The following is a 72,089-nucleotide window of genomic DNA, read 5'->3' as shown; positions in this document are numbered from 1 at the left end:
GGTATTGTTGGACTGCAATTTCCATCCACCCCCGCTAACACAGTCAATGGTGGGGGTTCATGTAAATTACAATCCAACAAATTCTAGACTGCCACAATTGTCTACCCCTAGATCAAATAGCTATTCCTCTCTCTTTAGCTTGCCTCACCCCTTGTCTGGTTCCATGAACATATCTGCCAGTTGTACCTATTTACTGACTACCTTTTTTTTTCGATCTATGAATACCAGCAGTTGGCATTAATATCATATTTACTAATTTTGAAATGTGATGAATAATTTTTATGCACACCAAATAGCTATACCACTTTCAAGACCTAGGAAAATAGTGTGAGTTCTGCCTGGCAGTTAAGTGACTACAAAGTGGGAGGTGTGTGCCTCTGTGTTCCTCAGCCAGGGTGCCACCATTAAAAAGACTTTCTCTTGAGGCACCAGCCATAGCTCCCTTACCAAGGGAATGGGGAAAGGGATCACTGAAAATGATTTGAAGATGGTTGGTAAATAAAGGAGGAGGTAATATTTCAACTCACATGGTTCCAAGCTGCTAAAATCAACCCCAGCACTTTCAATTGGGCCCAGAAACAGACTGGAAACCAGAGCAGATGACAAAGCACTGACATAACATAGAATGGCATAATAGAATCATAGTGCTGAAAGAGACCACAAGGGCCATCCAATCCAACCCCTGCTATGCAGGAATACACAATCAAAGCACTCTCAACAGATGGTCATCCAGCCTCTGACATATGTTGGCGTATGTGGAGCAACTGATTATCCCAGATCATTTTCAAAGGCAGCCACCCCAACAGTGCAATGAAGTAATCCATGTGGGAAGTTGGAAAAGAGAGCATGGGAAACTGAAGCCGATGTCTGTGATCCACCCCTGCAGAGCCTCTATACAAAAGGAACTCCATAAGACCTCAGAGAATAGTTTCCTTTGTTGTTGTTGTTGCTGTGTGCCTTCAAATCATTTCCAAATTATGGAGAACCTAAAGTGAAGCTATCATGGAGTTTCCTTGGCACGTTTCTTCAGAGGGGGGTTGCCATTGCCATCCTCTGAGGCTGAGAGTGTGTGATTTGTCCAAGGTCACCTAGTGGTTTTACATGGCTGAACCAGGATTTGAACCCTAGTCTCCCAGATCATAGTCCAATGCTCAAAGCATTATACCATGCAAGCTCTTTGAGTAGCTTCCTACTTGGTGTGTATGCACAAGTAACATTCTAGGAATTGAGCTACTGTGCCTGGTTTCTCTTAACCTTTTCTGCCTCCTTCCTCAGGTTATTTGGACTCCAGAAGAGAACAGAGAGAGAGGTTGTGGGGGATGGAATGGAGAATATATACATTTCTACACACATCCTGGAGGGAGAAAACCAGGGTTGCAGCTACAGGGGAGCAAAAAGAGGACATTGCCCCCTCCAAAAATTCTGTCCTCCCAAATGAAATTTTCTTTCAGCTCCCAAAATTCTAGCATTGTGCTAACCTTAAAACTTCAATTGAGCATTCAGAAAACAACAGAGATCCAAAGAAAAGTGACAAAAAGCTAACCAATGAAGTGTGAACACACAAGAGTTCTAGGTATAAATTATTTTTAATTAGAAATTTGGTAAATAAAGGAAATTTTCATTTAGACAGGATGGAATTATTATATGCAGGGCAATGCCCTCATTCCCATGGCCTGAAGCTACATGCCTGGGGAAAATATTATAGGAATTTTGCCATTACAGATGCTGTACTAACTGGTAGGGAAGAATCGTGCCCAAAATCACAGTTCATAAAGCACCTGTGTCTAGAAGATATGGCGTTTGTTTCAGACAATTGCTCAAAACATTTAAAAAGCACTAGGGAACTGTTCACGCTTCATATGTTTTGGACTGTAAATGCTATGATCCCTTGACATTGATTAACCCGGCTCCTGGGTTTTTGGGTGTTGTAGTTCAAAAACTTAAGTCCTTTGAAGACAGTTGCATATGAACACTGAGAATGTTTCCTTATGATACACAATGGGAGGGTAGAAAGAGGTGTGGGAACCTACAATGGGATATTTAAATCAAACCTGATTTAGTTACTACAGATTAGATACAAAAGGGAGAGAGAAACTCATTGAGCTGGAGACAGAATTAATTGATACGATAAATTATGTAATTGTCTTGCAAAGAAGCTACTGATTTGGCACGTGGAATGCTTTGATCTTGTCTGAAGGGCTAGAAAATACATTAATGCCTTTAATTAGACTTGTGCAATGAAATTAATATTAACTTTTGGTTGAGCAATTCTGTGGTATTTACCACTGGCTGTAGCTAATGTTTTCTTAAGTCTGATTTGTGCTTATAAAAGCAATTGTGTCCAAGGCCCAAAGACGGGCTTAAGACACCTTTTCCAGGCTGGGAAATCCCAGAACCCTTAGTCTTGTTGACAAGACCATTATCGGAGGCAAAACAGTAACTGAGCTACATTATAAATCATGCCTGAGAATGCTTGTTCAAAACAACAGTATGGAATGCCCAGATCTCCTAATGCAGATCTTCATTGGTTCTCCATCAGTTTTGACTTGAATTTCCCATCAGCCCTACCCAACATAGAATAGAAAAAAAAAGCCAAATAAACAAGCTGCAGCTGCAGACTGAGTGCAAGCAGATGGTTGCATATAGAACTCTGTACTCTGTATTCAAGCATATGTTTGTGAGACAGCTCTACCCCTGGGCTCTTTAGAGAACTACAAGACCCAGAATTCATTTTTTCTTGTTATCTGCAAGATTTCCTATGTGCAGGTAGGAGGAAGGGTCAGACTGTGGCAGCAGAAGTGAAAAAGTGATCTGGGATCTCAGGAATAAGAGGAACCAATGATGAAACACAAATAATATACTAATCCTCTCATCATTGTTGGAAAGACTCTGATCAGTTCATAGGTATGCCTACCTTCTCAGGCTAAAGTCCAGGGGTGAAGTACTAGTGGTCATCTTCAGGGATATTGTTCCCACTTCTTAAGGTTCTTTACCTTTAAACCAGAGCTGAACAAGACAATCTTCTGTAAAGTAGGACACATGGCCAATTCACAAGTGTCATTGACCACCATTTACAGGATAAACCTGTAAAGGTCCTAAACCACAAAGAAAAAGAAGCAGCACTGCAAGTGCCACTGGGTCACAGATGGCATACCCTCCAACTTGTCAGCAACAGACCCAATTAATCCTACTTTTTCAATTGCTTTTAAATGTCCTGGTTTCTCTCTTCCCACTTTCCCCCTTTGTCCTGGGCTTACATCAGTTGCTGCAATGTCAGTTCAAGTAATTTGCACTCAATTAACTCAGGGGATGGGGAGGGGAGGAGAGGAGAGGAGAGGGCAGAATTTTGCCCTCCCTAGTAGGCTCAGGCAAAAGCAAACTGCTACAGCCTTTCATAGCTTGTGTGTTCTTCCTCAGTAACAACTTTTGCAATCATGAGATTGCTTGGCCATACATATCCCCATTTTCATCTGTGAAATGCTAGAGGGTATGGAAAGGTCTCTTCTGAACTGCTGCTCCCCCACCGCCGAGTAGAAGTCCACCCTTGCTGACTTCTGATGCCAGGCCTGCTTCCAGTGTGTTACCATGATAAAAATGAAAGAGAATGTAGACCTACCATGGCTCATGGCTATAATAACTAAAAAGATGAAAAATATTTCATTTAGCAATCATGCAGTGATCTCTCAGGCAGCTAATTGTTAGTCTGGTAAGAAGCTGTGCCTTGTACTTTGGGTCTGGCATAAAAAGGAGTATAGGGGAAGCAGTATAGGTCTGGTGTATCAGTTTCACTTATCAGATTATAACCTGTTGGTTTTGTTTGATTTTGAATGTCCAAGCAATTGAAAATACCAGTTTAAAATTGTATAGCCTTTTCTAAATCTGATTAACTGAGAGTAAAAAAAAAGAGCAGATGACTTAGGGAAAGGCATTACGTGGTCATCTATCTCTGAACTTGAATAAAGTTCAAGTCCATTGAGAACTAATACATGCTTTAAAACAGGAGTGGCATACATCTCTGTACCTCTCCAGATGTAGCTGAACTGCAGAACTAACCAGTACAGCCAATAATAATGAATGCTTAGTGCTATTTATTTCTTTTATTTCATTTTTATAAAACTCTTTATTATTAAAACATATTAGCACATCAAAATTATCATCTCCCACCAACTCCCGTACACACAAATAACCAGAAAAATCCTAATTCGCTAAATATGCTTCCAAAATTCATCTCACTTCATAAAACACTTATACAGTTAGTTATTCTAGACTTCTGATCAGCATGTGTTTCATAAAATTCCAAATAGTATTTTTTCTCTTAAGCCCAGTAATTAATGCCATTTATACAACAGCAACAAGTTTATTGATTAGTCAGCTAACCATATCAATAAAATACTAAATACAGTTACAAAATACAACATTTAAAATAAAAGATAAAAAATATCAAAATGTCTGCATATATACAAAGATAAAACTGAGTCACATTTAAATTCTAATAGGGGGTTAAAATGGACACAGACTAACTAAAAGCAAATTTAAACCATTTATACATTAAACTTTCCATCTCCTTTTACAGAATTCCATAATAGGGGTCTATTTTTCATCTATAATATTCATATCTTTATTATTCAATAAAGATACTTATTTCATTTTCTTGCCCCCTTTCTCCCAGAAAGGGATCCAAGACAGCTCACCAGATAAAAACATTTTAAAACATTTTAAACAAATTAAAACATTTTAAAAAACTTTATGATAGGAATTTTAAAACAGTTAAAATCATCTAATTAAAACAGTATAAAATTAACATAAACATAACATAAACATACAAAAAGTTAAAACATAACTAAAACACAGACCCCCATATAAAACCACTATCTCATGACTGTTAAATTTAAAAGCCTGCATAAATAAGAATGGTGTTATAATCAAACATCAGGAAGGTGACAGATTTCTCACACTTGCTGTGAAACAGCCCTGATGATCAGCTGCCTATTATGAGGAGTGGCAATTATGAAGCCATCAGGCATTGTTGAACTATAACTCCCAGAATTCCTTACCCTTGACTGTGCTAGCAAGCATTGATAGGAGTTGGAGGCCAAAAACATCATGGGATGCAGTTTGCCTACCTTTAGCCCAGTGGTTCCCAACCTGTGGGTCGGGACCCCTTTGGGGGTCGAATGACCCTTTCATGGGGGTCGCCTAAGACCATTGGAAAACATGTATTTAATTACAGTTATAAACTAGCAATGAAAATAATTTCATGAGTTTGGGTCACCACAACATGAAGAACTGTACTACAGGGTCACGGCATTAGGAGGGCTGGGAATCACTGCTTTAGCCTAAGATTCTAAGTGCTGGACATTCCATTCCATTACAAGTATGAACAGATTTTTTTTCTTAATAATGGCCATCCCATTACTATGTCTCTCCTTGAAAATCCTGTTTCATGCAGTGATTGCTAAGTGGAATTCTGCGGCTGGGGAAGAGCAAGCTGTCAGAATAAATTATATTGATTCTTGCTTTAATCACAATATCTTTATGGGAATACATCCTTAAAAACCATCAACTCCAGTCACATTTCACTTTTCATGTGGGTGGCCACGAAAAAGGTAACTATCATAAAATAATGATTGGTAGGAGGGTGGAAATGGTGAGTTCTGGCCATATCTGAATCACTGCAGTTAAACAGATATGCACATAAAATGTCTTGAGCAAGTTTTGCCTGCAAAACCCAGGCAATTTTCAATTTTGATTCTGTGACAGGGAAGTGAGATGTTGAAAAAACAAAAACAATGCATATTCATTGCTGCAACACAGTAGTCTGTTAACTAAATATGTGGTGTGTTAACTATTGTTGTTCTGGGTATATTTGTTCATTATATATTTGCAAATATTTATGAACTACTTATAGCTCATGCTTCCAAAATTGTGTACAATAAAAATAAAACATACACTATTAAAACGAGACATACAAACAATATATTATATTACATTGTCCATAAAAATGATGGTAATTTCTAATTTCCACATGCAGGTGAGATTGTGTACACCTGTGAGGGAAGAGCCTTCCCACACTGCTGGTAGGGTCTCTCATGTCAGAAAGGCTTTTGTTAGGAGCCAAAATAAATATGCCAGTTACTGGGCAGCAGCAGCAACATCAGCAGCAGGGATGAGGTACCAGCTGCTACTAGGCAGCAGCAATAGTCAGGAAGACAACACTGATAGAGGAAATCTCAGAAATAACGGTAGTCACACCACAGCTAACCCTTGTTAGCACTGCATAGAAGGAGACATAAAAAAACCCTTTAGAATGTCTTTTACCATTAAAAAAAACCCTATGATAAAACAATCCAAAATGAAACAACAGATATGCCAGAAGATGAGACTCCCTGGTAAAAGAACTCTCAACAAGCTACTGGGGGCACAGAAGAGAATAACTATGAATAGTGCCGTGGCTAATGACACAACTCAAGCCAAAAGGATGTTCAGCTATTGATGTACTCAGAGATAAAAGGAAAGACTGAAACTGCACAACACAAATTATAGCAACATGGAATGTGAGAAGCAGGGGAAGCTAGACATAGTAAAACAAAAAAAAGAACATAAGATTGCAGATTTGGGATAAGTGAGCTAATGTGACAGAAATTGGACATTTTGAGTCAGGTAACTACACAGTGTTTTACTCAGAATGTGAAATGCTAAGAAGAAATGGAGTAGCATTAATAGTGAGGAGAAATTTAGCAAAGGTAGTCAAAGGATAGAATGGAAAGTCGACTGAACAGTATCAATAAAGGCTGGCCAAATGGTCCTCAGACCTCATGTTTGGGTACTTTCAAATCATTTCCAACTTATGGCAATCCAAAGGCAAACCTATCACAGGGATTTTTTTTTGGCAAGATTCCTTCAGAGGAAATTGCTATTGCCTTCCACTGAGGCTGAGAGAGTGTGATTTGGTCAACAAGTAAGTTTCCATAGCCAATCTGGGATCAAACCCTGGTCTCAGGGTCATGGTCCAACACCCAACCGCTACACCACACGGGGTAGCAACCTTTTGAGCGGGGCCCGGGTTGCTGGCCTCAGACAACTGGGGGGCCGAAGCCAAAAAAAATAATAATTAAATAATTTTTTAAAAAATAAATATAAATAAACCAGGACAAATGTAGGACAAAATTCAAATGGAAGACCCTTTTTAAAAAATAAATGGAGGACACACGAAAAAATTGCTGATTTTTTTAAAAATGTTAATATAAATGCATGTTCTGAGGCTTCATAGACAATTGCTCCCCAAAGGCCCCAGCGGCAATCGGCGGCAGGACTGGGCTGGGGCCGGTCCCAAGGCCCGCCGGGCCGCATCTGGCCCGCAGGCCGCAGTTGCCTACCCCTGCGCTACAACCATGAATGGCTCTCTCTTAGACTCCTGGAACCCAACAAAGGTTCAACTTCCAGGTTAACAATTCTTGCACCCTATGGTCAAGGTATTATTGTCCAAGAATGGGTATATGTCTCCATAAGCCAGAACTGCACACACACTTACTATGCATCCAGTGAAAATAAATAGGACTGCTTCTGCAAATTGGAACGGCACACTTTAGTGGTAGAGGACATGCAGAAGATTCCATGTTCAATCCCCAGTATCTTCAAAGAGGGCTGAAAAAAATCTCCTACCTGAATCTGTGGAAAACTGCTGACACTAAGCAACAGCAATAGCAGGCTAAAAGGATTCAGAGTCTGACTCAGGATAGTTTCCTCTCTTCCTGCCAGAGTTGCAGTGCCCTCATGCAACCTCTTCATGCAAACTCACTATTGGCAAACACAAATTGGTTGCAATCACACACAAGTGTGCATGTGGAGAACAAGCAAAAAGGATGCCCAGCTGAGTTCAGTGGCAGAGAAGATTATCACATAGGGAAAAGGATGTCCTTGTCCCATCCTTTTCCTGTCATTATCGTGTGATTGCACAAACATTATCAGATGGCATTGCGCTTATCCAGTCATTGTCCCCTCAGTGAACTGCAATTGACTGCAATTGTGCAAAAGACTTTCATATGATGTCATGCTTATCCTGTCATTGTCCTGTCATTTTGTATTAATGGGAGTTCACGTTAATACAATTCCACTTCAGTGATGGGACAAAGTGCAACATCTCTGAAACGCTTTCACACAATCAGGATAAGGACAGGAAAAGGATGGGAGAGTGATCCCATAGTGCCTGTATTAAATTAAGTTGAAAAGAAAGTGTCATTAACATTTTTCGCTAGGTGGCTGCTAGTGGACCTCAGCTTCCAGTGTTCCTCATCATCACTTATGCTAAGACTGATAGACATTGCAGCTCAACAATATCCCAAGAGCCACACTTTGCCCATCCCTGAAGTTTAGGCTGCTGTTAGGTCTTAACTACAAAAATATCTGTGCTCCCCAAATGGCAAATATATGGGAGGGGTTCCTCCTCTCACCATCACTACCACCCAAAGGGATACTGTGACTTTGCACTGCACACAAATAGAAGTTGTGACCTCCCAACGTCACCTGTGCATCCAAGCCTGGCCTCTTGTTCTTGGCACAATGAACTTCCTTCAGTTCAAGCTTTAAAGTATGCTTCTTTTTGAGCTTCCAGTTTGATGTAATTCACGCTAGATAAAAATCAGTTGAACCTGATTTGACTTTACTTTACAAGAATTATAAACATTATAAGCACTATAAATAACTTTCAGAAGAAAACCCTCAGCTGATGGGGTGGAAGTGCTAAAGGCAATCATACCCCAGTGTGCTGTTCATCCTAACTGTGCCCCTGTGTGTATGTACATGTTTGAGAAGAAAAAGAAATAAATAATAATAATTCTCAGTGCAGGAGGCATTGAGTAGGTTCTAGTTTCTGAAGAAATGTATAATTTTAGCACTCGCCTTCTGCATGAACCATCAAGTACATGCTGAGGATACTTGTCCAGACATATCACAAAGAAATCCTATTGAGTTTTTGACATGAGAAAATGTTTGACAAAAACTGTCTGAAAAGAATTCCAACAGAGTGCAGCTCTTTCGTACATGATTATTTCAAAAAGTAATACTGGAAATACTGCTGCATGGTTCATGTTCTGCTTGTATTCCTGTTTTCATATATAGTCCTTTATAACCCAAGCAATCTGCCTTTTACAGAAGCTCTCACACTGTTTGAACTATCATTACAAGTATTAAATGCCATCAAATATTGGAGGGAAAGGTCCATTTACAATCTATGCTATGTGCATCCTGACAGTTCTGGACCATGCTGACAACTACCATGTCAGGATGCACAGGGAAGCCATTGAAATCCACAAACATCTGGATAATTTCAACCAAAAAGAAGAAACCCTTATAGTGAAAAAAATTTGACTACCAGTCATGAAGAATAGTGAAATGAGGACTCAACAAATGCAAATGGAAAACCATTCAGAGTCAGGGGCTTTCCCAGCAGATAATGATCCCCAGTTAGCAGACACTAATCCTCTTTTGCATTAGCCTCTCAGCCTGAGGCCTGCCATCAGCAACAGAACAATACACATGCAAATCATTCCTGCATTCCCAGGCTCACACAGTATATATATACCCAACTTTTCCAGGGAGGCATTCTCTGAAGATGCCAGCCACAGATGCTGGTGAAATGTCAGGAAGAAACTCTTCTAGAACATGGCCACATAGCCCGAAAAACTCACAAAAATACTATCGCTCACTCCAAGCACATGGAGAAGAAACCAGCCTTTTCCTCCTTGAAGGAAAATATTACATATTACTAACATATTTTAATTAATTTTTAATTATTTGTAAAACCTTGAAAACAGAAAAATGGCTCCAACCCCCCCTCCCACACACACACACACACACACACACACACACAACTAACTTTTAAAAATCATTATCTGGATGTAAAGACTGACTGCACCCCAAAATAATACATAAGTTCTAATGTTAAAATATGAGAAAAACTAATAATTACCTGTTAATTACTTCCCAAAAGTAACACATTGCAGATAACATGGCCACTTGTAAGGCTTTACTACTAAGCTGTGGTATGTGCTGACATGACTAAAATGTTTTTATATAGACAGACCACAGCAATAGCAAGTACATTTTAATACCTCTTACTGATGTACTAAGCGGTTTACAAAGTGTAAGCTAATTGCCCAACAGGCTGGGTACTCATCTTAGCGACTTATGGAAGGATGCCAGGCTGAGTCAACCCAGAGCCCCTGGCTGGTATTGAACTCACAACCTTATGGTTTGTGAGTGAATGGCTGCACTACAGGCATTTAACCACTGTGCCACCAGGATTCCACAGGCTATGGTCAAAAGTAACAGGAAGCCATGATTTACTATTTACTATTATTAGAATGGGATGAGCCTCAGGGAGACTTACCTGGTATCTACAATAACCTCTTTTTTTTGTGCCAGGTGAAAATCTTTTTTTTTTTTCCTGTGGCGTTTTAGGCACTGTTTTAAGTGCTTTGTTTTCTTCACTTGTTATATACTTGCTGCTGGCTTTACTTTTGACTGCATTATTTGATGGTGCTAGTGCTGCTTTTAACTTGCTTCTATCTATTTTTTTTTTCTTGTTCCACTGGTACTTTTTATCTTCTGGGTTGGATCCAGGATCCACCTTCTGCCACCAGGAGGGCTCCACTGATAAAAAGTGTGCCTTTCTGATATTTAAGTATCTCTGCCTACTCGCCAGCTCTACATGACAATTTATTACATTCACATCTTTATCGTCTGTGTAAAATGTTCAGGTTACTGAAGGGGCTGCCTGGGGACAAGGAGGAGGTAGAGGAGTCTGCATCCACCAAGCTAGTTATCTGGAGCCAATTCTAATCCATTGTTATTAACTTTTGTATATGACCCAGACTGCTTGGCTTTTTAAATAGTTTTTAAATGTAATAAAGAGCTAATGTGGTTTAGTAGTTTCAGCATTGGACTATGACTCTGGAGATCAGGGTGTGATTCCCTGCTTGGCCATGGAAACTCACTAGGTGACCTTGGGTGAGTCAAACACTATCAGCCCCAGAAAATCCTGTTTGCCTTAGAGTTGCCAGAAGTCAGAAATGACTTGAAGACGCACAACAACAAATGTAATAAATTAATAAATAGCCTTTCCCCACTACATCCTTGGCTTGTACACCCTCACTTTCCTTACTTCCTCTGAGCTGTGTGTAACACCAACAAGATTCAAGTCAATGCATTCAAACAAGAATTGCTTGAGTAACCTCAAGTCGGCCTAGAAACTCTTCCATTTTTAAAAATCTATACCTACAGTATATCTATAGATAGGGATAGAGAGAAAGAGAATACACTCTGTGGAGTTTTAGAGTGATGGTGATGCCTCAGTTCAGCCTTTAGCACAGAGGAAAGATATAGTGTGACCCAGAAAGGCCCAAGAGCAAGTTTAGTTGGTTACCATCCAGAAGCATCATGTTGATGAAGAGGCACTCACCCACCTAACCCAAGTACTGAGGGTAATGTAAGAGGAGCTGTCTGGCCCATGGGGAAGGAAAGGAGGGAGAATATCTATGAAAACATATTAGAGATGCTGGAATCTCAAAAAGTGGAAATCTGTTTCCAAATTCAGCTCTTACCATTTATATATCATCTACTTTCTTAATCACTGCTGGGGGGGGGGATTACAAACAGGGAAAACATTGGTTTTGTTAGCCTCTAACATTGGGGGCAGTATGGACATCAAACGTAGCAGGGAAGGAAAACAATAATAAAACTGTATATTTTTGTACAGCAACAATAAAACAGAAAGCTAGGATAGTGCAGCAAGAGAGAGAAATGCTGGGAAAGAAACTTTAAACCAGGGGTGGGCCACTGCGGCTGTGTTTAACAAAAATAAATAGATGTTAGAAACACAGTAACAAATCTCCAATGTTATGTGAGCTTTGACTGCAGACTATGTATTGTATAGACCACCATGTCACTTCTAGAACAGTCCATCAGGTGCTTAATTCATCTCCAAATATTCTGGCTGTTAAACGTCTGCAAAAACAGTAAGAATGGTAAGGAGGCACACGGTAAACAATAGTCCAGGCAGGTGAACTGTATCTCCCTTGGAATATTGCTTTGCAGACCTGTGAGGAATAGCTGACTACAGCCAAAATAAATAGGTGAGACAACAGGAGACCACTGTCCTCCATGCATCCTGTGTGTCTCACACATCCATTCTCTAGGAATTGGCTTACACATATACAAAGCTAAGGAAGGTGTTGTGTATTCCTATCAGAATGCTATCTGACAAGAATTTTAATGCTAAGATTACTCCTCCACACACACACACTTTGCAATGAAGAATTTTATTCTTTTGACATACACCAGACTTGCCTAAGAAGACCTGCCTGCCAAGAGACAAAATGGCACATGAGGAAATACATCTTACAGACAGGAGAGACTCTGGAATCTGAAACAGTAAACACAGTTACTGAGCTCCACGGATCAGGTGGTGCTCTGGAAAATGTAAAAAGCATTTTTTCCCATATTCATGCAAGTAAATAATTAAAAAGGAAGAGTGTTTGTTTGTCCTTGTTTGACCAGATGCAGAGGTTTTTGGTTATTTGGGACTATCTGGCAGGAAAACACATGTGCAGACTAGGAAAAACCAAAAAGTATCTGTTACGCCAAGTATCTGTTAGCAGAATCCAAAAGTCTCTTCAGCACAAAAAAGATGACACGTGCATTGAAATGAATAGATAATATTCCATTACCTGCCTAAGCATTTCTGAATGACAAGAGTACAACCTCAGGCCATGATCCTGTTAAGAGCCTCAGTAGTGCAATATATTTAGTAACACTGCCAGCATAACTGTGTGGAATTGGAAGGAAACTCTGGTATCCAGACCTGTTCATGGAAGGGCAGAGCTTTGCCTATATGTGATATCAGTTGACTTTGACCTATGGTAGTAGGCTATATATCAGAGGAAGGAACTGACAAAAACTGAGTATTCCTTAACTAAGAAAACTCTGTGAAATCCAGGAGGTCACCATAAGTCAACAGGTGACTTGAAGGAACATATAGCTCAATGAATGAGAAACATCCCAAAGATCTTATTACAGTGTGCCCACATCATACGCAGGCGCACTTTATGCGGCCTTCAACATACGCTGAAAGCCGTGCAGGGAGAAGGGGCGGCATGTCCTGTAGGGATGAATGGGGTGTGCACCCATGGCACACATGCACCGCCGTGCCACCGCACCGCCATGTGCACGAGCCCCATTTATTTAAATGAGGCTCAAGCATAGGCGGAATGTGTTTTACGCGGGGGAGTCCAGAACGGATCCTGCACATAAACAAAGGGTGGACTGTATTACATCTTGAACAGGTCTTGCAGCCTCATCTGTAATGTGGTGTTCCTCTTTATACTTTCTCAGGCATAAAGACATATAATCAAATACCAAAAAAATCATTCTTCTGTGTATTCTTCACTGTCCAACATTTATAACCATACACAGAAACACAGTGGACAGTGAAGAAAGCTGACAGGAAGAAATCAACTCATTTGAGATGTGGTGTTGGAGAAGTGTTTCATGGACAGTGTGGACTGCTAAAAAGACAAATAAATGGATCCTAGAGCAAATAAAGCCTGAACTCTCCCTAGAAGCCAAGATGACTAAACTGAGGCTATCGTACTTAGAACATATAAGAGGAAAATACTCATTAGAAAAGGCAGTAACACTTGTAAAGTGGAAGTCAATAGGAAAGGAGGAAGTCAACATTACAGATGGATTGTTTCTACCAAGGAAGGCACTGTCCTGAGTTTGCAAGACTTGACCAGGCCAGTGAATGGAGTTTTTGGAGGCTTCTCATTCATAGGTTTGCCATAAGTTGTCTTGACATCAAATAACATTAACTTCATTTTCCTACTGCCTTTCACTTTGCCAAGCATTATAATCTGCACCAGTTGTTTCAGGATATGTCAAAAATATGATGGGCTCAGTTTAATCATCCTGGCTTCTAGTGAAAGTGCAGACTTGATATGCTCTCAGACCCATTTATTTGTCTTTTTGGTGGTCCATAGTATCCGTAAAACTCTCTTCCAGCACCACATTTCATATAAATTGATTTCCCCACCCTTGGATTGCTACAACAGAGTTATTTTGAAGGGATTTTTAATGAGATATTTAATGAATTGTATTTTTGAAAAGTGAATTTTGTATCTCTGAATGTGTGTGGGGAAGACATCACCTGCTTAGGCCCTTTGACACTACCCAAGTAAATCAAAATGAGTCTGTTTTAACTAGCATGGAAACATCATATGGAACCTAGGGATTTTGTAGTTTGGGGAGGGGTACTTTGAATTCTCAGCCAGAGAGCTCTAGTGCCTCAACAAACTACAAAGCCCAAGATTTCAGACAATGTTGCCATGCATGGTAATTAAAGTGCAACCACAGTGCTATAATTCTGTAGCTTGAAAGAGCCTGTCTGTGTGAGTACAATGAACTACCACTAGAAGATTTTAGTACATGGACCTCCATGAGGAAGATGAAATAAGGTGCATCCTTTTGTCCCAGAAAAGCCAAAGAGGCAACTGCTGGTAGCTAGCAAATAATTTTTTTTTGAATGAGAACAAAGTAGAAAGTGACACCAATACCAATGCTGACACAAATGCTCCCAAAGCATTTATGACCATACTGACAGGGAAACCTCACATTCTCCCAAAGGGCCCCTGCCCCCACAATAATAGGGTTCTTGGAGAATTGTACTCCATTGCTTATATAAAGATACAATTCAAGACAAGGTACATTTGAACTGTAGGCTTTTAAAAAATAATAGTTCTGTTGTGAAAATTTTAAATTTAGCAGTGGCATTCTCAAAAACAGAGATTACCAGGAAGGTTAGAATTCAGCCGAGAAAAATGGAATGCTGTTCCCCCAGAATGTGAGCCAATGCTGTAGTGTTCCTTATCTCTATCTTCTGGCTCATTGAAGAAATGTGCCAAGCTATTGAAAGTAATACATACAAGGAATCTCCCATCTCTCTGGGCAATTTTGTACTTCAGAATGGGATTCTGGTATTCATATCCAGACTGAGGAAGAATCTCACGATAGTGTTTTCAGTGTCAGTTGTTATAAAGGGATGATACATCATGGCATGATTGGATCTGCATCTGTCATATAAGTAATTGCTTTGACAGCCAATGGAAGATTGCCTGTATTTTAGTGCTCTAGTTCATTCAGAGGTTAGGCAAATAATACTGACAGGTGGTTGTTAGCAAAGATGCAGAGCAAGATTTCACATGGTTGTGCATATCTGACAGTTACTTTCTTTTCATAAGGGTTGTCAGGGTTTCTTAAGGGCTGTTTCTCTTTAAAGGCATATTTTTTTTTTTTACAGATGGGAATCATGTGGCCTATGAACCAGTGTGGCCCTTGAGGGGTCCCATATGGCCATTGGAACCCGCTGAAACCCCAAGAATCCACCCAACATCTATGATACCTCAGCAAAAAAAGACAAAGTTTGCCCCAACTCCATTTTTTTAACCAAAGATGGGGAAAAAAACCATCCTGAAACAGTGAAAACCTTCTTTAAAAATTAACTGGTCAGAAGTAGCTATATTACTTGTAACTTGTTACTTCCAACTTTAGAAACACCTACATTCAAGCGGTTGCTTGCATGAAGGGGCTGCACACAATCTGAGCACCTGGTCCCAGGGAAACCCTATACACAAATGGGTGGATACAACACCCCTCGACCTAGTGATGGGAAAAAGCAGGACTAGGCTAAGATAATGACACTTAAGGTAAGGCAAAGAGCACAGTCTTGATCCAGAACTTGAAATGGGATAGTTACAAATATCTAGTTACATGCATCACATTCCTTTATGTGATGAAATTACATTACAACTTAATGAATGACAATGTCACTGCTTTCGTGGCATGACTGTAAATTTTAGTTACTCTTTTTAATTAAGGGATGTACCCCCACTTGATGATGGAAGAAAAGTATAAGTTGATTCAAGTCACTTCCAAGCTCTGCTATGCATCCCATAACTCCCTTGTGCTGTGTTATAGATGCTAAGTAACTTCCAATGAGGTGAAAGGAAAGGCGTGTGTGTGCTTTGTATCCCAGGTCAGTGGCTTGTACCATTCAGATATATTGCAAAAGTACAGTTGAAGCTTCCTTATCCAAAATACTAGAGACCAAAAATGTTTTGGATTTTGGATTTTTATGTATTTAATTTGTTATTTTTAAATTTTGGAATACCTGTATTTGTACATAATGAGATATCTTGGAGATATTGTATTGTATACACAAGCTATGCTATTGTATACACAAGCTATGTGCATAAGGTGTATTTGAAACATAAATGAATTTTCTGTTTCAAATACACCTGATACACATAGCTTGAATGTAATTTTATACAATATTTTAAATGATTTTGTGCATGAAACAAAGTTTGTGTACACTGAACCATCAGAAACCAAAGATGTCACTATCTCAGGCACCCATGATTTTTTTATTATTTTTTAAAATTATTTTGGGAGTATTTTGGAATCCAGATAAGGAAGACTCAACCTGTAATAACTTTAATTGCTTTCACAAAATGAGGACATAAAGATATATTTCTTTAAAATTGTAAATATGGTGGTAATGAATTCCTTTTTAGTGAAAGTTGAAACAATTAGTTATAGTCATTGTTCCAATGCTCAAAAAGTAATTTCCCAAGCTTAGTTCTGACCTTGCTTCTTCATAGGACTGCTTTACATGAGTAATGGTCCTAACATTAGATAGGTAATAGGTACAGCAGGGATAGGAGAAAGAATGAGGTGTTGAACTGCAGAACTGTGCATGCCAAGTGACCTATGCATACCAGATCAACCTGTTAGCACACACTACACCCTTCTAACTGGTTATGGGTTTTCATATTTTCATATTTCCTATCTAGCATCAGGCACATTTTTAAAAGATTGCAATGACCTTTGGAACACTAGGAAGTTTCATGTGTTAAAGGCACCTTGGTCCAAGGCCATGTAGAACACCTAAAAAATTGAATTGGTTTGCTGATCACATGGCCAATTTGCTGCTACAGACCAAAGCTCTGTTCTGCAGACCAGAGCTCCACTCTCTGTATAGCCGTCAGACTCTGTCTGAGCCACTCATTTTTGATGGAACCCTCTTTTCATGATTGATAATTATCACCCCCTCTAATTCCTGATTCCTCACCACCCAATCTTTCACACCTTTCTTTCTGTTAGCCTTTTGTGGTTTTTAAGGTTGCATTTTTTGTGTGGTTTTAAGGTTGCATTTTCTTTCTTTTTTTCCTTTTTTCCTTTTTTTTTCTTTCCTTTTTTGTGGTTTTAAGGTTGCAGTTTTGTACAACTCTCTCTCATTCATTAAAACCAAAGTCTCTCTGCAGTGAGTATGGGTATGCATAGGTGAAAAGATTCCCAAAGTTACCCTCTTCTCAGAGGTCTTCTTTTAAGCTAATAATTCTCCCAAAATACCAAGGAGACACTGTCATTGTTTGTGGGACTCCAAGTCCCCCACCTTTTAGGGTTACAAGCCCTACACTATATCCATGTAATAGATGAAAACAGCTTTCTCTTGTTTGTAACAGACAATGGGCCCAGATCAGCCTTCATAAAATGAGAGACACTGAAGAGAAACTCACTGAACCTATCGAATCTCTGCCACCCAGCACCACCACTATTCCATGCATTGGGAGATAAAGGTCTGCATTGGAGAGCAGAGGTCACTCCTAACCTCCTCCCCTCAAGTCTAAATAAATTTTTTAAGCAGGTCTACCTCTTCAAGAGATACTCCTGATTGCTTTTCCCCCCTCTGAATTTCCATTCTGCATGAGATAATCAAGATTGCCTGTCCTGGCCGTCAAAATCAATGAAATATTCACAGCAGTTCTGCAGTGTTCTGCCACAGCAAAGTGAAAAATTAAATTAAAGCAAATGTGCACTGGCAGCTGTCATCAGTGCAGAGCACAGTTGTGTACATTTCCTCATTCTGTATGGAAATCCAACAGAGACCTCTACAGCATTTTCTAGTTTCAGTCACTCCTTTGCCCAGCAGGAAATGTTAAATGCGTATATTGGGAAAAGTCTGCACTTCCAAGTAAACATACAGAAAAATAAATAAGAAAGACAAACTGCAGGAGTGAATGGGTTGGACACAGATGCTTAGGATTAGAATGAAACCTTGGAGATTTCTGGTCTAGAGTAAGCCCATTTTTCTGGTCACAAAAACCAAGAAAAATATATTCTTCCTCATATATTTTTTCACAAACTATAAAAAACTGTCTTCTATTTTTTTTAAAGTTTCATTTTGATCTATTGTTTAAATGATCCAAATTTTATTGCCAAATGCCTACATTTTTATGTGCTTATACACAGTGAGTTATGGAAATCTTATAACAATGAAATAACCCTTTTTTATTGCGTTCAAATTGTTCAAAGTAACCACTCCTTTTTTTTTTACTTTTTTTCCCTTTTTGCTAAGTTGCAACTGCCTTCTTCTTCTTCTTCTTCTTCTCTTACTTCCCCCACCTCATTTTATGGACTTACAAAAATATCTCTGTTTTCAACCTTGTACATATGCATGTCATAAATACCAGGACATGATTCAATATTTGTGGATAGACTGCCCTCACTCAAACCTTTTCTATTTCCCCCCTCCACCTCTCAAGGAATGATTTTATGGTTCATGAGATCTGGCAATGGCTTTCTTAGAACCTGTTCTGACAAGATAGGCACCACATTCTTTGAATTGGATCCAAACACACAGATTCCTAGTCCCAGTGCTCTGTGGGAGACCCTGGCTTGTCAGTCACGTAGAACAGTTTATAAATCTGTAAGTGCTATAGGTAATAGAAATGAAGGGTGTGCCATAGGTGGCCTATCAGTCATGTTCCTCTCTTCCAACATACACTGTGCCTCCAGACTTCTAAACAAGTTTAAAGATCTAGCTTGGAAGAGATGCAATGTCTTCTGACCTGAAGTCTGCAAATCATCAAAACCCAAGGATGAGCAACTTTAAAGCATCTTTTTAAAAAGGCAGTCCAAACTGGAAATAATAAAACTGCCTGTAGATACTGAGGTTTCAGGAAGGTATTAGCATATAGTGCTCTCAGATTAATTATTTTGATAAACCCCCAAAGGATGTCAGGTATCCACTTGTGGGTCATCCTGAAGGCAATAAATCTCCAGCTGTTCTGAATTAGGATGCCCTGGGAATGTTCTGGATCAGTTTTGGGCATGTGCAGATCTGTCAAGCTCGATCTTGTTGAGGTTCTCATTTTCCTATGCCAAGCTCTTTCCAGTTCAGGTCTGCTTCAGAATACAAGCATCTCCCTCCCCCATAGAAAATTGTTAATGTATTTATGTGTGTATTTTACAAAACATGATTATATGCTTTTTGCAGATCTATGCTTTTTTTTTTCAAATTGACATCTTTTTTCCAGACACATAGACGGAAATCCTGTTGTTGTCCCAAGCAGAGTAGACCTATTAAATCCATTGAATCATTCAACAATTGGTTCAATGAGTCAATTTCGAGTTGGGGGAAAAAACATTAGGATTCAGGCTATATATTGTTTGATGGCTCACATTGCAAGCTTCTAACTATATGAATTTCTGGCTGTAAATCTGCACTTGAGTCTTGCTAGCTTTTAGAAAGTGCAAATTGGGCAATTTGATGTTAAAATGTGATTCTGAAATTTCTCACCCATTCGTAGATAAACTATGGGGCAAAAATCTAGCTATTAGGAACAAATCATTCTAGAATTATACCTATGTATTCTGTCGTAGTCCTATTCATTGGATTAAATTTAAAAAAGATCACTCACATGTATAGAACAACTGAAGCATCATTTCATAGGCAGCTTCTGTATGCCAAGACAGAGGTTTTGTTGACCTAGCCCAACACTGTCTATTATGGCTGCCAGTGTCTTTCAATGATGACCATAAATCCATAGTAAAATCCATACTTCAAATTCAGTCTGTGGTACCTCCAGTCCTTTCTCTGTCTGACACTCTAGACAGCCTTATTCAGTCAGAGTAAAAAGAAATTAAATAGCCTGATCAGGCATAGGAGAGCTTCCTATGTTTCTGGTAGCAATGTTTACTATTGGACTACAGTATTCATTTCAACTGAGTTAATGTAAGAGAGGCATTTCTATAGAATCATAGAATCATAGAGTTGGAAGAGACCACAAGGGCCATCCAGTCCAACCCCCTGCCATGCAGGAACTCTCAGTCAAAGCATACCTGACAGATGGCCATCCAGCCTCTGCTTAAAGACCATCAAGGAAGTAGACTCCACTACACTCTGAGGGAGTGTGTTCCACTGTCGAACAGCCCTTACTGTCAGGAAGATCTTCCTAAAGTTTAGGTGGAATCTCTTTTCCTGTAGCTTGCATCCATTGTTCCAGGTCCTGTTCTCTGGAGCAGCAGAAAACAAGCTTGCTCGCTCCTCAGTATGACATCTTTAAACAGGGCTACCATATCACCTCTTAACCTTCTCTTCTCCAGGCTAAACATCCCCAGCCCCCTGAGTCTTTCCTCATAGGGCCTTGTTTCCAGACCCTTCACCATTTTAGTCTCCCTCCTTTGGATACGCTCTAGTTTCTCAGGTGGGATACAGATTGCCCCTTTGGGGCAGCCTGCACCCGCCCCTTTCCCTGACAGATTGGGGCCTCAGTGGCCACAGCGGCAGCCCAGAGGCCCCAATCTGCTGCTTTTCCAGGCCTCGGGAAAGTAGCAAAAAGCCCCAAGGACACTCCAACAGTGGTGGGGAAAGAGAGAAAGGGGCCGCTCGGCCCCTTTCTCTTTTGTATCGCTGGTGCAGCCGTGTAAAGTCTGCACCAGTGATACAAGCAGCAGAAGGAGCTCCATTTCGAAGCTCCTTCAAGCACAGCTGAAAGGGTGCCACAAGCGCCCTGCAGCGGTGCGCGGCACCCGCATCGCTCCGTTTGGAGGTGGCGTGGCCTTGACGTTGTAATGGCGGCGCCCATGTAGACAGGGCGCTGCCATTACCACGCCACTGTTACGTGCTAGTGTTAGGGGGCATCTGTAAAGGACGCCCTGAGGCAACCCTAGCACGTATCCAGGCCAGGGCAAAGCGCCAGTCTGGATACCGCCTCAATGTCCTTTTTGAATTGTGGTGCCCAGAACTGGACACAGTATTCCAGGTAGGGTCTGAACAAAGCAGAATAGAATGGCACTATTACTTCCCTTGATCTAGACACTATACTTTTACTGATGCAGCCTAAAATTGCATTGACTTTTTTAGCTGCCTCATCACACTGTTGACTCATGTTCAACTTGTAAACCACTTGGACTCCCAGATCCCTTTCACATGTAGTTTCATTTAGCCAGGTGTCCCATATCCTATATCTGTGCATTTCATTTTTTCTGTCCTAAGTGCAGTACCTTACATTTCTCTGTGTTGAAGTTCATTTTGTTAGCTTTGGCCCAGCTTTCTAGTCTATTCAGGTCATTTTAAATTTTGATCCTTTCTTCTGGGGTGTTAGCTATTCCTCCTAATTTGGTGTCATCTGCAAATTTGATAAGTATGCCCCCAATTTTGTCCTCCAAGTCATTGATAAAGATGTTGAATAGCACTGGACCCAGGACAGAGCCCTGTGGGACTCCACTGGTCAGTTCTCTCCAGGATGAAAAGGAGCCATTGTTGAGCACCCTTTGGGTTAGGCCAGTCAACCAATTACAAATCCATGTAACAGTTGCCTTGTCTAGCCCACATTTTACTAGCTTGTTTGCAAGAATATCATGGAAAACCTTGTCAAAGGCCATACTGAAATCAAGATATACTATATCCATAGCATTTCCTTCATGTACCAAACTGGTAATTTTATCAAAGAAAGAGATCAGATTTGTCTGGCATGACTTCTTTCTCTGAAACCCATGTTGACTTTTTGTGATTATGGCATTGCTCTTCTAGATGTTCACAGACTCTCTGTTTAGTGATCTGCTCCAGAATCTTTCATGGTATTGATGTCAGACTAACTGGACAATAATTGTTGGAATCCTCTTTTTTCCCCTTTTTGAAGATGGGGACGACGTTTGCCCTCCTCCAGTCTGCTGGCACTTCTCCTGTTCTCCAGGAGTTCTCAAAGATTATTGCCAATGGCTCTGATATTACATTAGCCAGCTGTTTTAATACTCTTGGATGTAGTTTTTCCATTTCTGGAGACTTATATTCATTTAGATTAACCAGGTATTCCTGTGCTAACTCTTTACTTATTCCATGCTGAATTTCCCCTATTCTGTTCTCTGTTCCGTTTTCCTCAGGTTGAGCACCCTTTGCCTTTTCTGAGAAGACTGAAGCATAGTGTGATCTTATTTAGTATATCCATATTTAAAGCCTTGACTGAAAAAATAAGGACTACAGCTGAAAGAATCTATAGAAATATATTCAGATTAAAGTGGATAAAGCTGTGTAAGTCATTCTTCTCAAAATTAGAATGAAACTCTAGTTTCTGAGAATGGAACATAGATCTTCCTTGGAGTCAGGCTGCCCAGTTTATTCTGTTTGTAGGCCAACATAAAGGGGTCTTCTCAGTGGTTGCACCTTAACTGTGAAATTCCTTCCTCCAGGAAATTACACAAATGCTGTCTTTAAGAATAAATATTGAAAGCCAGTGCTTAGGAGGATATAACATTTATAAGGTTTTACTCAGTGTTTTCTTTGCTTTCTGTTGTGTTTTTCCAATTTGCAGTACCAATTTTTATTTACATTGTTGGAATTTTATTATGTTTCATGATTTATTGTTGTGTGTCAACCTGAGCATTGTGTAAATACTAGGCTGGGAAATACTTTGGCACCAGAAAGCCAAAGTTTTGTATAGCTTCATCCTAACATGCTTGGTAGAAAAGGCAATCATACAAAGTAGGGCTTCAGAGCTGTAGGATGTTGCCACATGAGTTCATGTGGTACTGTACCCAGCTTCTGAGTAAGGTTATCTTCACATAGAATCTATGGATGTTGGCCTCTAGGCACATGAGTTTCTGCTACATTCTTAACCCCAAAGGCCTATCTAATCCACATTCAGTTGCACAGTGATCAGCCAGATAGCTATGAAAAGCACACAGTCAGGGCACAAACACAAATTATCCTCCTGCTTATATTCCCCCAAAATTGGTATTCAGAGGCATGCTGACTCCACTACTGAAAGTAACACAGAACCACAATGACAAGTCTCTATGGACAACTTGATCCTTCATATGATCAGGATTCCAAGATACACATAAGGCTCCAGAATACAAGGAAAGCTTTTGTACATAAAGTATTAGCCAGAGTTATTAGGCAAATTACTTTTTGGACTACAACTGTGGGTGCATCTAGACTATGGAAATAATGCAGTTTGATACCAGTTTAACTGCCATGGCTCCATCCAACAGAATTCTGGGTTTTGTAGTTTTGTGAGCATCAATACTCTTTGGCAGAGAAGGCTAAAGACCTTGTAAAACTACAGATACCAGGGTTCCATAGGATGGAGCAACAGCATTTAAAATGGTGTCAAACTGCATTATTTCTACAGTCTAGATGCACCCAGAGGTTCAAAAAAGTAGTTTTTTCAACATCTGAGTCCACATGCATAGACTTTTTTTTCCTTGCAGAGATTTTATTTTATTTTTTGAAACCTATACATGCCAATGAAGCCAATGAAGAATGGAACAGTGTAAATAGGAAATCATTTTCACTGCCAAAAGATCATTGTAGACAGTTGCAGGTTTATAAAGCTACCCATTACTTATCAAAGCTGCAAATGCTTGAGAGATACAGTGAGTAGATTCAATTCAGCCCTACAGTTTAAAACAACGAAACTACAATAGTCTGTAGTACCCGATTGTGGGATTCTAGATACCATTAATATGAAATCATAAAGAAAATAAGGCTTCTGGTGAGGTATTTTGCCTGAGCTCCAAAATGTTTTCATGAAGAAGTCCAAGGCCCTCATAAAGATATGTCGAGGTTTAGCTACTTGGCTGGCTTTTTCCAGCCATGCTTGTATTCATTCCTTAGCCCAGTCATTTGCTTGTTGACCATTTTGGTCCTGAGTGGTTTTAAGGACTATTTAACAACCCTCAAATGAGAGTTCCAAGCATTTCCAAGTATTTCAGGATTACTGGGGGAAAGAGACTACAGGTGGGATGAAGCTGTCAGTTTCTCCCACATTCAGATCATGCAAATCTCCAGATCTTCCCACTGAATGGATGAGGAAATACATAAATTTTGAAAAGTTCTTATAAAAAAACAAATCAAACAAAATATATTCCAGTCAAATTCAATATATAACAGTTATCACCAGTGTGGAGGAGACCAGGTTGTCCCTGCCAGGCATGTAGCTATTAAAATGGGGAGCCTGTCAAAAAGGGATGGAGTGGGGGGCTAAACAGGGATTCAAATCCACATTTGTAAGAGAGCACTCAAAAGCTCTCTCCTTCAATAGTTTCACGGGTATTTCCAAGTTCTTTTCATTGCATTGAGGGAGAACCTTGTCAGCTTTAAAAAGTTCTTGTCAGCGTGCAACACCAACAAAATCCTTATCTATCCCTGTTTATCAACTGGTTATGCAGGTTCCTGTGCCTCTTGTCTTCATATTTGGAACTTCTATCCTTTCCGGGGGAAAGGATAACTTATGTGTTCCCCACATCGTTCATCCCTATGACCCAGCTGTACTGAGCAATAGTGATGCCTTTCACAGAACACAATCATAGCACTGTAATTCATATCACTATACAGTAATTTAATTGCCTGTGGAATCTTGGGATTTATAGTTTGATGTGGCAGTAGAGCTGTCTGGCTGAGAATTCTAAATGCCTCTCCTAAACTACAAATCCCAAGATTCCTAAGGAAGTTTCCATAGAGGTTAAAGTGAAATCATAGTGCTATAATTGTGTGGATGAAAAAGGGCCCAGTCAGTGAGAGAACATCATGGCTAAACAAAGATTTGATCTTTGTTCCAAACAAACAATGTTATATGCTCTCTTATGCTGCCTTTAGAAATGGGCAATGGTGACTTCTTAGCTCAAGCCAAAGGGTTAAATTTGTGTTTCCAAATGGTTGGCATTCTCCATGTACACATTCTACAATTAAAACAACTAATTTCAGAAATGGCTTTTGTGTTTCTGAAAAAATGAGTCACAGAACTGAACACAACCTTCCAAGATTCCATTACTTCACAACTCGGACACAACAAAAGAACATCCAACTGCGCTGAGAAGCCATTCAGAATAAAATGCTGCCAAATTCCCATCTTTCATAATTGGCTGGCGGAAAGAATAAACTTTGTGCGGGAAGGGGGTGGGAGCCTTCAGGGCATCTCTTGAGTCTTATAAACTGACATGACTGTTTATGATATTCTTAAGTGCCTTTGCATCATGAAAAGAGCTCTCTGGTGGTGAAATTTTTGTTTGGCTTTGGTTTTGAAAATTTCTAGGCAAAAGATCCCAAAACAGTTATTTTTCTTAGTTATTATATAATGCCCATTTGCTGATAACATTCCAGCAGTAGCTGGACATTTATTCCTTGTACAATAATATCCAAAATCCACAAAGCAGTGATATTTTTATTGACCAACCAAAATACGCAAAATAAATGTCATAAGCTTTCAAAGTTCCACTGGCCTCTTCATCAGGCAAAGATGTTAAAAATCATACAGGAGAAAAGGGGGGGGAAATGATGATGGTGGTGTATGATTGTGTGTGTGTGTGATTTTGTTACAAGTAACAAATGGAAATTGGTAGCTGAACTTATTTTTTCCCCAGTACATGAAACACCAATGAGACTATTCCAAGGGACAATTACATTAAACCAGGGGTAGGCAACCCTTTTGAGCCGGGGGCCGGGTTGCTGTCCCTCGGACAACTGGGGGGCCGAAGCCAAAAAATAAATAACTAAATAATTTTTTTAAAATTAAATAAATAAATAAACCGGGACAAATGTAGGACAAATTTTTCAAATGGAGGGCACTTTAAGTCTCATGTGTCAACATGAACACCACCTGTATAAGGCTTGTATCTTGTGAAAATGCATTACTTTAATTCAGAGATAGGAATCATGTGGCCCTCTAGATGTTGTTGGACAAAAGTTCCCAGCATTCCACACTACTGGCCACGCTGGCTAGGGCTTACAGTGCTTGTAGTCAAACAACATCTAGAGAACTGCTGACACCCACTTCTGTTTTAAAGCATTTACCAACTAAATAAAAATAAATAATGATAATGAACAGAAACCACTGTTAGATGTTCACAGACATAAACTCTAAGCTGTAAAGGAATATGACAGAGTTCAAAAAATGTTTACTTCTGGAACAAGCCAAAGCCCCTCTTCCTTAAAATAGTCTCCAGTGTTCATCACTAAAAACGGAGGCCAACCTGTGCACAAATTTCCTCATCTTCCCTCTCAAATTCATTGATTCTCCAAGACCTTAGCTTTCTGTTTCTTAAACATTCAGTTGGTGGTGCACTCCCTTCTCCACCATTTTATTAGAACTTTGAATGTCTGGCAAAGCAAAATTTTATGACTAGTTGGGTTTGACCCAAGGTCCTCTGTAGCAGATTATTCAACATCTGCTTATAAGAAGTGGTTGGACATAGTTCTGCATGAGGTAGCAGCATAACAGAGGTTTTTGTTGTTGTTGTTGTTGTTGTTGTTATGTGCCTTCAAGTCATTTCCAACTTATGGCAAAATATTAAAGTCAAGACCACAAATAGCCTTTGTCATCCTCAGATTATTAGCACATTTGTGAGAGGGAAAACACAGGCACATTCATTACTCAGAATTCCCATAAAAGGAATGATTGACAAGAATAACATGTGGATACAATGAATAGCCCTGCTAATTTAGGCTTCACTGGAAAGGATTAATTGATTAATGTTTCATAAATAATACCATAATGGTGTGGCCATGTACAAACTAACTGCTATAACCTGGATCTTCACAGACACTTCAATTAGTCTTAACTGACAGAAAATATATTTTTCTGGGAAAGCTGCACACATTCCAATGCTGAAAACTAATAATTGTTCAACTGCTAAAGGAAACCTCATATCTATCTCTTTGTTCATGTTCCCAAGAGTCTAAGTTTTCAAAAATGAAAATATCACACAAACCATGCAGGAAAAACTTTAAAACAAAACCCATAGCAAGGAAGTTGATAAATAGTATTTATATGGTGCTACCCAGTGGACATTTCCTGAAACAGGAATAAGTCCTGTTGAGATCAGTTGAGATCTTGGCTGAGTGGATTCTCTGACATGTATGCATCCTTGGTCTGTTCATGCTAATAACTAACTGAGAGTCAAACTGCACCAAGGGAAGGCAACTGTCCAGAGATCAATTTTCTGCCCTTTACATCCTGTTGGGGAAAGATTGCCTAAAGTGGGGGGAGGGGGGCAGGGGAGTGAACAGAAGTCACACTCCTGTTTTTTAAATAAATATTTTCCACCTAATAGTCCCATCAGGAACATTATTATTACAATTTATAAATGGCAAACATCTTTCATAGATGGTAAGGCATCCACTGGTTTATAGCCCAATACTCAAACTTCAATAGGATCAAAACAGTTTGGTTTAATTTATGTGGTCTGTGGATTAAGCTGTTAATTGATAACTCTAATCTCTTTGAAAGCTACTTCACTGTTAACATTAGGCTGACCAAACATTTTTGCTCAAGAGGAATCAGCAATGTGGATAACACTTTATTATCCATTGTCCCAGAAGACATTGGAACTGTAGAAATAATCCAGTGTGTTTTGGACCCATGCTAGGTAAAATGGAAGTGGTAGGAAAAGAAGAGGAAAACATTACATGCGGATAGACTCAATCAAGGAAGCCACAGCCCCGAGTTTGTAAGAACTGAGCAGGGCTGGTAATAACAGATTTGATTGGGAGGTCTCTCATTGACAGGGTCATCATAAGTCAAAGTCACTTTGACAGCAATTAATAATAACAATAGTCTTGCACATCAGATAGTTTAAGAAACACTGGTATAAGGTAGCTTCCTGTGGACATTCCTCCATGTTACCAATTCAATTATTTTAAATGACAGTAATATAGTGTATGTTGACTGGAAATGTCATTTCTTTGGCACTTTTGCCAGATTTTTTCATAAAAGAGCCCTTTAAATAACTGGTCTGGTGAAAAATCTAACAAGATAACCAGAGGAAGCCTTCAAAGGCCAGATATAAAGATATTCAAATGCAGCAAGTACAATGTGTGAAGGTTGCAATGAAAGCATCATGTGTCTGCCATTTAGCTTTTCCTCCTGGTCTACCAGCTCCTAGGGCAGAGGTTAAGCTCTTCAATTCCCTTTTTGATCTACATCTATCTCATCTTTTCCATGTTTTTGAATTCAAGCTCAAGTCTTTGAATTACTGTAATGGAAAAGAGAGGCATTAGGCTAGCAAACCATTTCTATAGTTCCTGACAATGTGAGCTCCTTGTTAGTAAGGATAAAGAAGACTTCTCTTCATTGTTTCTCAAGAGTTCAAAACATTACAACTTCTTGATCTTTAAAAATTAGTCATGTTTTACATGTATTTATATGTTTGGCATTTATTAAAAATGTATCTACATTTTTTTAAAGTGTGAATCACAATGTTTTGTTTTTATGTGCATTCAAGTTGACTCAGACTTATGGTAACCCTGTCATAAGGATTGTTTTGTAAGATTTATTCAGAGGATTTTGTCATTGCCTTGCTCTTAGTGAGGTCAGTGAGTTTTCTTGGCTGAGTGGGGATTCAAATCCCACTCTCTTAGAGCCATAGTCCAACACTCAAACCACTACAACATGCTAGTTTTCAGCCAAAGGGATAGGACTGCCCTGAAAGCTAAATGAAACAAACACTGATGACCAGTTGTTATGTATTAATTGTATTCTATTATGCTGTTTTTTCCATTGAGCTCATGGCAACATCTGCGCCACAGAGTTATATCACTTCTATGCCACTTTAATTGTCATGGCTCCATAGCAAGGAATCCTGGCATTTGTAGATCAGAGAAGTGGACTATAGTTCTCTAGAAGAAAATTCTAACTACCTCACCACCACTGTTATCCACCCAAAATGCCTGAGTCAAAAGACTTCTCTGGACCATGCATTTCAGGACTCAACAAGACAGGACACTACAGGAAAAGTGCAGCACAATTAACCATTCCAAGTCATCTATTACTTGAGGCAAAATTCTCAATCTTCCCAACTGGATAGCTACATCTTTATAATACATTCATACTGATAAGTAGTGGTTTAAAAAAAAAACCTGCTAGCTGCCCACAGGACTCAGCAGATAGTGAGCCTATCATGGAATTTCTTGGCAAAATTTGTTATTGCCTTCTTCTGACGCTGAGACAGCGTGATTTGCCCAAGATCACCCAATAGATTTTCATGGCTGAGCAGGAATTCAAACCTGGTCTCCAGGGTCATAGTACAAAACTCAAACCACTACAGCTGGATCTTCTGCCTGCTGGTACAATTAAACAAAAAAAAAATCCTGAAAACGCCATTGTTACTCACCATTCTGGGAAATTAAAAATGGTGGACTGTAACAATGAGAAATGAAATGGAGTCCAGGTATATTTCGTGGTCCCACATGTAACATACCATAAAATATGGTCCAAGGTCTTTTTGGTGCTGAGTGCCCACCCACCCTCAAATTTGGCAAGAAATAAAAGTTTTGACAAGTACTCATTAGAACTGCCTCCAGACTATGTGACTGCTGGGGTTTGCTCTGCAAAAGTGAACCCTTTGATAAGTATTATATAGGATAGGGTGAGCAGATGTTTTTCTGGAAACAACTGAACCAATACCATATTACAGATTGCTTTTCAAACTCCTTTCAGGGAAGAAATTGAGAAAATATATCTCCCTTCATTGTTTGTATTATGACTGCAGTTTCTTCTCTTCTTGAACACCCTTTCCTTTGTTAAAGGAAACACAGAAAGCCACCTCCTGCAGCCTGTACCACTCCCTTCAAAATCTATTCCCCCCCCCTACACACACACAAGTACTTCTCTGTCCTCATATTTCTACCCCAAACATTAAGACTCCAGGATCCCATATGCCAAAGCTTTGGGAAAACAGCCAAAAAACTAGGTGATCCTTTGATGTGCCTCAAGCGGCAGAAGCTTTTGAAGCTGGTATGGGAGCACTAGGTTGTGCTAACTGGATCCTTCCTTGATCTAAAGCATCATTAAAAGCAATATCATATCAGAGGAAGAGATTAGGATTGGTGGCAATGCAGACATAACGTGGGACATCAAATTATTCAGTCAAGTCATAGCTCATGCAGGAGATTTGATGGCACATGATAACTTTATGTGCAGAAGGTAAAAGCTTTTCAACAGGTAGTGCTCTAGTTGTTTTGAAAGCACTTCTTATTTCTTCTGTTAAAGGGTGACAAGAGAACTTCACATATTTGTTCCCAGACTGCTATCTGATGTGTATCTATGTGGAGGAACTTGGCAAATGTATTTATATCCATTACCGACTAATGAAATGTAACTGGCTGACAACAAGGTAAAGCACTGCCAAAATCAGACATGAGGCTTGCAGATGTCCCTGGGAATAGAAAGCAAAGCCTCCTTTGGAGGGGTTAGCACAGCACAAAAGGTTAGCCTTAAATTTGGTACAGATGCTAAACTTGCCGTTTGAAATTCATTTTGTTAGTGGATGGGGGTCCTTTCGGAGAGAAAAACATAAATTCCCCTTCCAAGCCCAGGCACTTAACATTTTCTGCTGCCTCAAATTATGTGACTCAGGTTGTTTCGATACATTACAATTTGTCTCTTACCCAAGAGTATGGTGTGTGCCGAAGGATGGGGGGTGAGGAGGGAGGAAAGGGGGAGAAATAACAATTGACTTTGACTCAAGGAGAGAATAGGCTCTCTAGTTTATCATTAGTTGAACTAATATTGCTTTCTACTTGCAAAGTTAATGGTGGAATCAAATAAAGAGTAAATTGTATTATTTTCTTCCCTGGTGGGGGAAAGCATAAGTTAATTATTTGTGATGGGTGAGAAGAAATTGATGCTCAGAAAGCCAAATAAAATAAGGAATGCTAAGGCACTGACTAGGACACAAACTGGAATAGTTGCTTTTTTGAACCCTAGGCCATGTTCATGTAGGTTGGTGGATTCAGTGATAGTTGTCCCCAAAATTATTCAACAGTTAGCCAAGCTCTGAGGAGATATAATAGAACTATAACCAATCTGTAGTTCACCCTTGCAATCACTGATGGCTGGCAGCTAAGTCGTCCCTGTCTATGGGTTGGTGAATCTGCTCTGGGTTTGGGATTGAACTTTAATGCAGGATAGGTTTCAGTACTTTGGATAGCTAAAGTTCAGACTGAAACTCAGAGCAGATTGACCACTCAATTGAGATGAAAGACTTTACTTCATGTAGTGCTCATCATATGAGTATTACATCATCCAGAGTAGACTGTACTGCGTGAGACCAAGAGCAAGCAAGGAGAAACAAAGTGGAAAGCTGCTACCGATACTTCATTGTGTTGAACCTATGTCAGTTAAGCCAGACAACCATGCTGTGAGCTTAAAAACTGATGTCACTACTTGCCTTTAAGGCTGAAAGAATCATTTTCTTCTGAATTCCAAACATTGTCATTGGTCAGAGCCTACCCTGAAAAATATGACTATATTTTTCCTCCTTGCAGAGAAAAAAAATGTTAGTACAAACAAATCAGATCCATTAATAGTGCCACTTCCAATTTGTGGTCCTCTGTGATATCTCAGAGGGCAGATGTAAAACCCTGCTTGGGTTTTACATCATAAAATATACTCTTTTCCTCCCGCTAGAATGACTAACATGCAACATGTAATAGGCCCAGGCAGCAGGGGAGACACATACCTATGGACCTTAACCATTGCCACAGTTTCAAAGCAACTCGTAATCAGTGTAAACCAATAGGTTCACCAAAAATGCTAAAGGGTCCCTGCCATTCTGTGTCATTGGGAGAACAATAGCAGAAAGAGATACTGTGGGGAATTTTTTCTCTTCTCCCTCATATATTGTAAGAGTAGCCACATTATTCGGATCACCTGAGCTCTGTTCAAGCATTCACATAAACTGGGGATGGGGACATGACTACATACATAACCCCACCTCCAAACATCCCAAAGCACCTTAAAGTATGTCAGCTTGTATCAGGGTTCCAAAGATGGCAGCAGTGTAACTGCATTCAGCTGAACATGAATACAAAGCTGTGACACTGCCAGCAGCAGTCAGGTGTGGAGCCTAGGCCTCCAACATCCATTTAGCCTTCCAAACAGACAAACATGGTCTTTTTTCTCAATGGAATGGAAGACTTTGAATCTCTTTGTGGCATCTCCACAGGATCAAAGTCTATCACAACTGTATTTTAGCCTTTGCATGAAACTCCTGTAACTTGCTTTTTATGTAGCACAATATCCTGTGCATACATGATAAGGAGAAACAGAAGGCAGAGGAAGACAAACAATGAAAACTTTTTCAGCTTCCATTCTCTAGGGGATAAGTTTCAGAGTAGATGCATGCTTGGGGGCAAATGCATGCTCTTGGGCAAATTATGTGTGTAGGTCTTTCCTTCAACATTTTCATCTATCAATGCCACTGGATTTAAGGAAATTGGGAAAGGAATATGTAAAAAGTAAGGAATCTATTAAGGTGATGCTAGGCATCAGTACAGTATTGCTTGAAGCAATGGCAGGAGAAGATGGTGGCTTCCATGTCAGTGATGTGGTGAACTTGCTCTTGATTTTATTCTGAAATTTATAGGAACAACCCAAACTAATGAACTCTACTCTTAAAGTAGGTCCAGCCCCTTGGACAGCTCTTTTAAAGTTCAGACTCACAGGTGAAAGCAATTCATCATCCCACTGAAATGGAAACTATGAACTACCATCATCTATCTGTATTTATAGAATCATTGAGTTGGAGCCATCCAGTCCAACTACCTGCCATGTAGGAATGTACAGTCAAAGCACTCCTAACAGATGGCCATTCAGCCTCTGTTTAAAAGCCTCCAAAGAAGGAGACTCCATCACATTATGAAACAGCATATTCCACTATCAAACAGCTCTTACCATTGGGAAGTTTAGGTGGAATCTCTTTTCTTATAGTTTGAATCCATTGCTCTGTGTTCAAATCTCCAGAACAGTGGAAACAAGTTTGCTTCTTCCTCAATATAACTTCCCTTCAAATATTTAAACATGTCTATCATGTCACCTCTTGACCATCTCTTCTCTAGGCTAAACATACCCATCTCCCTAATCAACTCCTCATAGGGCATGGTTTCCAAATCTTTCATTATTTTGGTTGTCCTCCTCTGGACACTCTCCAGTTTATCAATAATGCTTTCGATTTGTGGTGATAAAGTGTGGGCTAGATGATAAGCTATCTCATGTAGGAAGCTGACAATGTTTTCCCCTAATGTTCCATAGGTTACTATCATCTTTGTGGCTATTTGTTACAATTGTTGGGTTTTTTGTTTTGTTTGTTTTTTAATTTAATTTAATTTAATTTAATTTTTTTTAATGGAAACCCACCATTGATGAGAAACTGGTAGCTCAGAGACCATTGTCCACTACTTTGAGTAGTACTGGGCTAGATAATATTGCTGTGTTAAGTGGATTTGTGTTTGGTGGACCATACCCAATGGTAGCTCAACAATTGCTCCTTGTGAAAATAAAGAAGAGAGATAAATGGGTTGCTTCATAGATCTATTCTGGGCCCATTGCCAATCAACATAGTTTATAAATAGCGTGGATTAATAAGGGATGTTCATCAAATTTGAAAATGACACTAAACTGAGAGGGGGAGCTAATACCTTAAAAGGAAGAAACTAGATTCAAGATCATCTTGACAGGATGAAAAACTGAACCCAAAATAATAAAAAGGATATATTATATGTAGGGAAAATAATATTCACATAAAATGAGTGGCACTTGGTTTGGCAGTAGAACAAATAAAAAATAACTGAGGGAATTTGTGGTTCACAACCAGTAGAATGAAGTAGGGTTGTTGTTGTTTTTTAAATAGAGACCTCACCTGGGGGTCTCTGTGTTCAGTTGTGAGCAGCACATGGAGATAATGACAACTGGAAAGCTGTGTAAGATATGGTGACAAAGCTGATGAAGATGATGCCAGGTCTTATGAAAAACAGTTGAAAGTGTTGGACATGTTAAGCTTGGAAAACAGATTATTAAGAAATTATACAACAGTCTTCTTCATATATTTGAAATGCTGTGACACATTTGTTTTCTTTTGCTCCAGAGGATAGAACTTGAATGAGTGCATTCAAATTATAAGAACAGTGATCTTGATTAGCTTTTTGGAACAGTTCCCTGATAGTGTGATCTGTCTGACAGTGGAACAGACTGCTGTGGAACATGGTGGAATCTCCTTTCATGGAATGCACCTACAGAGTTATAGCCATCTGATGGCACTTGAGTTGCCATGGCCCCGTTGCAGCATGGGAGGAGGCAAGAGCACCACAATGAAATCACCCAAAGATATCAGCATAATCCCTTTGTCTATGGAGGGCAACTCTTTTCTAGTAGTAGTAGTTTCTCTTGTTTAAGATATTCATGCCAATTGTATGAACATTTGTCTCCCTTGGAAAAATCATTTAGCAGTGAAGTAATCTATACAGCCTGAAATGGTTGCCCCAGGACATGATTTTGTGTATATACACCACTACTTAGACAGTAGCAGTTAGGTCTAGTCTGAAGCAGGACAGAATCTCTATCTCTGCTACTAGATTCCTCAATAAGCCAGCCTCCCCACATGCCATGGCAGCTCTTGAGCCATCTCCATTTTGGACACCCCTTCATTGAAAACATCAGCACAGTATTACCATTAGCAAGGCCTCCACTTTTCATCTTCTCCCACTTTTGCTTCATTAGTTCTTGTGTGTGTGAGAGAGAGAGAATTGAATATTCACTACAAAACCTATCTGGAATTGCCTTTGGAGTTCTGTGTGATTTGTGAGTGAGTTCTGTGTGAAAGGATCCCAGGCTGAATGTTGTCCCAGTCAAGGTATTTTTATTTGAGCTATTAAAATTACCCTAAAACATATTAATCTGTGGGTGCCCTCTCAGGACCTCCAGCCTTTTGGATAACAAGATGTTGTTCAAGGGAAAGGCACAAGATCTATGTACCTCACCAAACTAAAAATCAGATGACTCTTTAGGAGGGAGCCATGGCAGTTAAAATGGTATCAAGTTAATACAAATGATAATGTAGATACTGTACTTTAGAGATTTTTAAACAGAGCAGGAAGGCCATATTTCAGAGGTGCTATAGCAGCAGATTTTCTGCAGTGACAAGATACTGGAATAGATTATCTTCTATGTCCTTTCAGTTCTTTGCATCTATGGTTGCGGAACTTATAACAATCATAGAATCATAGAATCATAGAGTTGGAAGAGACCACTAGGGCCATCCAGTCCAACCCCCTGCAATGCAAGAAATCCAAATCAAAGCATCCCTGACAGATGGCCATCCAGCCTCTGTTTAAAGACCTCCAAGGAAGGAGACTCTATCACCCTCCGAGGGAGTGCATTCCACTGTCGAACAGCCCTTACTGTCAGGAAGTTCCTCCTAATGTTCAGGTGGAATCTCTTTTCCTGTAGCTTGCATCCATTGTTCCGGGTCCTGTTCTCTGGAGCAGCAGAAAACAAGCTTGCTCCCTCCTCAATATGACATCCTTTCAAATATTTAAACAGGGCTATCATATCACCTCTTAACCTTCTTTTCTCCAGGCTAAACATCCCCAGCTCCCTAAGTCGTTCCTCATAGGGCATGGTTTCCAGACCCTTCACCATTTTTGTTGCCCTCCTTTGGACACGCTCCAGTTTCTCAATGTCCTTTCTGAATTGTGGTGCCCAGAACTGGACACAATATTCTAGGTGGGGCCTGACCAGAGCAGAATACAGTGGCACTATTACTTCTCTTGATCTAGACACTATACTTCTATTGATGCAGCCTAAAATAGCATTGGCCTTTTTAGCTGCCACATCACACTGTTCACTCATGTTCAACTTGTGGTCCACTTGGACTCCTAGATCCCTTTCACACATAGTTTCATTCAGCCAGGTGTCACCCATCCTATATCTGTGCATTTTATTTTTCCGCCCTAAGTGCAATACCTTACATTTCTCTGTGTTGAATTTCATTTTGTTAGCTTTGGCCCAGCTTTCTAGTCTATTCAGGTCATTTTGAATCTTGATCCTGTCTTCTGGGCTATTAGCTATTCCCCCTAATTTGGTGTCATCTGCAAATTTGATAAGTATGCTCCCAATTCTGTCATCCAGGTCATTGATAAAGATGTTGAATAGTACTGGGCCCAGGACAGAGCCCTGTGGGACCCCACTGGTCACTTCTCTCCAGGATGAAAAAGAGCCATTGTTGAGCACCCTTTGGGTTCGGCCGGTCAACCAATTACAGATCCATGTTACAGTTCCTTTGTCTAGCCCACATTTTACCAGCTTGTTTGCAAGTATGTCATGGGAAACCTTGTCGAAGGCCTTACTGAAATCAAGATATCCTATATCCACAGCATTCCCTTCATCTACCAAGCTGGTAATTTTATCAAAGAAAGAGATTAGGTTTGTCTGGCATGACTTGTTTCTCTGAAACCCATGTTGACTTTTTGTGATTATGGCATTGCCTTCTAGATGTTCACAGACTCTCTGTTTAATTATCTGCTCCAGAATCTTTCCTAGTACTGATGTCAGACTAACTGGACGATAATTGTTGGGATCCACTTTTTTCCCCTTTTTGAAGATGGGGACAACGTTTGCCCTCCGCCAGTCTGCTGGGATCTCTCCTGTTTTCCAGGAGTTTTCAAAGATTATTGCCAATGGCTCCGATATTACTTTTGCCAGTTCTTTTAATACCCTTGGATGGAGTTCATCTGGTCCCGGAGACTTAAATTCATTTAGATTAATAAGGTGTTCCTCTACTATCTCTTTACTTATTCTGTTCTGAAATTCCCCTATTCTGTCCTCTGCTCCATTATCCTCAGGTTGAGCACCCTTTTCTTTTTCTGAGAAGACTGAGGCAAAGAAGGTGTTGAGTAATTCTGCCTTTTCTCTGTCTCCTGTTAGCATTTTGCCATCTTCTCCACGAAGTGGCCCTACTGTTTCCTTCTTCTTCCTCTTGCTGCGGACATATCCAAAAAAAACCCTTTTTATTGTTCTTAACCTCTCTAGCAAGCCTGAGTTCGTTCTGCGCTTTAGCTTTTCTGACTTTACCCCTACACATGCCTGCTATTTCTTTGAATTTCTTTTTTGTGATTTCCCCCTTTTTCCATTTCTTATACATGTTCCGTTTCAAACTTAGCTCGGTTGAAAGTTCCTTAGTCATCCATCCTGGTTTCTTGAGACACCTCCCGTTTTTCTTTCTCACTGGAACTGTTTGAAATTGTGCCTTCAGTATCTCCCTTTTGAGAAAGTCCCATCCGTCCTGAACTCCTTTATCTTTTAGTATTTCTGACCATGGAATTGCCCTCAATACTTCTCTAAGTTTACTGAAATCCGCTCTCCTAAAGTCTAGGATGCGTGTCTGACTATGCCTGGCTTCTCCTTTCCACTGTATTACAAACTCCAGGAGAACATGGTCACTTCCACCTAATGATCCCACCACTTGCACCCCATTAATCAAGTCATCCTTGTTGGTTAGGATCAGATCTAAAATAGCTGACCCCCTTGTTGCCTCTTCCACCTTTTGGACCATGAAATTGTCTTCCAGGCAAGTGAGGAATTTGCTAGGCCTTGAGGATTTTGCTGAGTTTGACTTCCAGCAAATATCAGGATAGTTGAAGTCGCCCATCACTACTACATCTCTCTTTTCTGACTGTGTGGTCATCTGTTCTAGAAAGATATCATCCAATTCCTCCGTCTGACTTGGGGGTCTGTAGTAGACTCCCACCGTAACATCCTTGTTGTTTCTCTCCCCTTTGATTCTTATCCAGATGCTCTCCACCTGGCTTCCATGATTGATGTCCAGGATCTCTTCACTGGTGTAAATATCTCTGACATATAGTGCTATTCCTCCTCCTTTCTTATTTGGCCTATTTCTCTTAATAAGGTTATACCCCTCTATTTCCACATTCCAATCATGAGACTCATCCCACCAGGTTTCAGTGATGCCTATTATATCATATTTGCTTTGTTGTACTAGGAGTTCGAGTTCATCTTGCTTATTTCCCATGCTCTGTGCATTAGTGTAGAGACATCGCAGACCATGGTTCCCTTTTACTTGCTGCCTGTGCAAGTTTTTTTGCCTCCCACTGTTGGGTCCTTGCACTGTTTGCCTTGTTTCCTCTATGTCAGTTTGACTATTTTTGCCATTCCTTTCGCCTTCCTTAATATTGTCTCCCTTCCCCTCGGAACTCAGTTTAAAGCTCTCCTGATCAAGTTCTTGAGACTGTTGGCAAAAACATTTCTTCCAACTGGCGTGAGATGCAACCCGTCTGTTGCAAGAAGTCCCTCCTCATGGAACCGCAGCCCATGATCGAAGAATCCAAATCCTTCTCGGCGGCACCATCTGCGAAGCCAGTTGTTCACATCCGCGATTTTCCTCTCCCTTCCTGGACCATGCCCTTCAACTGGCAGAAAAGATGAGATGACAACCTGTACATCCATTCCTTTCAGCTTCCTACCAAGCGCCTCGTAATCCCTTTTGATGTTCTGAAGGCTGTGTCTTGCAGTATCATTAGTTCCCACGTGGACCAAAAGGAAGGGGTATTGGTCAGAAGGCTTGACCAGTCATAGAATCATAGAGTTGGAAGAGACCACAAGGGCCATCCAGTCCAACCCCCTGCCATGCAGGAAATCTCAATAGCAAATAATAACAAAGTTATTATAGCTATATATTTATATACTACATTTATATACAAAGTATATATTTATATACTTTGAACCAATGGGATTTACATAGGTGTTGTCTTACATTCAGCAATTGGTTCATTGAGTGTAGTGGGATTAGTAATCAGATTTAAATCGAAGAACTAACTGGAGTGGTATTCGTTGCTGCTTCTCTGATTTATGATGCATTATATAAGAGCTAATCTTTCATATGTAGGAAGCTAATTCAGAAATAAATATTAAGAATCACATGTTGTAATGTCTCTATGTTGACTTCCAAAAACAAGAGAGAAACCTGGTACCTCAATCATTTCTCCTGATATGCCACTTTTCCACATCCAGGGAATATTTTGACAAGGAACAGGATACAAAAATGAATGAGCTGAACTGTGTTCAGAAAAACAGGAAAAGGATGAGTACTTTCATCTCTGCTAGTCTATGACAGTAATAAAGATTCTGTTCTAGTACTTTCATCATGCAACACATGTATTTTATTTATATGTGTAATTTATTTTTACTTTCAGATTTTGTAAAGTAAGAAAATAAAGCAAAGCTGCTCTTCTTTCAAAATAATATAAATGGCATGTGAGGAAGCGCATTAAATTATTTATATCACAACACAAAATGGTGGAATGTTAACCAACAATGTACAAAAGCTCATCTTCTTTTCAATGAAAGGCGAGGAGAGAACAAAGAGGAGGTTTGAATATTGAAGGTACTGGACTCCCTGCGGTCAGCATCACAACGAAAAGATTCATGTCAAATCTTCCTTCTTACTAGTCTTGTAACATTCTTAGCGTATTTGGTGTCTTCTTTGGAAATTAGTATCAGATGTGATTGGAAGAACTACACATCGTATTGGCTTGCCATTTGTCAACTTCTTTCTGATGAAACAAACAACAGGCGGGGATTAAGGCAAAGAGATTTATTTCTTCTGATGGGCTAGATGTGCTCCTCTATTTTTCTTCATTATTCTTGACATGTGTCCTGTCATCTGGAAGAATTGGTGAAACACTAATGTCAAAGCAGGCAAAAGAAATAAGTAGTGGAACTATTCTTCAGTGTTTGAGCAACAAAGATTTTGGAAACAAACAGGAGTGGAGTCAAGAATTAAGTTGAGTCCATTCAGAATTATATTGTCACTCATGTATTTTTTCTGAATCATTTTTAGAAATGTTTATTATCACAATGTTTATTACCACAAAGATCATCAACAGTTTTGCTCAGACTGAGAGTCAAACTAGATCAAGTTTAGAACACTTTTTGTAGAGGTGTCCCTGCCCAAGTGGTGAAAGGCATTTGTTTGTCACAAGACATGTTTTTCCTCACCTCTGTATCTTTCACTGCAACATACTTTGTTTTGTCATTAGTCATTCAAAAGTAAATACCAGTTTCATTTGCACATCTGATTTCTGGCCATATGTCTTATTTTGGATATGGTTTAATCCTAGGAAATTCTCATTTTCTTGAAAATCAAGTTTGAGCCTTGAGTTTCATGGTCACAGAAGATTATTAATTGACTCTATCTATATTTTTAGTATTTACAGATATGTTGTAACACCTTTGAAAACTGCTCAGGGTGGGAGTTCTGGTGACACAATATATAATTCATAAAGGTTTTAGAAATATTTATTGGCAAAGTCAGTCTATGAAAGCCAGAATTCTGCTCTTTAATCCACATCTTGAATATTTCAACTTCCTTTAAAAACAAACATCTATCTTTCATAAACTGGAATATTTGCTTGTTAAATTGCATATTCTTTAATATATTTTCTTCACCTGATTTTCATTTGAACAATGTTTCTTGCAAAATCCTAGGCTTAAGACTGAATTATATGAGCATCCAAGAAGAATCTGTACTCAAGGCAAGCCCCAGCATTAGGCAATTGCCTCAAGTAGTAGATACTATGCAGTGGCAGCAGAGTGATGAAGGAGGTCTGTGAAACCTGATCTATGTCCCCTAATCTATCCTAAAGCCATTAGTATGGTGGGAGATGCTCTTCTGTTGTCAGCGTTGAAGAAAGATGCAGCTACTTGTCTACTCAGCTTTAATATATGAAATAGAGTAGTTGCTTATTTTTTGCCACAGACAGCAAAATGTCTTGTGCTGGCTTTGCTGGTCCTTCTGTCTACCAAGGCTCCAGCATAAAACAAGAATGTTTCTTGAAAGTAATAATAATAACAAGAAGAACCACAATTTTCATTTATAATGCCCTTTTTGCCAAAGAATGGAACACAAGACATATAATGAAAGGCAAAACAAGAAAACTAACACTACCATATACTAAAAATAAAATCCCCACCACCCCACCAGTTGCTACTCGTCTCAGCAGCCTTAAGCACATTTAGCAGCTTAATCTGGTGAATTAAAGAGGACAGTCTTCAACCCTTCACAGAAACAGGTAAGATCTCCTCCATCCAGCAATACAAAGAAAGACTGTTCAACAAATGTGGAGCCAGATCCTGAAAGGCTCACAGTCTTGACAGAGTCATGCACATTGGTGAAACCACCAATAATCTTTTGCCTGTGGTTCTTAGAGTCATAGCTGTGCCTCAGGTTCTCTCACCATATGGCCAAAATTCTCTTGGTAACTTTCAGTAGTACAGTTGGGAGTTACAATAATATAAGTATGAGAGAGAGAAAGAGAGAACACAACTGTTTTGGAAGACTATGCAACAGCTCTCAGAAAATACCCAAGTGCTGTTCCACTTCCTAAAACCTGGATGATAAGTGCAACAATCATATGACTATCATGGTCTCTGAAACAGTGAATAGAATTGTTTTTAAAGACACTGATTTTTATGAGGCTTTCACTAATTCTGTTTTGTGCTGAACAATGAGTTGAGAGATATCAGCAGATCTTTACATTTGGGGCAGGGAGAGATTAAAAAAAATAAATTAAAGAAGCTTTTCACCTCACATAAGAAAATATTTGAAGGCATAGCTTTATAGAGAACATCCATCATACTAAAGGTGATGGTACTTGTTGAGAAATATAAGCAAGTCTGAAGTGTCTATGGATGACTCTAAACACTGTCTTCTATTTATCCTATGTGTCTTTCATGAATGTAAACCATGGCTAAGCCTAGAGACACTACCATTTCCACCACCTGTCAATCCAGCACTTTTCACCATCATTAAGTTCACTGTTTCAAAATGACAGAAGAGTCTGCAAAAACAAACATAGTCCTTTCCTGTTCTTGGACAATGGCAAAAAGTCACTGGAAAGGTATGTAAAATCACCTACCACCCTACAGATGATAAGACTGTGTTTGTCTTTCTGTGTGAGGGCTCAGAAGAGTGAAATGGTGTACCTTGGAGAAGCCATGGGAGCCACAAAACTCCCTGCTTTGGAAACTATATGACTGGTGATACATTTTGCTAGTATAAGAATAGTCAGTGTTCATTATATGACACCACAAAAAAATTATAAGGGGAAACATTAATGCAAATGTGTAAGTTCTTGCTCTTATGCAGCATCTGAGGCAGTGCTACTCAAAGTGGGGATGCTGGTCCCTGAGCCATTTCTCAAATGGGACGGGAGACTCTCAATTTCGAAAGAGAAGATAGTGCAGGCAATTCGAAAATTCACGCAATTATGTGATTACTTATCACACCTTAAATTCACTGTAATGGTCTCCCTGAACACGAGCCAGATTCTGTGCAAAGTAAGCCATCACATCGGTGGGTTCTCGCGCATGTTCAGTGAGACTCCAGATGACTGGAGTATAGCATATTTAGGCAAGTGAAAGAGAGGAACCAAGGAACCCCACAATTTACAAAAGAGGTTGAAGGGGGGGGGCAGGAAGAATGGTTGAAAGAACATGCTCTATTCACGTTAAAATAAGCATATATTCACTCTTGTCACATTAAAACGTGAATATAATGGTTATCCAATAGCTCCCAGTCCATCCCTCTTAATTAGCAGGCAGCAGCCCTCCCTCAGCTGAAGGACAGGCGGAAGCAAAATTGAAGCGGAATTGCAGCATGGCTTCATGGGAAACCCTCCTTCCAGATTGGCAGGGAGGGAACCAGGGGTAAAGGAGACATGCACATCACACCAAACAACAGCACACTGAGGGACACAAATACGTTTGCAGTCCTTGGCAGACTGGGGGAAAATAATTGCAAGTCCATCACATCAAATAGCCAGAGAAGCACTGATCTAAAACATGGGTAGGCCAGAGTTTGGGTGACTGATTGCCAATCCTATGTGACCATAGGGGGCACCCCCATATTTTTAATTTAAAACAATAATACCATACATGCAGCCTCCTGGCTGATTTTTGGAGCTTCTGAAGCTACTGCCAGTCTCCTTAAGCCTCCTAACTCACGTAAAATATGTTATGTAATGGGACAATTTTCACCCAAGAACTGAATGCAAAACCAACCCAAATGTGAAAAAAAATGAGCTCCAATAATAAAATACACCCCAATAAATAGTTGCACTGTCAGTATCTGTATCCAGGCCAAATTGGCAACCTGAAGTGATATGGCGTCATTTCATCTATCCCTCCAACTGTCCACTACCATCCCACATTTTCACTCACTTTTAGAATGTCCCAGTTTCTCTCTCCTTCCCCCGCATTCCCTCCTTATCCTGGACTCCCTTCAACTGCAGCAAACTGAATTCAAAGTGCAAAAGTAGTTTTCACTTAATTAACCCAACAATAGGAAAAGTGAGGAAGCCACAGCATCTTGCCCTTCCTGGTAAGTTCAGAAAAAGTAGACTGCTGCAACTTCTTCTAGCTTGTGCGTTCTTCCTTATTAATGACATTTGCCATCTTGAACAAATGCTGATGTTGCTTGGCCACAGGTATCATGGTTTACAGCTTTGAAATTTTGCCATTATGTCTGGAATATTGCTGATGGATGAGATTTGTTTGGGCACTGTGAGGTGTGCTGTGGCTTAAGATGGGGGGAATTGGCATCCAGTGCCCATTCACTTGTCCATCCCTGAACTATATGTTATGAAAGACATTTTAAAAGAAAACATGATCTGAGGGGTCCAGAGTTATACAAAATGGACTTTCTGAAAGAAGCAAAAATAATTTTGATAAAACTAAGATGTCCTTGTTTTTAAATCTCTATATGGTTATTTAGGCTGCATCTGCATTGCAGAAATAATGCAGTTTTACACCACTTTAACTGCTATGGTGAAATATTTAGCCCTTTCTGTCAGAGAGCTCTGGTGCCACAACAAACTACAAATCCCAGGATTTCATAGCATTGAGCCTTGACAGTTAAAGTGATATGAAACTGCATTATTTCTGCAGTGCTGATGAGACCTTTCACATTTTTATTTCAGAAAAATTGAGCACATGAGAGAACATCCCCAGACCATGCTAGGTGACTACTTCACATTCTCTGAGCCTCCATCTTGGCAAGAAAACTGATTTCCTTTACCACACAGGGCACTTTTATTTATTTTTGTTCACTAATTTTGTATCCTGCCCTCCTGCTAAAAACAGTGCTCATGATACAGTAGCTAGCAAAAAAAAAAACAACCCAAGTTTATAATAAAAGTGAAACCCATCAATTAAAAAGACATTGAAGGGTTTTTTATAAATCCCATAAAATTACATTCAATAAGATATGAATGAAAATAAAACAAGAAATTAAAAACGTGTTGGAAAGAAAGAAAGAATAGCACACACCAGGTTACAAACCTAAATCCACAGAAAAATCTGTTTAGATACCAAATCTTGTTCCTATTTACTTTTTAAATGAGTTCCAAATGCTGACACCAACCAGTATTTATGGTTTTGGTTTGAATGGGAGGAATTTGTTGGCATTACTATTTAAACTAGAGATGGAGAAACTGTATTTCTTCAGATTTTGTTGGGACTACAATTGCTATCATTCAGCAACCCATGCTGTTTGGGCTGATGAGAAATGAAGTCCAATGTCTGTGGGCCAGAGGTTCTCTGCTTCTAATTTAAACAGTAAGAGGAGTGCTCACCAAATCATAATGAAACTGCCATGAGGAATATGGTTATATGACTGGAAATCTAAGATAGAAAGAGGACCTTTTGAGCAGAAAGGTTCTGATGTGAGGAAATCAGTTTCACAACCTTTCTGTTATGGAAAAATAGCTCAGATTTATTTTACACCCAACTCTATCCCGTAGCTGTGTGAATAACTGATGCACAAAAGGATCAAATCCCTTTTAATGAACAAACTTGATGTTGGTTTAGCCATAGAGAGAGAAAAGGGACTCTGTGTATAGAACATGGGACTGTCAGTTCCGTTGCACATGCCAACCAATTCATTAGGTGAGAAGGGTTAATTTTAAATTGCAAGTCAATACAAACTAGTTCCTGTCAGTATGAGGATATCGAATGGCCAGGAGGTGAATAGAACCACAGCCCAGAAGACATGCTATAAGGTAATGTTTATGCTAGAAACTGAATCAAGAAGCCTTGAGTTTAAATTTTAATTACAGTATCCCATTTTCTTAAGCTTGACCAAGGCATGAAACTTCCTGAGTGTTAAGATCAGCATTGTGCAGAAAGGCCCTACTAGGGAACCACACAGAAATTGTATCAACAGGAACAAAGAACATTTCCCACCCTACTTAAAGAGTAAAAAAAAACAGTCAGGAGTTGCTTCAGATGTTACACTATTTAAGTATTCTTAGATGATTTCATTAAGATGTCCTACATATCTGAAGATGGCATGGACACAAAATAATTTCCTGTCAGTTCCTACCCTCTTTTAAAGATCAGACCAAAACCCACAGTGACTCAACCACCACCAGGTGCCTGCTAAGCTCCCTTGCCTATGCTAAATGAACTTTGAGTCAATGCACATAGCCAAACTAGGAGGTTATTCAGATGGTGAAAATAATCCTGGTAGAATATGGGTTGAATCTTTGTCATTCACATGCATGTTGAATGCATCCAAGTAAGTTTCAGGGTGGAGGCTGCCAAAAACCCTCCCACTTAATTCAGTAATTCAGACCTGGAATTAATATTCATTCATTTTATTTTGCTGTTTCATCTATTTATATAACAGAAAAGCCATCTAAATTATCTCAACAAGCATTATTTCTTAAAGAAAGGTTACAGGTAGATGGGACTGAAGGGCACAACTGATAGATATAAAATTGGATCTACAAAATAGGGATGTCTTATGTAATTTATGGCTACTGCTGAAGTTTGAAAGAATGTAATTCAATAGTTGAATCTATTGCATTCATAATGGCTGTGTATACACCAATCTTGTGTAACTGTCTAACCATTTTTTTAGCATTTACAGTTTTCACACTGAGATTAAATTCATATAAACACAATAAGATTGAGAAAGAATTGTGAATTTCTGTTTGACACCTGACTGAGAAACATGAGCAGGTTACAGCTTCTAAGGAGATAAATTCACCAATCATCACCAGTCCAATTTATTTCAGATTTAACAGACCTGATATTCCAGAGGCAGAGGATAGTGGAATACAATGTAATACCACTCATAGAGAGAAACCACTGTTACAAACAGGAGATTATCTGCTTCTCTCATTGAAACCAATGGGATATCTCAAATATGTGCTACCTGAAGTGAAGCTGATGGGCAGGAAGGAGCAGCCTCTGGCTGCTCCACCTGCAATCGGCCAGGGACTGTGGTGAACAGATAGCCAGCTCTCAAAGCAGGCCACCGTGGCAGTCCCCAAAGGGCCAAGAGCAAGGACTGGTTTTTCGCCACTCATTTTGCTGGCAGCTTCAGGCCACCTTAGATGGCCTCAAAGCAGCTTCTGGCTGCCATGGCCTGAAGTGGTTGAAAGCCACTCTATTTGGACTCTGTTTTGTGGGTCTCATGCATAATAAGGCTGAAAAACACGTGGAAATGACATGCCAATTAGATGGAAAACAAGGATTCATAAGGACAATATAAGAAAGTCACTGTCTCCCAATGAAATGAAACTTTTTAAAAAAAACTGAAAAATATGAAACGAATTCAATTTCATTGATGGAAAACAAAATGGACGAATGTGGAGTCGAAAGCTTTCATGGTCAGCATCCATAGTTTTTTTTGGGGGGGGGGGGTTGGGCTATGTGGCCATGTTCTAGAAGAGTTTCTTCCTGACATTTCGCCAGCATCTGTGGCTGGCATGTTCAGAGAATGCTTGCCTGGAAAGGAGTTGTGTGTGTGTGTGTGTGTGTGTGTGTGTATGTGTATATGTGTGTGTGTGTGTGTGTGTATATACACACACACTGTGTGACCCACAGTGAATGCCATTGGATCCCCCACATATGACGTGGCCAAGTTTCTGGCAACACAATTATAAATTCATATAGCGCAAACCCCCCACTACATCAAGGACTCAGCTCATTTCATAGGAAAAATCAAGAACCTTGAACTGAAAACCAGAGACATACTAATCAGCTTCAATGTGGTCTCCTTGGCCCGTTACAGACGGCCCAAAAGGGGCGGTCTCGGGCCGCTGCCGGTTGCTGCGCGGAGGAGTCGCAGCAGCCAAACCGCACGACTCCTCCACGCTACAAAGAAGGAGTGCAAAAATTGTGCTCCTTCTGGCAACCCGGAAGAGACGCCGCAAGTGCCAAAGCACGTGCGGACGCAGAGCATCCGCTATGTCAAAATGGCGGTGGCCGTGTGGAACGGCCGCCACCAGGGGCGTCTAGAAGAGGCGCCCCTTTTTCAAACTGGGACATCCTGAGGACATCCAAAATGGCGGTGTGTAACGTGCCCTTGTTCACCAAAGTCCTCATAATGGACACCATGACACCAGTCTGACAATTTTTCCAGAAGACATCACAGCCCTGTTTGAACATTGCCTCTCCACAAGCTATTTCCAATAGGACAATGAATTCTGCGAACAAAGAGATGGGATAGCAATGGGAAGCCCTCAAAGCCCTGTGATAGCAAACTTTTACATGGAATACTTTGAAAAGCAAGCCCTGGAAACAGCACCAAAAAAGCTCACAACTTGGTTCGGATACGTGGATGACACTTTCACCCTTTGGAGCCATTGAGAAGAAGATCTGGCTATGTTCCTGAACCATCTGAACTACATACACCCTAACATCCAATTCACCATGGAAAAAGAAAAGGAAGGAACACTGCCATTCTTCATCCGCAAACCTAACCAACATTTGGGCCACACACTATACAGAAAACCTACACATATGGACAAATACCTGCACAAGAACTCCAACCATCACCCAGAACAAAAAAGAAGCACAATCAAAACACTGGTAGACTGGGCAAAACGCATCTGCGAACCCCACTTCTTAGAAGATGAACTGGAGCACCTGGACTGGTCTCTACAGGTGAATGGTTACTCCAGCTCAGACATCAGAAGGGCTGCCAGGCCCAGAAAAACCCAGAGGAGGGAAGACAAACAACCACCCAACGGGAAGGTATTTTTACCATACATCAAAAGAGTCACAGACAGAATAGGGAAACTGGTGAGGAAACACAACCTTCAAATAGTTTACAAACTGACAAAGAAAATACTGCAAATGCTTCACTCAGCCAAGGACCAGACAGATCCTCTCACAGCTGCAGGAGTTTACCGCATACCATGCAGCTACAGACAAGTCTACAGAGGGACCACCAAGCGCAGTGTGCAAACAAGAATCAAGGAACACGAGAGACACTGAAGACTGGGCCAGCCAGGAAAATTAGCAGCAGCAGAACACATTACAAACCATCCTGGGCACAAAATACTCTTCAAAAACACTGAAATTCTGGACCATGTCAACAGCTATCATGTCAGGATGCACAGGGAAGCCCTTGAAATCCACAAACACCTGGACAATTTCAACAGGAAAGAGGAAACCCTTAAAGTAAACAAGGTTTGGCTACCAGTCCTGAAAAATAGCAAGAAAAAAACTCAACAAATGCAAATGAGTAATCTCCCAGGATCAGGGGTTTCCCAGTAGACAATGAGCACTAATAAAGCAGACACTAATCCTCTTTTGCAGACCCTCCCTCCCTGAGGCCTGCCATCAGCAACAGAATAATATACATGCAAATCACTCCTGCCTTTCCAGGTCACACAATATATATACCCAACTCCTTTCTCTGAAGATGCCAGCCACAGATGCTGGCGAAACGTCAGGAAGAAACTCTTCTAGAACATGGCCACATAGCCTGAAAACCCCACAAAAAACTAAAGTGGATGAATCTTTTAAAATAAAATGTATGAATAAATTAAACATGGGAGGGGGAAAAACCTTGAAAACCCTTATACGTTACAACTGTATAATTATACCACAGATTCTGTATGGATCACATAATAAAAAAAAACTTGAGAATATCTCTTTCTCTGAAGACATAGGCAAATACTATCCCCTCAGTAGCCTCTTACTGCAAACAGCAAAGTATATATCGTACATGATGCTGTCTGGCTGAGGAGCAAACAGCTGATCCCTGTAGAATCACACTAGCAGTTTTTCCCATGTGCAAAAAGGCTTATGTGAGTTGCCCACACCCTGATATCTGGCCCTATTAACTGCCCCAAGTTTGTTTTTATTGAGGAGCTGCTCTAATGAAAGAGCAGTAGTGCCAATAGCTGGAAGGGAAGTCAAGGGGTACAGGTGTGGAGCAAAGGATGCGATAGTGCAGTGCTTATACTAGGAATTTGTTGAATAGATAAATCATGGATGGGTGAGATGTAGCTCATAGGAAATTATTGGGAGACATTGCAACTAGCCATGGTGACAATAGAATGTTGTTGCAGCATATCCAGAGCATTTTCAATGCACCTGCTTTAAAGGGAGGGTCTTTAAAAACAACTGTAGCTGTTTCCCTCTAGTGCTAGTAACAAGACCACATAAGCAGATGAAAAATCAAAATTTTAGAAGCTCAGGGACACTCTCCATGAATAGAACCAGCTCTCCTCTGCAGATGGTTACTTTGCATATGTAGAGGAGCTGGTATACTCCAAAATGAAATTTTCATTTTGCAAATTTTTTAATTTGCTCATTTGGCAATTTAGCAATGTAGCAATATCAAATACATTTCTATATTGCTTATCAGTGAACTAGTGCTCCCTAAGCAGTTTACAATGTGTAACCTAATTGCCCCCAACAAGCTAGGTACTCATTTTACCAACCTACAAAAGGATGGAGGCTGAAAGAACCTTGGATCGAAATCACAACCTTGTGGCTGCAGTACTGGTATTTAACCACTATGTCACTAGGGCAACTCGACCTCAATCATATGAGTCCAACCAGGATTGGTTTTTGGTTTACTTTTTTTTCCCCCTTTTTTTTAAGAGTCCTGGATAGTTAAAGAGCACTATGCCAATTATTTCTCCACGTTTTAGAGGAAGCAGAGATAGATCACTCTTCCATTTCTCTTTTATCCTGTGGTCACTTGAAGTCCTGTCCAGATGATTGCCATCAATAGTTCTGCTAAATATCGGGCTATTCTGTCTCTGGATTTCACATCTTGTAACTGTTGTCCCCATCCAGTTACATCCTATTGATTGACTGATTGGATTGGATTTATACCTTTTTTTTCTTGCTTCAAGTGTGCTTTACTGCACTGTGGATAGGCTTTCCTTCCATCACCCTCTCCATTAACACCTTCCCCATGCTCCTCCCCAGTCTCCCCAGTAGGCAGAAAGGAAGGAACCACAAATAGGCTGGGATAGCAGGTACATTGTATGGATTTAAAATCCTGAAAACAATACAACTCCCATGAAATCCTGAAGCTTTTGGCCAGTCTGCTTAAGCCCTGAATTAACCAAAGGAATCTGGCCCTTTGCCCACAACATGGTCAAATCACTTGACATTTGTACTCTGCCAGGCGATTCAATCATAATTTCAAGTTTTCATATAGCTGAGCCTGTTCTGTTGGCTGTTGATATTTATCTTGAAAAGATGTCATCAGAGGTTAAAGTTATCTTTACATAACCATCAATACATTCTTATTTGACAATGTAGCTTTGAGCAAAAGGCCCTAAAGATCTGTTCAGATATAATGTGTTCATGTAATTCTTATTGTAATATTCTTGCAGTTTGAGCAATGGCATACCCTGGTTACAAATACTACATTAAATAAATGTTATTAAAGTCAATTGTACATTTTTTTCCTTCCATCTATTGCTCTGACCCCAAGCCCCATGTATGTTCTGAAGCTTAGGTGTAGCTTCGCTGACCATATGGATTCACCATTAACTTAATCATAAGTGACATTTTCACAGAGAGAATCAAGTCTATTTGCAAGTGGTTTTTTTCTGAAGCCACATGATGCTGGGCAAAGGATACACTTAAGCTACATTCCTCTCACCTCCACGGGGTTTCTGGATCAGAGTAAATATGGTTGTTGTTGTGGTGGTGTGCCTTCAAATTATTCCCAACTAATGATGGCCCTTAGGTGACTTTATCATGGGATTTTCTTTGCATGATTTCGTCAGTGGGAGTTTGCACTTGCCTTCCTCTGAAACTGAGGTGAGGGAATGTGACTCGCCCAAGGTCATCCAGTGGGTTTCCATGGCCAAATGGAATCTCCAGAGTCCTAGTCCAATGCCCAAACCACTATGCCACATTGGGTCTCAATATGATTAGTACACAGGAATGTGCAATTGCTGCATTTTATATATAGAGGGGCCAAGTTTCCTCCAATAACATGCCAGCAATAGGGGTTATGACATACATATCCCCCCATCAGCTTCTTTCTTTCAAATTTACCATACAAATTTCAAATTTACCTTACAGCCTAGTAGTGAAATTGAAGAATGCAGTGTAATGCCTGCTGTAGTTAAATCATTTTCAACTTTGATGGAAATTAATATTGCTCAAAGTTCCTACAATTCTGTTCTTTGCTATTTAGCCTTACAGCTTGTTTTAAACCCAGTAATCACAGCAAAGGGGCTGGCGACCAGCCACGCAATCCTGCCCCATAATTCTTTGCTAAAAATGCTTGGCTGAAACCTTACTAAGAGATATGACAAGGATGGAGTTGAAAACATTTGCCAGACCCTTCATAACAGGCATGATATATAGCTTTATAATCTATTAATAACACACTACACAGGTGTGAGAAATATGTGTTTAAATGTGTGTATCATGTAGGGATATTTTGCTATGGGAGAACCCAAGAAGTGTGAAATACAAAGTACAGCCAGCCAGTTAAAACTAAAGATGAGACAATGACACTTTGGTCAAATCAAAACTTGATGGAAAATGTCCTCCAAAACTCAAGAGAAGCAGGAATTAGGAATTAAGATGTACTGAGGGGCAGTAAAAGTGAGGCAGATATGAGTTCTGCTATGGTACATCCAGATCAGGGATCAAAGCCTTGTTCTAATGGTGAAGCAGCCACTGAAAACTCAACAAAATTTAAAGAACAGTTTATGTAGATATGTGGGTGGTTGAGTGAGATTATATAGCACCTAAAACCTCTAGTTCATGAAATGATGAAATGTAAAAAGAGGGGGTGGGAAAAGAGAGGGAGAGCAGAAACACAGCAAAGATTCTTGTGGCATCTCAAAAACTAACAAGCTTTATTTGGCACACACTTTCATGGAGTGCAGCCCTCTACATCAGATGCAGCTGATAAAATACTCAACTTTTAAAACTTCCCTTCAATCTGTTGATTTCATTTTATTATGCTTTATTTGGGAGGAACTTTGTCAGACTGAGAGATTGTGGCTGGTTCAGAGACATTTTCTAAGCTTTGGAAAAACTTTAATTATATTTTATCATGCTGTGCTTTAAGGCTCCAAGTGAACCATGTAATCAGAATGGTTGATAGAAATTTAGTAAATAAAATAGTATAATGTGTGACAGAGCAGAGATTTGAACGGGCATCTCCTTAGTCTAAATCCCAATCTGTAACCAATAGATGACAACTGCAGATCATACTGGGCATGCAAACCAAAGAAGCAAAGTCAATATGTACTCAAAATTATTCAGGCAAGTTGTCATCATATGAGAACAGACACAGAACAAACATGTATCACTGCCAACCAGTCATTTTATAATATTATGTAACAAAGTGATCAATCTCCCATTCAAATTCAGCCAACCACATTCCTGAAAACATTTGTCCCAACCTTTTGTCCTCCAGATGGCACCAGGTAGCCACTTCCAGATTATATTCTCTTTCTGCCCCAGTTAGAAACAAAATTAGGATGTGCAAGCAAAAAATAAAAAAGACTGACCAAGATAGAGGCAATAATGTTATACAGAGCCAGGTCTTGAGAAGTAGGTCTTCTAATTCGAGGGGAATGAGAATAAACATTTTAAATAGTGGTGTGGAATGGAAGTTACATTCAAACAGAGGTTAGAAAAACTAATTATAGAGTATGCTTCCCAACCCACCAATGGCACTAACTTTCCATAGTGGTGGGACTACATGATCCTAGAAGACAAGGGACTGAGCAGTTGGTGGCATTGTTAGTAGTAGCTGCTCCCAAGTCAGACAGGCTTTTGCTGAGAAAACAAACGAAGGCGCGTTACAGACCACCCAGAAGGGGCAGTCTCACGCCGCTGCTGGTTGCTGTGTCCGGGAACCGCAGCATCCAAACCGTGCGGTTCCCGGACGCAGCAAAGAAGAAGCGCCGAAATGGTGCTTCTTCTTCCGCCCCGGATGAGACGCCATGAGGCACTACTCGCACACTTGCGGTGTCACATCCGGTGCGCGATGTGCGGATGCTATGCATCCAACATGTAAAGATGGTGGCGCCCGTGTGTATAGGGCGCCGCCATTTTTACGCCCTCGTCACGTGCTGGGGTGAGGCCGGTGTGGACGCTAGGTCCTCAGCCAACCCCTAGCACGTGACGAGGGCGCCGGAAGAGCCCGTCTGTAACGGGCCTAAATGTGCTAAATACCTTAAAGTGGTGAGCAGCAGAAGTAGTGGGAAGTGACACTGCTGGAGGATCTCACGGAGACAACAGCAGTGATACTTCAGTTAACAATTGTCAACAATATGCAGGAGGAGGCAATGGTATACCACTTCTGAACATTTTCTTTTCTTGGAAATCCTATGATGAGACAATCCAAAATTAAGCAAGAGTTTGATGCGTTACAGACGGGCCTAAGAGGCGCCGTCCTCGTGCCGCGATTACGTGCGAGGGGTGGCACTTCCGGATGCGCCTTGCCCCTCGCGCGTAACCGATACATCAAGATAGCAGCGCCCTATACAGATGGGCGCCACCATCTTGATGTAGCAGACGCTCTGCGTCCGCACGTCCAAACCCAGAAGAGACGTCGCGAGTGCGCACTTTGGCACTCACAGCGTCTCTTCCGGGTTCCTGGAAGAAGCGCGATTTGCGCGCTCCTTTTTTGCTCCGTGAGGGAGTCGCGCGGTTTGGCTGCTGCGGCTCCCTCACGGAGCAAACAGCAGCGGCCAAAGACCACCCTTTTTGGGTGGTCTGTAATGGGCCCCTGTTCTAGAAGATGTTATTCCTACTGATGATGGTTGATGAAATTCTTTAAACAGCCAAGGACAGGAAAGGGGGAAAAGTAATTGAAATAATGTCACAATCCTGAATGCAACTGCTAAGAAAATATGGACTATTAGGGACTGTCCACACAGGACAAAAAGCCTGCATCATCCTGCGTTCAAACAACGCAGGCCAAAACCTCAGGGGCAGGATAGGGGCAGATTCTGGCAGACTGGATGTGAATCCAGTGGATTTGGCCTGATCCTGAAGCAAAAGAATCTTTATGTGGGTCAAACTGACCTGCCATTTGTTGTGGAGTTTCTTGGAATCTCCATGGCAAACCCTGGCTGATCAGCCAGCCTTCTATGCCCCTTACCTCCGTTCATTGATGCTGCTAATGAGTAGACCTCTTTCAATCAAGGAAGCCAAAAAGCTAGTCCTAATCTATTTCTTCCTAATCTAATATGAGGTTGTTGTGAATGCAATATGGAGTAAAGTACTTGAACTCTTTGGAGGAAGTGGGGAATGCCACTATGATGCCAATAAAGACGATCAACCCCATGTCATCCCTGATCACACTGCTATTCTGTTTGCCTCACCCCAGTCTGTCAAAAGCCTTTATTGTACAGCTTTCTCTTTGCTGGAGGACCATATGGGACCTGTTAGCTGAGAGCACATAAAACTATGAGCTGTGTTTGCCACAAGTCCTGATGTGTTTGCCCCACCATCAGGAGACACCACTTTAGCAGCGGGAGAATGACAACTGCTTGTATTTCCACTGTCAGTCCCAATAAACAAGAGTATATTTAATATAGCAGGAGACAAGGGTGGTCAGGAGCACTATCCAGAAATAACACCTTGGGAGCTTAGGGCCACTGCCAACCTAATGGCCAATAAGATGCATCACACTTCAGGGAGGTTAGTCAGTGGGATATAAACTGGCACCCATAAATCACTGACCCTTTTCCAAGATGTCCTTTTAACAGTGTTCCAAGATGCAGCCGCCTCATTGTTGCACATTTTTCAGCATGTAAAGGCCTTGGAATCATGTGCTATTAACATTCTCAAAGTGACATTGTTGGGATAAATTGGTTGCTGGGTGATTTTCTCAGATGATTAGGATTCATTCTTTGGAGGTGAGCTGGCATGGAGCCAGGGCTGCCTCTTATGCAGACTAGTCTCATTCACAAAGGCTAGCTCCATTCCCCCACACCCTCCACTAAACCATCCAGGACTTCAAGCGATCCCAATGTCTGTGGTGCTGGAGAGATACAGACCCCATTAGAAACCCATAAACGGGCTGTCATTGGGAAGGCTCATAAAAGGCTTAAGTACTTGGGAGAGGTAAGATAAACAGAACTGAGCTGAAGGTACACAATGGCTAGGAAGTCATCAGCTTATTTAGACTAGTTCTTGCTGGATGAAGGGAATCATCCTTTGGCAGTTTTAATCAGTAAAGGACCACTTTCCCTGTTACAGTTTAAAGATACACACAAAGACCCGCTACAAGACATTTTCATGACTATGTCCTGTTGTAAAAGGTCACTGAAAGTCTGCTAAAAGAGAGAAAAAAAATCATTTTTCCAGGGTCTTGGGATTCATATGTTGTTTCCAGATTTTATATAATGTACTTTATATATATATTCAAAAAAAACTTGTCACCTGTGGTCCACGTGGTAGTGGTGGAGTGTCTAATACCAACCACTCCAGGACCAACCCCCACCCAACTTCCCTTGGAGGATGGGCAGCTTGTCATATGAATCTTCCCCATACACTCACCTTAAGGGGATGGCTGAAGACACAGACATTATTTTCACATACGTACTTTGATCCGTTCTTGTTCTGTTTTGAGGTTTCATCCAACTGCAGAGAAATCCACAAGGACAAAATACTAGCATTCAGATGAAATAATTAGCCTCTTTCAACTTCAAACTAAGGTTTTCACAGAGTGAAGCATTCATATGAATGCCTACAAGAGGGAACTAGACATCTATTATTTAAATGTTAATATGTATTAATATGTATTATGTTTCATTATTTTTGTTGAAAGTACGCCACAGGCAGGTGTATTTTATTTTATTTTCTTCTATTTTTAACTGATTGTATGTATAGTGCTGTGTAAACTGACAGCACTTTATAAATAAATAAAGCTTAATAATAATAACAATAGTAATGAAGATTAATCTAAATTTGCACCATCCATTTTAATATAAAATGACCAGGTAAATGTAAATGTAAAGGTAGTCCCTTGACATGAATGTCTGGTCATATCCAACTTTAGGGGGCGGTGCTCATCTCTTTTACACAACATACACACATACATACATAGTTCTCAACTTTGTGAGAACATCAGCTTTGTCAACATCGGGAGCATCTGCATCTAGTTTGAAGTATATCTCACACTTAGGACATTAACTTAATTTCTACTTTAATTGTCCTTTTTGCTGAAATAGAAACAATATGATAAATTCAATTCAATTCATTTGGAACCAAATTTCCCTATAAATTACCTTGGAATTTCAAAGCAGTAAAATCTTAGGCATGCTGAAATATTGGCTGGCCTTACAAAAATTGACCACAGGGGCTCCACAATTTTACAATTAGACCATAATAAGCTTAAACCATTTTCACTAAAATCAAGGAAACTTAAAAGTGCTTACCTTTGGTTGCACAATGTCCAAACTATTTTCCAATAAGGTTTCTTCTGACTGTGAAAATCCCAGTTATCTTCGGTCTTAGCCTTAACTACATCCACATTTGTGGATTTGTATCTAATCTGAATATCAGAAACAGATCACTTGCCTCAAAAACTTTGTACCAGTTTCTAGGCCTTGGAAATGAAGCAGATATGGCCACTGAAATAAATAGTTAAACTAGACCTAATGACTATGATTTTCCTTCAGTATTAGTTCTGGTTTAAATTAGACTGATGCACCATCATCAAAGCATATGGGAGCCACTTGTGGTGTATAGGAAAGGTTTGCTCCCACCATAAAACATTGCAACAGCTGTAGAAAAGAAAAATGGCTTCTTGTATAGAGTGCCCAATCCAGATGTCACCACCTCGGCATTAAGACCTTCCTTGTTTTTTTAGCCAGTAGGCTGTGCAGAGCCGAGTTTTTCCATGTGGATTTATTTGGAAGAGTTATTTGTAGATTGCATTGAACTGAACTCCCTTTCATCCTGGTAACAGCTTCATTGATGTTTACAGCTGTCAGGGCATCACAGTTATTTCAGCGTAGGGGGAGAAGGATAGGAGTGGAACAAGGGATTTACATTGAATTACCTCACTAAATATAAACTCTCCACATCACTACAGTCTGTATTGGGATGCACAGGGTAACAATGTAATTTTTAAAAAACTAATACCTATCAAAACTGAAGATTTTGGCACATCTTACAAACAATGGCTCTGTTATGGATGATGACAACAATAACAATGGTAAAGGTGGTGGTGGTGGTGATGCAAATATGTTTGATCAATCGTGGGCTTCCTGTGAATGTATGTCATAAGATATGTTAAAGCAGTTTCTTCCTCTCTTCAGTCTTCTTGATTTACCAATAGCCACACTTTGTAGTTTTTGTAGTATTCTGGTTTTGAAAAGCCAAGAGTTCTACAGCTAGCATACCTGCATTATGACTGGATGCTCCAGGGGTCCATCTGCTTGACAGAGTTATAGTGCTGTTATTCCACTTTAACTGCCATGATTCCATCCAATGAAAACTTTGACTACAGAAACAATAAGAATTCTCAGCAACAGAGCTCTAGTGCCACCACAGACTACAAACCCAGGATTCCATAGGAAGGGACCATGACAGCTAAAGAGAAATAATAGTGCTGCAATTCTGTAGTGTGAATGTGCCCCTGACTAGTCATAGAATATGTGGTGAGCCCAAACAAATCCTCTACAATTGCTCTCACCTTGGGGAACTCCTTTCTATGGGGGGCTATGCAGACCTCACAGTTGCCCTCTACCAGCAAGAAAGTTCCTATTTATTCATGGAGAGCTCCTGAAGAAGGGGCTTTTAACAGATTATTGCTCTCATTTCCTCATTGCTGTGCTTTTAATTTCCTTTAATTCAATTCTGTGTTAATAATAAAATTTGCTATAAATTGTTTTTTAATATTATATATTTGTGCTGTTCTCACTTTTAATTTTCTCTTTAGTTATTCTTACTGTAGACTAACTAGGGCTGCATCTACACTGTAGAAATAATGCAGTTTGGCATCACTTTAATTGCTATAGCTCCATCCTATGGAATCCTTGGGTTTGTAGTTTTATAAGTGCTGGTGCAGGGAGGAAGAACTGGAGAAAGCATCCGCCTTCTGGAAGTATCTACCTCTTTTTAATGATGCAGCCACCTGATGAAAAACCATGATCCAAGATTATAGCACCGGCTTTTTGAAGGGACATTCCCATTCAATTGGCTTCAACAAAATAAGACCAGAACTTGTAAACATTACTTTTGCATTAGTGTACATCTCACAGAATCTCCTGCCAGCATGACCAGCTTTGAAAAGTTACATTTTTGGATGATACCTTCAAGGATCCTCCAGCCAGTATGGCCAGTAGCTAGAGGATTCTGTAAGGTGTCACTCAAAAAAGTAAATTTCCAACTTTTGCCAGGACATTTGTAAGATAGTAGCCAAGATAAATAAGCATTACAGTAGTTTTAAAAGCTGAATTGTACACATATCTGTGAACACACATTAGACACAGAATGACAGTCACACATACGCAGCACACATCTCAAAGCCACATACTGTATATGCTTTTGCATATTGGGATGTATCAATTTGTACCTTTAAGTTAAAACCTACAGGCAACAAAGGCAGTAAATGCTGGGCAATTTCAATCTCCATCACTGTCTAATTAACTGGCCCATTGGGATCACCTCAGATGATCTCAGCAATTAGCCAAAAGCAAAAACAGATCCAGTTTGTAAACACTGAGAGATCTCCACTTCGAAGGAACAGATCTGACATGCAGCCTGAAGCTGCGGTCCCTAAAAACAATAAACAGCTGGAGAGGCTGACAGATATGGAAAGAAACAAAACTTAAAGCAAGGCAAGGAGGAGACCAGAGGAAGTGGTTCAGGGAAATGGCAAGCAAATAACCATCAGAAGTTATTGTTTCTTTTCCACTGCAGACAGCATTTCAGTCCAGGGTTGGCTTCTCAGTTTCTTACTGCAACTCCTGAGACACATCCCAAGAAAGATCTGGAGCAGATAGCAGGAGGATCTAATGGAGAAGGGAACAATGAATATAGAACATGAAAAGTAACTAGCAACTGACAGTTACTTGCAATTCTGGGACCTAACCTTCTCTTTATCATCTACAGTATTTTCTTTGGCTATCTAAGCAATGGCATTCATGCAGATGGGGAAGACAGAAGACTGAAACCATGTAGTTTTCACTCAGTCACTGTAACAAGGAATGAAAGTGCATCCCCAAAGTTTGCGTTGTTGAACTGCAGCCCCTAGAATACCCCAGCCACATGGCTAGTAGCCATGCTAGCTGGGGATTCTGGGAGCTGTAGTCCAAAGAGGTAATTTTGCTAAATCCTGTGCAGTCTCCAAGCTCACTGGATTTTGCTCAACACTCTGTGCTATTCTCTTCAAATTAACCATTCCAGGGAAATAATCCATTTCTTTGGTCTAACCAGTTGTTCTTGTAACAATTGTGCTTATTTTCTGTTCCTAATAAACTATCTGAATTGTTCTTGGAACACAAAGCGAGAAATTTTGCTCCAAGTAATCCAGAGCTGGTTCCAGGTGTGAGCTCCCCATCCTATTAATGATATACACTCTTTGTGGGCGCTTTGGCATCATCCTCCCAGTGGGCTTAGAAGTGTTAGACGGAAGCACTGAATGAGGTGGGGGAGTATGTTTTGAGTTATCATAATTATTCATAGTGCCCTTTCATAGCATTACTCTCTGTCATTATGAGCAGAAAACTACTGGAATTGCTCAACCTGTGAGCTGTCCTTTATTACATAAGGGAAAAAAGTATAAAGAGCATTTTACATGCAGGATGTTAATTCATATAGAAATTCTCCTTTCCAGTAGGTCCCACATTTTACCAGAGGGAATAGCTCTTTCCCTCTGCAATGGATCTACAGGTAGATTTCTGATGAGCAGGAATAGTGCTGGCTGCATGAAGGCCTTCTGTGGGGTGTTGTTGTTGTTGTGTGCCTTCAAGTCATTTCTGACTTATGGCGACTCTGAGGCCAAAACTTTCATGGGGTTTTCTTGGCAAGATTTGTTCAGAGGAGATTTGCAATTGCCTGCCCCTGAGGCTTGAAAGCATGTTGCATGCCCAATGTCATGCCTTCAAGTTGCCAGTCAATTTATGGCAACCTCATGAATTTCATAGGATTTTCTTAGGCAGGGAATATACATCAGAAGGTTTGCCAGTTCCTTCCTCTGAAATATAGCCTACAGCACCTGATATTCATTGGCAGCCTGCCATCCAAGTACTAGCCAGGGCTGACCCCTGCTAGCTTCCAAGAGCAAAAAGGATCTGGTACCTTTAGGATATTTAGGATCTTTCTGTGGCATACTCATCAAACGAAAAGTGGGATACATATGGCCAAGCTACATCAAAGTGTGGTTAGGGTGGCAAAATTATTAATGTTGAAGACTATATAGGATAGGAGCATACCCTCCAACATTTCACAGATAAAAAGTGGGACACATGTAGCCAAGCAACAAAAGACTGTGTTCAAACTGGCAAAGGTTATTAATGTGGATGATCACAAAAGCTAGGAGAGGCTAAAGCAGTTTGCTTCTACTGGATTCTACTGGGACAGGCAAGATCCTATGACCTCTTCTCCCCACCCCCCACCCCACTGAGGTGAGGGCAAACTACATTTGTACTTTGAACTAAGTTTGCACCAATAGAAGTAAGCTGAAGATAAAAGGAGAAAGGCAGGAGGAGGAGAAAGAAACTGGGACGTTTAAAAAACAGCTGAAAGGTAAAATGTCAGTGGATTGATCAGGACTGTCCCTGTGAAACTGGACAGTTGGAGGGTATGGTGTGCCCCTGGAGACCCCAGAGCCCTCACCATTGGCAAAGCTGTTTCTGCTCAGTAACAGATAATCACTCCTCTAGAGACCTACAAGTGGCATGGTTCTCTGTTTAAATACTATTTCCCTTTCTTCCCCATTCCCCAGCCTTGCTTAGGCCCTGCATAGCATTTTGAGGAAACTGGAAAGGACTGGAATATATTGTAGAAGCACTTTGCTTAATTGCTTGTTTCACCTATATCTTGCCTTTCCTACAGTGAGCTCAAGACAATAAACATGATGCCCATCTTCTCCACATTCTCCTGACAACCATCTTATAAGGTAAAATGTGATATGATAGTTCTGTTTAAATATTTGAATGGTTGTCATATTGAGGATGGAACAAGCTTGTTTTCTGCTGCTCCAGAGAATAGGCCCCAAAGCAAACAAACTACAAGAAAAGAGATTCCACATCAACATTAGGAGGACCTTCCTGACAGTAAAAGTGGAACACACTCCCCCAGTGAGTGATCGAGTCTTCTTCTTTGGAGGTCTTTAAACAGAGGCTGAATGACCATCTGTCGGGGGTGCTTTGATTGTGAAGTTGGACTGGATGGCTTTTGTGGTCTCTTCCAACTCTATGATTCTATGATTCTAAGGTACACCAACCTGAAAGAGAGACTGATCCCAACATTTCACTGCTCTGGGGAATCTGATGCTGCGTCCCTCACATTTCATCCAATGCTGTAAGCAAGAAGTGAGCCACTGTGCAGGGGCCAGGAGCCAATTTTCTTTCTACTCTTCCAGTAGTCATTTTTAAGGAAGAAATTGAGGGAAAACAAGTGATTTGAAAAGGAACTGGACAGGTGGGTTGTCTGCACACACTTTTCAGGCAATTGGCATTTGTAGGGTTATTGGGGACTAGTGAGGTCCAGGGGGTTTATATGACCCTTTGGCCACACATTTCCCACCACTACTCTGAGGACTACTCCAAACTGATGATATTCTCCATATGTTAATGGAGATCATAACCATTGCTACTATACAATACACATATATTATTCTGAACAGCCAGTGTTCCCCATACAAATGCAAATAGTAATAGAACACAGACAAGAAATATTATTGCATGTTGCATACATGCGAATTTCCACTGTTGATTTTATTTTGACTTTTCTTTAATGCATAACTGTCATTTCTTTATTGAATCTGGCAATAATACTCCTAGACTTGCTTTTCTTTTCAGGTTAGTTATCCACAACAGAGGACATGTGGTTTTCCCAGTGGGAACAGAAAAACCAGTTATTTGTGGCATCACTACATACATGGTCATGTAATGTAATTCACAGGGCAGACTGGAATATCTGGTGCTTTCCAAATGAATTCAAGATAACCAGTGTAGTGGTTGTTTATCTGCAAAGACTTATATGTGGAATTAGGCAATGGATTGCCTGAGTAGCTATACTTCATTGATTGCTATTTGCAGTCAGTCTGAAAAACTGAAACAGGGAAGAGGAGTTAAGAAAACTTGTTTGGGAATGTTATTTCTGCTTAGCCAATAAGTTTCAAGCCAGTATAGGATATCATAACTAGATAAAAACAGAGTTCACAACCCTGTTTGGCCACAAATCTTATGATGGACCTTGGGTCCCTGACTATCTTCCTTCCTAACCTAGGTTACAAGATTGTTGTAAAAATTAACTATACATTTCCCTGAGGGTTTTTTGGAGGAGGTGTCAGATAAAAGTGTAATGAAATATTAGTGCAGGCTGAATAAATTGTTTCTTTTAAAGGTATGTATTAGAGTGTGTGATCTAAATACCCTAAAGCTAGGCAGGGTCAGCTGTGGTTAGTACTAGAATGGGAGATTGGCAATAAATACCAAGTGCTGTAGGCTGTATTTCAGAGGAAGGAACTGACAAAACCACTTCTGAGTATTCCTTGCTTAATAACACCTTATGAATTCCATGGAATCACCATAAGTCAACAGGCAACTTGAAAGCACATACACACACACATTAGAGTACAAGAGGACAGATTTCAGGCTTGTAGAATTTCATTTGTGTTTTACTAGAGGCCTGAGATAGATCAGCCAAAACCAGCTGCAGGACAATGTCTCAAGTATATGGTGGTGGTTGTTAACTGCCCTCAAGTTGACCTGAACTTATGATAACTCTATGGATGAGACATCTCCAAAAATCACTGCTCTCCACAGATCCTGCAAGTTCAAGCCTATGGCTTCTAACCATGTAGCATGTGAGCTTCCTCTCTTTCTACTGCTATCTACCTTTCTCAGCATCATTGTCTTTTCCAATGATTCATGCCTTCTCATTATGTTGCCAAAGTACAACAGTCTCAGTTTACTCATCCTGGCTTCCAGGGAGAGGTCAGCCTTGGTTTGTTCTAGAACCCATTTAATAATAATAAATAATAAATTTATTATTTTTATACCGCCCTTCCATAGATCAGGGCGGTTCACAGCAAATATCAATAAAACAATTAAGAATACATAAAAACTCCCCTCTCTCACTGACCCCTCCCCCCTGGTAAAAAGCCACCACAGTGGCAAGACAGTCCTCCGCAGTTCTGGGGAGGTTCTTCCCAGGTGACATGGGGGGGCAGCGGCAGAAGTAGTCCTCCACCAGCTCTCAGGCAGTCCCCGATGTTGCTGGGTCTGCCTGATGGCTCCCTCTGAGGCCGAGGGACAGTTGAAGAGGGAGGGCCTCTTCCTTAGGCCGTCCCGATGTTGCTGGGTCTGCCTGATGGCTCCCTCTGAGGCCGAGGTGACAGTTGAAGAGGGAGGGGCCTCTTCCTTCAGGCAGTCCCCGATGTTGCTGGGTCTGCCTGATGGCTCCCTCTGAGGCCGAGGTGACAGTTGAAGAGGGAGGGGCCTCTTCCTTCAGGCAGTCCCCGATGTTGCTGGGTCTGCTGTGGCTCCTCTGAGGCCAGGGTGACAGTTGAAGAGGGAGGGGCCTCTTCCTTCAGGCAGTCCCCGATGTTGCTGGGTCTGCCTGATGGCTCCCTCTGAGGCCGAGGTGACAGTTGAAGAGGGAGGGGCCTCTTCCTTCAGGCAGTCCCCGATGTTGCTGGGTTCTGCCTGATGGCTCCCTCTTGGCCGAGGTACAGTTGAAGAGGGAGGGGCCTCTTCCTTCAGCAGTCCCCGATGTTGCTGGGTCTGCCTGATGGCTCCCTCTGAGGCCGAGGTGACAGTTGAAGAGGGAGGGGCCTCTTCCTTCAGGCAGTCCCCTGATGTTGCTGGGTCTGCCTGATGGCTCCCTCTGAGGCCGAGGTGACAGTTGAAGAGGGAGGGGCCTCTTCCTTCAGCAGTCCCCGATGTTGCTGGGTCTGCCTGATTGCTCCCTCTGAGGCCGAGGTGACAGTTGAAGAGGGAGGCTCTTCTTCAGGCAGTCCCCGATGTTGCTGGGTCTGCCTGATGGCCCCTCTGAGGCCGAGGTGACAGTTGAAGAGGGAGGGGCCTCTTCCTTCAGGCAGTCCGATGTTGCTGGTCTGCCTGATGGCTCCCTCTGAGGCCGAGGACAGTTGAAGAGGGAGGGGCATTCAGGCAGTCCCTGATGTTGCTGGGTCTGCCTGATGGCTCCCTCTGAGGCCGAGATGACAGTTGAAGAGGGAGGGGCCTCTTCCTTCAGGCAGTCCTCTATGTTGCTGGGTCTGCCTGATGGCTCCCTCTGAGGCCGAGATGACAGTTGAAGAGGGAGGGGCCTCTTCCTTCAGGCAGTCCTCGATGTTGCTGGGTCTGCCTGATGGCTCCCTCTTTGTTTCTCTTTGCCTTGTATATGCTGCCAAAAATAGACACAGAACACCAACATGGGAGAAAGGCCATAACTTTATTAAACCATTGGTAGGGTTGGCACAAAGCATAAGGTCAGGATCTGTGCAATCAAACAACCCGCTGTTGTTTGATTATCCAAAGCCGGGCACCCACCCAGTGCTTGGGATGACCTAGGGGCTAAGGAACACCACTTGAGCGCAAACCATGCCTTGCGTTCCCCAATTCACAAAGCCCCTAGTCACCGGGAGGCGCACCTGCGTTCTGGCCCCCACAATGGCCAAACGCCTTCGCTCATCGCCCCCGGGTACCTTGTGACTCCCAAACCAGAACTCCATAGCCCTGGTACCACCAACGTTCAGATCCTGGCCTATGCTGCCGAACAGTTGTGACAAAAACCACCAGAAACAGCGGTGGGCGGGCGGGAGAAGCTCAAGGCTAGCTCCCTTCCAATGCTTCACTTCGTCCCTGTTCGGAGCCAAGCGCCGACTGAGGCGGAGAGGCCTCCTAGCAGCAATTTATACTGCTTGGCCCCTCCCCTCTATGTGCATTTGCGGGGCCCCGCCCCCAAGACCAAGCCCACCAATGGGCAGCCTTGGAGGACTGGAAGCCCCGCACCAGCGAGTCCGGTTCCCAGAGCGTCCCGGACCGGAAGGGCCGCCCCTTCCGGCCCCCAAAGCCAATCGGGAGCCGGACAAGCCCCAGAGCACTCTGGGGCTTGTAGTTTTTTCCGCTTTACAGCGGCAAAGCAGTCTGCCCCAGGAACGGGGCGACTGCTTTTTTTTTGGTGATTCACAGTATCATCAGTATTTTTCTCCAGCACCACATCTCAAATGAGCTTATTTTCTTTCTATTGGTTTTCTTCATTGGTGGTGGGGAATATACCTTTGCCATTTGAAAACCATTCCACTTGGCCAGGAAAACCACTGAGTGACTTTGGACAAGCACAATCTTTCAGCCTCAGAGGAAGGCAATGGCAAACCTCCTCTGAAAAAGCTTGCCAAGAAAACTCTGTGACAGATTCGCCTTAGGGTCGCCATAAGTTGGAAATGACTGGAAATGACAACAACAGAGCTATGTCACATCTGTGTTATAAAAAAATATAGTAAGGGTAAGTGTTCAGAAAAACTCAAGAAGACAGCTATGACAAAGTGCATCTATATAAAACATATTTTATTATATTTTAATTGTAGGCACTTTGCTTTGGAAACCTTTGGTACAGAAGTTTTAAACTTTTGTACAGTGTGCCCACGTCATATCACACTGGCCCTCTGTGCAGTTTAGGGTGATCTGTTTAGAATTCTCAGCCAGAGAGAACTAGTGTCTTGTATCCTAGGATTTATAGGATGCAGTGATGGCAAATAGCCCTGTACAGACGGGCCATTTCGTACATACTCCGTACATACGTCTCTTTTAGATGCCCGCAACCCTAGTACGTACGGAGTACGTACAAAATGGCGGTGCCCTGTTCACATGGACACTGCCATTTTGACGTAATGGCCACAGTGCGTCCAAACGGCGTGGCGTAGCCGTTACATCATGGCACTGCTGTAGGGTGCTTGTGGTACCCTTTCAGTGGCGCCAAAAGGAGCTCCATTTTGGAGCTCCTTTGGCCACGCGTATCACTGGTGCGGCCTTTAAATGGTTGCACCAGTGATACAAAGAAAAAGGGGCAGAGTGGCCCCTTTCTCCCTTTCCCCGCCACTGTCGGGGTAAAGCCCCAAGGACACCCCTTTCCAGGCCGCAAGGAAGCAGCATTTTGCCGCTTCCCAGTGGCCTGGAAAAGCGGTGGATCGGGGCCTCTGAGGCTGCTGCTGTGGCAGCTTAGGCCCTGATCCATTGGGGAAAGGAGCGGGTGTAGGCCACCCCAAAGGGGCGGTCTGTATCCCACCATAGTGGGATCACAGTATTAAAATTGCATACAGTCAGTCCTCCTTATACACAGATATTTTTATACATGGATTCACGCATCCACGGCTTGAAAATATTCAAAAAAAGTATGAATTCCTGATAGCAAACCTTGATTTTCCATTTTATATAAGGGACACCATTTTGCTCTGCCGTTATATTTAATGGGACTTGAGCATCCACAGATTTTGTTATTCACGGGGGATCCTGGAACCAAACCCCAGCGGATAACAAGGTCCCACTGTAGTTGCATTTTAAAACAGAAGAAAAGGAAACATCCAATTATTTGATTAAAATATCCTTCCATATGCTGATCATCCATCTCCTTGATTTTCTGGTCAGTTTACTTTAAGCCCAAACTGAAGACTTCAAAACAGCCAAGGGAGAAAATTGTTTTCTAAATCCACAGATACAGTCTGAGTCTACAAAGCTATTAAAAGCACAAGGCAAGGCTGATAAGCTTGTCTAATGTAAACTTTTCAAAGTATAAAAATGTTGAAAACTCCAGAAGAAGTATATGCAAAAAATTCCTGGTTACATTGCTCTCCTCCTCACTTTTTAACTTCATCATCCCCAGCTGCAAAGTTAAGAAGTGTGTTATCACTGCTTCACTCCCCACCCCCTGGAGAAAAAAAACAGCCAGCTGTGGTATCTGTTGCCTAAAAGAGCCCCTTTCCTTTCGTTTTCACCTGGATTTAGTTCAACTTGGTTATTGGGAGCCAAAGAGAGTTTGCATCCACTTTGGATAAAGCATGGGCAGCAAATGGTAAATTGGGATTGCTGAGTAGATTCTTAGGTGACTTTCAGAAGATGGGCAAGGGATCTTTACTCCTTATTATCTCACAAACAAATTTTCTCCAGATATTAGAATACTGGAAAAAAATTATTGTGAGGATCTCATAGGAGTTGGTTTTTGTGCGAGAGAAATGTTGCATTTGCTTCTAACACTAGGCACACCTTTCTGGCCTGAGTATACACTTAGAATAAAAGATGTAGACTTCAGCTCCAGGAATCCTTGAGCCAGCAAGGAAGCACCTTGTTCCTTTAATTTAGTGTATGCATGTACAAGAGGCTGCCATAAGAACTGAAGAGTGAGAAACAATGTGTGTTGCTGTTTAGCCTTCAAGTCGTTTCCAACTTATGGCGACCCTAAGGTGAATCTGTCACAGAGTTTTTTTGGCAGGTTTCATCATAGGGGGGTTGCCATTGCCATCCTCTGAGAGTGTGTCACTTATCCAGGATCACCCAGTGGGTTTCATGACCAAGTAGAGATTTCAACCCTGTTCTCCAGAATCATAATCTAACACTCAAACCACAACACCATACTGACTTTCACATTAAATATACAAAAGTTTAAAACTTCTCCGCCAAAGGTTTCCAAAGCAAAGTGCCTACAATTAAAATATGTTTTATATGGATGTACTTTGTCACAGCTGTCTTCTTGAGTTTGTCTGAACATTTACCCATGCTATATTTTTTATAAAACAGATGTGACATTTCTCATTGGGATATATTTAAAGGCAGAAATCTTAAGATGTTTGCCTTGGAGGTCTTTAAACAGAGGCTGGATGGCCATCTGTCAGGGATGCTTTGATTTGGATTTCCTGCATGGCAGGGGGTTGGACTGGATGGCCCTAGTGGTCTCTTCCAACTCTATGATTCTATTATTCTTTTTTTAAAAAAATAAGCAAATAAGAGTTTTGTCCCTGATTCAACAATTATGACAGATTTGTTAAAGGGAGGATTCAATGAAGAGGAAAATGAAGACCTCCTATCCATAAAATCACCCAATAGTGAAGATTTACAGCTATGGATGACTCTTTCCAAACTATTTAAAGGTAACACACCCTTCTCCTCTGCCCTTGAAGAATGGTACCAATTATACTTACCTTTGATGCTGCTTTCTTTTCTTTTTAAAAAGTTCAGTGTCTGGTCTTAGTTTCAGACCCACATATATAGATATGTACATGTTGTTCTTGTTCTTCTGTACCTTCAAGTCATTTCCGACTTATGGCAACCCAAGGTACTGTGTGCTTTTTAATGTACATCCTGACTTTCCACTAAGACTCAAGGCAGATCTCAAAAAGATTAAAACATGTACAGAGAAGGGCAGTACAGATGTAAACAGAACAAAAGCTGTACCAAAAAAAGGACAATTTAGATGAATTAGTGTTTTAAAACGCTAATAAAAACACATAACAATGAAAAAAAATTAAAAGTAGTTATTTATTTCATGGATTTTTATCTCGGCTTTCTCCCACAATGGGATTCAAAGCTTTCTGCTGAAAGACCCTTCTCTTCAACCGCTCAAATCCTTCCTGTTTTTTTTAGAAAGAGATTTGCTCAAAACATTACATGAACAGTTCACTCTGTCTGCCGACAAGCTGCCTTCCAAAAAAAGAAACAAGCACTCTTGTTAAATTATTAAATCCTGGCTTGGATTTTCTGCTTTGGTGACAGCACAATGGAATAATGAAGGCATTTCACTTGCCTTAATATCTCTGTGACACAAAGTTGTTAAGAGGCATCTTCAATTGGACCATTGCCTGTAGGTGAAAGTACACAGGTTTTCTGCCCTGCCCTCTTACCCAGACATATCCTAGGCCTGGTTGACTCTGGAAAGCCTGAAATCTGGTTAATTAGCTACCTTTGAAAGATCAAAGTAGCCCTCACATTCTCACCCTGTTTTCTAGAAAGACATCAAACAATTTCCTGCCTTTGCAGGCATACAGCTCAACATTTCATTGCAGGCAATGTGTAGAGAAGGTCCTCTTCTCTTTTTTTTTCACCACATATAAAAGGTGACAGAGAAGGATAAGAATGCACTCTGTTTATGTCTCCATGCCTCAAGTGATCCAGGAGTCTCCCAGAAAAAATCTCCCTTGGAAATGGGATAATGCGCACCCCTGCTGCTGGGATTAGCTGCCATAGAGGGACAGCTGAATCAGACACTCTGACTTTAATAGGATTACTCACTTGGGAACTCCAATCAAATCAAAGCTCAACTGGGCTGCAATTCAGCTCATGGCACCCTCCCTGTGCTGGCTGGGATACCAAAAACTTCCCCAAACATGAAACACAGTTGCTTTTCAATTGAAAATGTCATAATAAAAGGAGGGGGTTGACTATTTAGTTTTGATATGCAGGCAGAGAAGAAGGTATAGCAGGTTGATCTCCTATTTGTGTTCATAGGGATTAGGCCAGTCTTACTGGGCCACATGCAACATGAAACAACAGGTCTCTTGCTCCTTTGCAAACAAGACTCTGAACAGAGGGGGGTTGGCTGGAAGACGGGGAATGAGTCTATTTCACTTAGATGATATCTAACACTACAGAGAGGAAATGATGCCATGCAAAAATCAGTAGTTGCCAGGAGTTTAGCTGGGTGAGGGGACAAGATGAAGACATTACCCTCATTGTCATCTTGAATCCCATCTTGGCAGAAAGGTGAGTTAGAAAATCAATAAAGAAATAAAAGGGTGTCTTTCCTTTTATTATTGGATAGTTTCATTTCATTTGGTACTCAAAAAGCAGTTTGTATTCATAGCTTTCACTGCTTGTTTTTTTCCCTTCTTTCAATAAAAATTTTTAAGGGGTCCCCCCCCCCTCCATGCACACATATACACACTTTAGTGCCCAAATATCTATCATTCTATGGACTGAGACATTGACCACTGTTCACACCAAGGATTCTTATATTGGCTTTATTCAGATACCCTTGGTAACTTTAGATCCTGTTGTCCAACAACTCTGGTGCTACAACAAACTAAAAATCACAGCATTCCATAGGATGAAACCATGAGAGTTAAAGCAATATCAAACTGAATTAATTCTGCAGTGTAGTAACAGCCATAGTGCTATAACTGTGAGTGTAAAAGCACCTTATTACTTGAGCACAATATGATTTGCCTGGTCATTCGTCCTCAGCAGGGTCCTGAGAATCTGGGCCATCCATGTTCTTAATGCCTTCATTATATAATCGTCCAGAAATGGTACTTTGAGATTTACTGGTTCGGCAAGCAATTTACACCTGCTTCATATCTTTGTAGCAACTTTCTTTGCACTTCAACAGCAGTGGTTATTGGAGGAGCAAATAGTTAAGATCTTGGCATGGAGAAGTCTGCAAACATAACACATCTAGCCTTGATTACCCCTTAGATTTCTGGATAGAGATTGCCAACTGGAAAAGCAATTGGCTCAGTTTGCAAAGATGTTGTGCATTATCTAGCAGTGTACTGCAGAACTTATAAACATAGTCCAGCTGTTCTAGTCTTGCAGGATGCCTGGCCCCAACACAACAAAAAGTGCTTGTAGGTGAAACTGTGCAGATTTTGGATAGTAAAGTCTGAGGTTTTGAGGCTTCACTCTTGCCATTCTGTACATGTAGGAACCCTCCTTGCCTGAAAACCAGGATCTTGTGACTATTGAAGACCCACAGAAGTTCTAAAGTTGCCCATCATTGTGTACTTGTCTATAAGAACTCTTGAAGTTTTGATGTGTCTGTTGGTACATCTCCTTGTGCATTCTCAAACAAGGCTATTCTAATAAACATGATGGACTGGGACAATTATCTCCCAGGAACATCTCTGGTTGTTATGCGAATTTTTTTCTGAATAGGAACTATGATCTCTCTGCAGAGAGAGAATTAAATATCTGCCTACTTCATTTTGGTTATATGGCTACAAGGCTGCTATTTAGTCCCACTTAGAGTAGACCAATACATTCAACTGTTGAGTGGTGAGTCAACACATAGGTAAATCCAACTGATTCAGTGACTGTACTCTAAATTGACACTACCAATGGGATTTAGGCCACATATTGAAAAAGACAGGTGATAGATGAATATATAGTTTGGTGACTGGGGGGCAGGGGATACAGACTGGCACTTAGTGCCAGCCTGTGGGCAGAATCATGACATAGCATCTGCACGCTCAACACTATGACTCGGCCCCCATGGCATAATTTTAGTGCACATCCATTTACACAACACGCTCCATGATGACGTCACTCTGGCAGTGCAGTGCCTATGACATCCTTTGCGGAGTGAAAAAAGAACCTGCTGTTAGTGGGTGCTTTCTGCACTGCAGTTGCCGCATCCCTAACCTGGGGCTTGCAGGGGCGGCATACAGCCACCCCTTACGGGCTATCTGTACAGCCCCTGTATCCTTTTACA

The 72,089-nt window shown here is 40.8% G+C and overlaps 1 long non-coding RNA gene across 1 annotated transcript; it reads right to left on the bottom strand.

The window, feature by feature from the left end:
* Nucleotides 1–39,373: 39,373 nt before the first annotated feature.
* LOC121929228 lies at nucleotides 39,374–58,434 on the bottom strand. The gene is made up of 3 exons (XR_006103632.1): nucleotides 57,842–58,434; nucleotides 55,992–56,075; nucleotides 39,374–39,849 (listed from the first exon to the last, which is right to left on the bottom strand). It is a non-coding gene; the product is annotated as an uncharacterized LOC121929228 (long non-coding RNA).
* Nucleotides 58,435–72,089: the final 13,655 nt, after the last annotated feature.

The sequence above is a fragment of the Sceloporus undulatus genome, chromosome 4, assembly GCF_019175285.1.
Source record: "Sceloporus undulatus isolate JIND9_A2432 ecotype Alabama chromosome 4, SceUnd_v1.1, whole genome shotgun sequence".
NCBI lineage: Eukaryota > Metazoa > Chordata > Lepidosauria > Squamata > Phrynosomatidae > Sceloporus > Sceloporus undulatus.
This window is presented reverse-complemented; position numbering and strand designations above follow the sequence as displayed.